Source organism: Aythya marila (genome assembly GCF_965140915.1).
Source record: "Aythya marila genome assembly, chromosome: 4".
Classification (NCBI taxonomy): Eukaryota; Metazoa; Chordata; class Aves; order Anseriformes; family Anatidae; genus Aythya; species Aythya marila.
In genome coordinates, this window is record NC_139045.1 from 53,315,844 (window position 1) to 53,387,932 (window position 72,089).

Genomic DNA, 72,089 nt, shown 5'->3' on the forward strand with positions numbered 1-72,089 from the left:
TTATTTGTTTCCTACTGCACAGTGCAACACCGCTAGTGAAAGATGTTTTTTGAAATACACACCATCTGTAGGATTATTTTTTTTTTAATCTTTTCTAAACCGGCTTCTCTTTAGGTCATAGATGGAAAGACCGGCTGCTAAAAAGTATTTAGTTGTATATATTAAAAATTTTCATGGTACCCATCAAATCAAAATTTGCTAAGATGAGTCAACGAGTCACTCAAGATGTAAACGCATGTTTTTCAGCAAAAAGACGAAATCCTATTTGCCTGTGACTTTTTTGACATTCCACAAAGACACCATAGACCCAAGTGAAAAATTGTACAAACAAGGCATTTACATGAAAAAAATCTCAAATATTTCTATTTAATATTTAATTTTTTGTTGTCCTAAATCACAAGGCACATAGCTAAAGACATTTCAAAGTTCTATTGCATCTCCACTGTATTTGTCCCCACCATTATCATAAATATTTTCTGGAAAAAAGGTACATAGGCTAATGAATGAACATAGTAAATAAAATAGATTAAGTTCTGCAAAGTGACTCTCAGGTAAAAAGAAGTTCAGCCTTTAAGGTATCTGATTTTATATTTCTAGTTTAAAATAATAAAATAAACCCACAACACATTAAAGAAAACATCTTGCGAAAGCCTTAAAAGAGAAATCAAGCATTGGAAAGAAATGTTGCTTAAGCATCCCAAATTTTAGGCATTTGCATTTGTTAAGCTAAAAATGGGATCAATTGCCATTAACCCGCTTACAGATTAATAGGATCTCACCTACTTTTTCCCCCTAAAATCGTTGAGAACTGTTTTTATCCCAGGATAAAAGCTATTAAGTGGCTGTAGACCTGTGCTTGATGCTACAGAAGTTCCAGGCAGCCCCCTCAGTCAGCAACAGGTCTACAATTATCAATTACCATCAAAATCTTGAGCCAAATGAAGGAGGCAATTTCTGACTCCTCACGATGTTGCTACCACTGAAAATAAGGAATGAAAATCCAACGATAACCATCATTCTAAAACAGCTGCTCGAGAGCAGCAAGCTTATCAATGTTAGTAACAAACCAGCCAAGCAAACAGGGACCGATTGATTTTCCAGGTTTTTCAGTTCTGGAGCTAAACCGATCAGGGTGAGTCCAAGTGAAGTCCTGAGGATTTGGGGTGAGGTAACAGAGCGTATGGATCTTCTTCATAAAAGCTGTACACAACCAGCCCCAGCCCAGCACTGTGAACTCCCATTCTGCCCATTCCAGAGCACAGATGAAGGACTCTATTCCTTAAATAAAATTGCTGGTTTTGTATATTCCCGTATGTAAGATTTGTTACACAATTTGAACAATACTTTGCATTTTACAGCAATCACCATGAGTACGTTTCTCCCCTTTTTCTCTACTGTAACAGGCATGTGTCAGCTGAACACCTGGTAAACCCTGTCAGCAAGGGATGGCTCCTCACACTCAGTCTCACGTGTCTGCAATATTTCAGCTTGGTGTTAGACTCCACAGGATATAGAAGCAGAGTGTTCCTCTCCATCGGTCTTAATGTACCCACCTGCAGATGGACACTCCACCTGTCTCCTCCTGGAGGATTTTATCAACTTCCTCCTCCCCACAACCCTCCATTTCCCAGTGGGTATTTCCAAGAGGAAGGAACATCTGACTTCATCATGTTTACAGTGCAGGGAATGGTGTTTACCTTACACAGGGGAAAGAACAAAAACTCCATGGTGTGCTAGAGTCTAGACAAACACATCCTGTTTCCTTGTAGTGCCATGATCTGCCAGCTAAAAAGACAGAAACCTTCCTTTCAGTGGTGTTCCACATACCAGAACATTCCTAGGGGCAGCTGTAGGTTGTTTGAATTCAGCTTATTCTACTTGTATTCTACCTATGGAGGTGTGTTTGCTAACTGACCTGGGAGTGAGGCGTTGCTGATGTGACATTTTAATGCAATTTAATGACATATCCACAGGGAAGCTTAGTCTACCTAGCATTGAGAGACTACTGGAGTCACAGACCAGAATTGTCAAGTGGATGGTTTGGTATACGTTTTTATCCAAAACAAGATACATGACTCAATTTATCATCAGAAGTGCTTCGTATTTGATGCCATCTTGTCATAAAAATATTGTGAATTAATATTTTAAAATACTGTAGCGTATTAAAGTGGAACTCGCAACAATACAGTTCGGAGCATTTTTGACATGACAATTTCTATTTTCTGAGGTACAGCAGAAAGCAAAAAATATTTAAAGGAAATGTAGGGGAGTGATAACGGAGGGATAGCCTATATCCCTGAAATGAGGTGTGGTAGGTTTCTATGAGTATCTTTTAATGCCATGTTATAGGAGAGTACCGTATGTGTTCCATCCATACAGGTGCACAGAAAACAGACATACAGTGTCACGCAAGGTCTTCATTTAACAAATTTAAAATCCACCAGGGCTTTATGCAGTAAGGACAGGACTGTACACTACACTATAATACAGAGGACAGATGACATTGGTTTAGATACAGAATATTATGTGAAGACCAATTCCTGCTAATTTTTCTTCTTGACTGGGGTGAGTGGTACTACGACTCATTCTTTCTGTCAAGTATATTGCTTAGATTTATTCCTATGGTGTAATTCACTGTTTGGGTAGAGGGGATTTCTAAATCAGGTGTCTTTCTAAAACTGCTGTGTTAACCATACTGCAAAGATCAATAAGGTTGGGAAATCCGTTCATTGCATTGTTGAGCATAAATGAGAGTGTATCCCTTAGAGGGCATATAAATAAAGTCTCTGGCAAGGACTAGCATTTTGGATATTCAGTAACATTTACTACTTTATCAGTATATGCTGGGCTGATTATACGAAGAAACCAACAAAAGCCGTTTGCTTACAAATTCCCTTATTCACAATGGAATACATTAAACATACTCTCTGAAGAAAGGGTTTGCTTAGCATCCCCAGGAGAAAGAAGAGAAAAAGTGTTCACATTCTTTAGGTCTGACCCGTGGCAAGGACATAGAAGGGTTAGATAACATCTATTACTGACCATATGTAAGCTTTTAATGGTATAAACTCAGAGATTCAGACCAGCTGAACCCAAATTAAAATGTATGTGTAAAAAAAAAAGAGTTGACAGGAGTCAGGGACAGAAGACACTCAGACTAGCATGTGACGTTTTCTGTGAAGAGCAAGATGGTCCGAACGTGAAAAGCTACGGTCACAGTCTGGGCACTGAAAAGGTTTGATTCCTGTATGCTTGCGGAAATGCCGCGTTAGTTCATCAGAACGAGCAAACTTCCACGTGCATCCCTCCCAAGTGCATTTGTATGGTTTTTCACCTGGAAAAAGAAACACAGAAGTGGGGATTTAAGATACAAACGCATCAGTTATTTGACAGAATTATCCTCTTGCCTTGTCAAATGTCAGCACGTACTTGCATGCTTATTCAAAAAGCCTCCCACCAGCACTGGTCTGCAGAGTATTCTGCGCTGGAAATCGTGCAAAGTTAACAGATCAAAAATTGTTTCCTGCCACAACTTATTTTTGTTATTGTCTCTCTGTTCCTCCCTCTGCCATATCAGCACTTGTTTTGCCTCATCAAGCCCAGAAGTGTGAAAGTTTAAGCATTTGTTCAAGTATTTTCAAAAACAGGACCTCATAGGGTAGATTAGTTGAGGAAAGGATTGGTGCTATCTTTCAATACAGTTGGTAGAAATCTTGTGACCTCTTAAAGTTTCTGTAGTATGCATGACAGGCACCTCTGTCACAAGCAGCTCAACTTAAAATCTTATTTTTTCCCCAATAACTATTTCTAATATGTGATCCTCACTCTCTTTCACACCAATTTGCAGCCAAACAGGTGCAGGAAGGGCTGACTTGTGTCGAGATGTAAGACAGACATAAACTGGGCTCCCTTTCACCTAAAAGCGTCTTGTTTGCAAAGATCTTGGATGTACATTCAACTTGTCAAGATGAACATTTCTGTGGAGAACAGAGATGGGGACACTGGAGCACTCAGAAAAGAGTACTATTGGAGCAGTGGTTAGCATGTCCCCATGAAGCAGACCTGTTTGTCTTTGGCACACAGTCCAGACTTTTGTAAACCGGCTACTCCCATGGAAGTCTCACTCAAATTTAACAGTGATGTAAGAGGTATGGTAGGGCAATTTGAACTGATTTGGTGTTTACAGGGTGTGCGGAGTGAGTAATCTGCAAGCAACTGGACAGAAAATGAGCAAAGAGCCAGTGAATGTAAAGCATACAGCATGATCCTGCTCTGGCTTACAGTCTCGCGGGTTTTTCCTGCTACATCCTCTCTTTCGCTCAGCCCATAATTATATTCAGAACACTGCCAGATCTAATCTATGTTATTTTGTTGTTTACACCTGTGGTAATCTGGCAATTAGTACAAACTAAAAGCTTAATCTACTCTTTTACCAGAGGCTTGATGAAAGAAAAGCATAGCAGTGCTCAAACCTGTATGGGTTCTTCTGTGAGCTTTCAGGTGGGAGCTTTTAGTGTAGACCTTGTTGCAGCCTTCATAATCACACCGATGTATTCTGCGTTTTCTTTGCGTGTCTGGTGATTCCACAGGTAAAGGTCTCTTTCCAGGCTGAACTATAACTGAAGGGTGATTCCTGTGAAGTTAAGTTCAATGTTAAAAATGAAAAACATTTAGCACAGCAAACCTCAGCTAATATGATTCATAACAGAGTCCTTTATTCACTACCACGCTGTCTCTTGGCAGGAAGAACAACATTACATGCATGTCGAAAAATTCAAGAGGGTTTAGCAAATTTCATGTATTCTAGCAGTAATATTTGTGTATGCTTACTCACTTTTCAGCATGATGTAGCCATCTTTACTACCAACTAGCTTTTCAAAAACTTACAAAGATAAAAACCCTTCAAATTCCTGTTTTTCAGTGAAACACAATTTTTCAAACTATGACTTCATAGTGAACTTCTGTTGTATTTATTTGCAGCTTTTCTTCTGCCTTAAAATGCTGTTAATTTGCTTGTAATTGGAAATGGCTATTCCATACTATTACAGAAATTGTATCTTTAGGCTTTCAAAGCAGAACTCAATCTTTATTGTTCCAGCCACTCCTTTAGAGAGTAATTAAGAATTTCCTGTTTGGTGCTGGCAGGAGGGTGCGGCCTCCCTATACCACTGACGTCAATTCCTAAAAGTAGAGTTTAGCCTGTGCAACACACCCACAGGATGTCTAAAGCTGGCTCTCCACCTTCATAAACATCATTTTTTTGCTTTGAAGCCCACAGGTACAGTGCAGGTAGGACATGTATTAACTGCACACAGACTTCCAGAACAAATAAAAACATAAACATTCACATCTCTGAAAATACACTGAGCTTCTCAAAAGCTGTCATTCACTACGGGTATTTATGTTTGAACAACAACGTGAGTGCACCATTGGGCAGAACCTTGGTTCTTTCTTCCATGTCACTGTTAGAAGAGGAAGTATGTTTGTCAGAAATGTAGGTGGCGTTATGAATCTTGCAACCTGCATTTTTCAGCTGTTCAGCAGGTCCACATTGGTTCTTTTTTATTTATTTTTAAGCTTGTAACTGAAACTTAGTATATAATGTACAGATATTAGTATTCCTTGTTCTAAGACCAGCCCCTGCATCTGATAGATATAAGCCTTCTGGAACCCCAGTCGTTTCTCAGTGGCTGTATTTCAAGTTTCTTTACAAGCTGATTTACATTTAATTATCACTAGGTTTATATGAAGAGTTACTTTAACCAAGTTCCTTTAGGGCCTAATATTCAGAAATGCTGAATGACTGCTTCTCACAGCAAGACCATGGACATGTGCTAAAGGTCCTTTGGTGAAAAAAAAAAAGGGAAAAAGAAACAACACTCATGAGGCACAGCAAATAAAAGTTTGCGCATGGTTTAACAAGAAAAATAGTTTCTATTAGCCTCCACAGCAGCAGGATGGAAATTAGTGAAGTGAGAAAAGTTTCACTCTAGTATTCATTCTATTATTACAGAGTTACCAGCTTGAAACTGGGAGCCACACTCTCTTTCTTGGGTGTTTCTGTGACTGTTGAGTGATGCACTCTTCAAGCACACATTAAATCTAGCTAAAAATACCATAATGGCAGAAAACCCAAGGCAATGATTTTAGATGCAGATGTACATACTCTTAAATAAGAGACAGACTTTTAGCTTCTAGAGAAATGCTTCTCTAAAGTAATGCTCAGTGTTACTGCTGTAGCATACTACTCTTTCTGGAGAAGCTCTGGCTTAGGCCAGCAAGCAAACTTGGTTTAAATATCGATGTGTGGAGGCTACTCTTGGGCACTGTGACAGCTGGAAAAATGGAGAAAGAGGATACTGACTGTATGCCATTTGTGATTGTTCATGATGTAAGAGTGCATACACAAAATGCTGCATATTTGTCTCATTTTCCATTTGGAGGAAAGGAGGCTGATAAGGCTACAGAACGTTATCAATATTCAGACAGGGGACAGCAGTTTTAAAAAAATGGTTAAGACGGTGTCAAAAATCAGAGGTAAGTGTCAATAATAAATGCACAGCCTTCTTCCGTCCCTTCTTACACAAGATACAAACTCATGCAAGGCTAACCATGTAGGCATCAATCTGTAATAGTTAAGAGTATCTTCCAAAAATCATGTTGTAATTTCAGCATCTTTTTCTACTTCTTTACCGGCAGACCACACTATATGGCTAGCATGAGTTAGATTTGGACACTTATGCACGCATGAGAATATAATGTTAACAAGGCTTCTTATACGTGTCAGAGATTTTTTACCTGAAGTTTCATTTTAGAAATCACTGCATAGGTACATCAATTATCAGACATTCTAGGAAGTCCAACAATCCCTACAGAAATGCCACCAATATTATATACATAATGCATCTGCCAAAAACTAATTCAAAAACAGCCGTTTAAAAGTGAGACTGAACATACTCCCCTTTAATGTAACTTCCCTGCGTGTCTGAATGTGTGTCAAAACTTTGGGCAGTTGGAACCTATGAAACACAACAAAAAAAAACGTGTAACTAGAGCTCATAATGCTGAGAGAGAGGATGATGAAGCTGTGAGACAACAGGGAGTTTTGTAAAGGTTTAATTCTCTCATCTTGTAACTTTGTGATTTGCCTATTTTTTTAAATGATGAAAGGTAGAAATTGCCATAAACAAACTGCTCGCTGCAGATACAGCAGAATTTGAACTCCAAAGGGCTGGCTTTAGGAATGAACATGAACAGCAGCTCTACAGGACATCTAGGAAGCAATTTAAGGAAGCAACGTGAGGACTGGGTCTCCACGAACACAATGCCTCTGCATGGGCAAATGGATGAGATGCTTTGGGAACAGACCGCTCCCATGTAACAATGCTGCTCGTATCTTACAGCAAATTTTACATTCTTTGCTCGGCGGATGGGTTTCCTGTGGAAACTGGACTCACTGGGAAATAGTTAATGCAAATCACTAATGCAGGTGACAAGCCTACAGAAGTCTCAGCCCTGGAGGAAGGGTGTGGTATCAGCAAGGAACAGCACTTACTGGTCTGCTCTTCTTAAAGACACCTAACAAAGAACAGAAGCGTAGTGTTTGATACCCCTGACCTCGCAGAAGTTGGTTCCAAGTAGATACAGACCTAGCTACTGCGTGTGTTGGGTCCACTGTGGAAGACAAGTCACCACCTAGTAACCACAGAAGTTTCCTATTTCATTGTAATAGAAAACACAAGCTTGCTTTTAAATAAGCAGCATCCTGCTTAGGAAAGCTTGCTGGCAACCAGTTAGCTGTCATTTCACTCAAAAAGGCAGAAATGGTGCAAGTACCAAATTAAATGCCAATCGGAGTTAATTGCAAAGAACCTGCAGCTTGAAACCCACACCTAAGGTGCTGTGAGACTTGAAAATGAGGTGGGGTGCCTGGAAGAAGCTTGTCTGGGGTGCAGCCAGCTCTGGAACAGCAGCATGCCTTCCCTCTGAAGGACATGCAGAAGACTGCCAGTTCCATGCTTTCTCTGGTTGGAATTAGGTGATCTTTAAGGTCCCTTCCAACCCAAACCATTCTCTGATTCACCCGGTGTTCCTGCACTCACACACAGTTTTTGGCAGTCTGGCTCGAAGTCCTTCTTCCCCACTCAGAGGAAGGAAGGGAAGAAATGGATTCAGAGGTCATGTACCACGAAACTAGCTCAGTTCCCAACTTCACGTCCTGCCAGAGCCACACCACCAGCCTGTGTGTCCACCCAGAGCAGTGACTGCTGAAGGATGAGCTGGACTCTGGACAATTCCTTAGCTTTGGTAAGTTGACTAAATTTTTTGCAGGAAAGTAGTAAATGGAAATGTGGCCATGGTTCCTCAGGTAATTCCTGATAAATTTTTAACCTTTCCCATCAAAAAATTTCTGCCCCAGACCAGCTTCTTCTTTCTAGCCCTTGCTCTGCCTTTTGCAAATAGGACTGCTTTAAACCTGATCAGATCTGTGATCCAGTTCCCGGACTGGTCCCAGTAACAGCTCTAACAGCACAAAATGAGTTGGTACTTGGGTGCAAACAAGTGGCTGGAGAGGAGACAGAGCTTCCGGAACTACTTAAGCTGCCAAAAAAAACCATTTGTGGAACAATGGCCTCAGGTAAACATGGAACTTCACTGGGTGTACAAAGAACTTGTAGGCCTGAGGGGTTTCTTTCCACTGGGTAGCCAATTTTTTTTTAAAGACAAAAAGGTACTCCAAGAAAAGAAAGTGGAAAGAGTATTTTTAAAGAAAGGTATTTTAGGTCATATAAATACAGAAATCAGTATGGAATGTCTTCAATGTATTTTTCTAACTTGATGCTGGTTTTACTTAAAGATATATCTCTGACTTATTGGCAGTCCTATAAGTCAGTATAATCCAGTAGGATTGGAAGCAGCATTACTCCAGAAATGCATTATATAAATATGACAGATCTACATGGTTGCTATGTAGAAACATGTTATCTACTCCTGTCAAAGAAGAAAAAAAAGTTGCATCACATCTCACTGTGGCAGCTGGGGGGGAAGGATGTTTTTCTGTATTTTACCACATGTCAAACACAGTGACTCTCTCTCACTCTTCCAAATTAGCAACTACTGCAGTGAACTGCATTTTGTTCCCCTGCTGATGTTGGGACTACCGTTAGCTACTTACTCTTGAAGCATTACTTGCTGGGGAGACAATGAGGTCATTGGAGGCGACATTCGTTCAGGATAGAAGTCAGTCTTCGATGGTTCGCTTCCTGGTTCTACTTTAATTGTTTTCTTCAGTGTAGGCTTCTCGAAAGACTCAATGACAGGCACTGTATGGGGAAGGGTCAGAGGAGGAAGGCAACATGTCAAAAATATAGGCAGCTACATAAATAAAGGATATACATAAAAATCTATAGTTAAAGCAAAAGAACCCCTTCCCAAGCTTTATATTTAGTGCACCAATTTATACACAAATATAAAATCTTCTATCTAGGCTATCTGCTGATGAACTATGATTCAAAAATTTCATTTCACATTTCCATCAATTCAAATCTCAGTAGGTCTACTAAGATAAACACCTTTATGCAGGTATAAAATAGAACAGAATGGTAAGTTTGGTAAAATATTTACATAGTAAATTCTTCGCATATTTTAGAAGAACAGAAATTATGTCTCCACTTCCTCAAATGTGAAAAATGCATGAAGAGGTGCCTGGATATACAGTTATTTTCCCAGGATGAGAGGGCATAAAAAAGAAACTGACCACACGAACCTTGCATGCTACTTGGACTTTCCATCTCATCTGTAAGAACTGTGGACACCATGATGGGCTGCTGGAGATGGGGAGCATACATAAAAGGAACCGGCTGGACCACAACAGGCTGGATAACTGGGAGAATTCCAGGGCTTCTCAGTCCATGGCGTGAAAGAGCAGCAGCCATTACAGGTGGGATTGTTATGGGCATAGATAAAGGCTGTACTCCCGGGGGAGATGGCGTGAATTTACTGATAGGTGAGCTGGGTGAGGACAGAGTCAATCCGGGGGAAGTTCTCCTGTGCACAGTCTGAAATTTCAAGGGGGAAGGAGAACTTCCAGTGGAAGGCGGTGAGCTTCGCTTGTTCACCGTAAGGTCTACTGGCTCCATCTGGATTCCATTCGATAGTCCGTCAGCGTTTGAGTAGAATTTATTGTGCAACATGCTCGGTGTAGAATAAATGACGCTGTATTTGTTTGGCTTCATTTGGTCCATGTAATTGGACGGGTATGACTGTCAGAAGGAGCAGAAAAAATAAAGAAGATCAAATAATGAATAAATGTGCATAAAACTACAGCTGAAAAGGAATGACAGCTAATAAAACTGAGGCAAAATGAAAAAGATTCAAGAAAACATTTTAATGTTATTTTCTAAACAAAAGTGAAATAAAGCCTAAGACTTCATGCAGAGGAAGTTACTCACGTACTGATTCACTGTTTCAGAAGCAATGCAAGACAGATGGTGAAAAACAAATCCTCAAAGCTTATTCAATGTTTTTTCTCCCTTAAAAACTGCTTTTCATATACTAAGATGCACATTACTTAACTGACTCAGTAGATACATGGTGCTATGCCCAGTACTTAAGTATAAAATGAGGAACACAAAGTCATATGATGGATCCCAATCAACTGCTTAAGTAACTGGAAAACAATACCTCACAATTGCCACAAGAACAAGGAATCAAGTATTTGCAGCCTGTGAGTGATAAAAAAAATTTACAATTGAGCTATATAAGCTATGGGAGATAAACTCAAGAGTGCAACAGGTAAATTCTAAACCTCTACCTTCTTTTTCTCTTCAGGCTAAAAAAAAAGCAGCTAACTAGTCAGTCTGATTTTGGAAAACTAGTACAAGGCATAAGTATTTGGAGTGTTGGAAGAAGATTCCTGTTAGTGGGAGACAGCAGTTCTCAATACAGGATCATATAAAACCTGAAGTTAATCTTAACCTACACGATGATGTCCACATTTCAGTAAAAATATTTTTTTGTAAACCATGAGGTATTAATAATCAATTCTGTAACATTTCAGAATGTTTCTTCTAGGACTAAAACTTCTAGCATTGAGTCTTCCTTCAAAATGCCACCTTATGTCTTCCCTGTAAAGGACATTTATCTGATTGTAAATGTTGATGATAGCCAGAAGTATTATTGCAAAATGACACAAACATTATTTTCTTAATTTTTTTTTGAAACAGTGAGTTTAGAAAATGTTATGTTTTCCTGATGTGATGAGAAACAACAAAACTGAGTCTACAAAATACTCTTAACTAATGTTATTTTCAAATAAAGCTGCATATAAAAATTGTGTTTAATATTCAAACAGTAAGTATCACATTAAAAACTCTGAAACGTTATTTAATTAACCTTTTTATGACTTAAAAGGTCAACTTATAAAAATGTTCATCTTTTATGGCAACTGGTTCCTCACAACTCTATAAAAATGCCATTATTGCATGCATTGTGGGGTAAAACAAGTTCTGTGGGTACGCCACCATTGCTGAGCCTATCAGTAATTCATTTATTTGAATTCCAAGTGAGGAAGGCCTCTGAATACTGATAGAGTTTAATACTTCATATCAGTTACATGAAAATAACAAACTCCTGTGATCTGTAAAGTTCTCTGTGTACCACAGCACGCATGAATTCATGCATAGCAGAGCCTTACGGATCTTGCACAAGTGCACTGAACCCTACAACTTAGAAAGACTGCAAGAATACTAGAAAGCAAAAAGACCTCACCGTTTATATCTTAGGGAATGCTTTTGGTCATTGAGTCAAAGAATGAAGCATCTCCAAGCTGTACCCAGTTCTGCAAGTAACACTAAGTGTGTGCTGAAAAGCTACCAGACCATTAAAATGTTGCACCGAGACCTATAAACTGGAAAAGTTAAGTAACATATATTTACACAAGCAAGAAGTTGCTTCTAAGAGTTGGGGAGAAAAAAAAATATTTTAAAAACTTGATTATGTTAGGGATTCGGTATTACCTCTCATGACTTGAATTATTTTTCATAAAAGGTTTACATTGTTGTCATTAATCTAGCACAGATTTAGCATCAGCTATTTCTCATGGCAGTTTGGGGAAGCTGGATCATTTTTCTAAACTTTTCTTCAAGACTGTAATTGTCATGTTTTATCCAAACAGCAGATAAAGTTGTGAAAGAAAAATGTGGTGCAACAAATGATTTTCTTTATGACAAGAGAGAGAGATTTTTCTGAAGCAGCAGAAAGATGCCTCCTTATGCCTCTCACAGTTCAAAGAGTAGCAGAAAAAAAGAGGGAATTTCTTGAATTTATTTGTGCACCTAAATATTCACAGTATGTGAGGCTTTCCAAATCTGTGTTGGATATAGAAAGGGTGAAAAAGACGAGAAGGATGCTTGAACAACTAAAAGTAGGGTATCTGCTATCAATCAGAGCCCACATGGGATTCATTTTTGTTGAAACCCTGTTAACCTGGAGTAAGTCACACTCGGATCTATCTCACTGGCCTTCACCCTGTAAGAAGACTTCACAGTGTCCTTCTGTAAATTGGGAGCATTAAGAATAGCAAACAAAATAGCCTGACTGGCACTGCTTGGCCTTCAAAATGCCACCAACTGCAGTAACCAGGAGCGTATTTCATAGCCTGCATGAGCAGTCTTTTCTCACCAATCCTAGACCTTCCCCTGGGGACTGCAGCCTGTTCCATCCTGACCAGATCTCTTCCAGATTTGCAGCCATACTAAGGATCTTATGTTGAAAATACTAAATGCTCAGCATGCTGTTGGAACAATGTAAAACTGGATATTATTGCTCTGCCCAAAATATTTAAGCTGATAAGACTTTACTTGGATTTTCGTTGTGGGAATTAAGAGTGCACGTGGGAGTTCAGTCTGATTTGGATAAAAAAAGTAAAAACAAAACACAAAGAACCCACAAATTCTCACTTTCCTTTAAGTTCTGCTTTGATGAAACATCCCTGTGCAGAACAGAACAGTGTAACCCCACAGTAGCTCACTACTAAAATGCAGGGTTGTATTTCAAGTTATATTCCTTTACAGTCTCCATCCAGATCTTTTTTTTATGTTTGATATGATACTATCCCTCTTGGACCTTATTAAGCAATTCATTTCCCTTTCCTTGCTGTTCAAGGAACTTCTGATATTCGAGTTATCATTCGAAAGTACCATATGGTTGATACATTTAAATCAGTAATTCCAAAACGAGGAAGAATCACCATGCTTTTCTTCTTGACAAGCTATCAAAGAAGACCAGCCAAGAGTGTCAAAAGCACCTATCAGCCCCCAGAAGACTGCTGCTTTCACAAGGGGACATTGCGAAGCACTGATCTGATAGAATTTGCTCAACTCGGTTAAACTGCCACAGTGAAACGTACTGCTTGTTGTACAGGATAACACATTTTGAAGAAAGTCATCGAGTCTTTTTCAAACTACATGACCTCATGAATTTAACCATAGTCTAGCCAGACTTTTACAAAACCAGAAACAGATGAAGAACTTGCTTACTGATTTTACAACACGTGTAAGTATATATCATGGAAGAGAATGAACCGGATTTAGTCCAGAATAGCTAATAAATCAAAAGGCATGCTAGTAGACGAGTTAAGACCTCAATCCCTCATGTAGCACATTGCACTTTGCCTTAAAAAGGGATGAAACAATCTTTTTTTTTGGTTTTGTTTTTGTTTTAACTGATGGAGGGGCAGAGAAAATTGTTTATTTCAATTCAAAGAAAGATGGTCACACAAAGAAAAGGAACTTCTTTCACTAAATGGTCACTGGTGTTTGTCCAAATGTTTAAAAGGTCCTCACAGAAAACATTTAGGTAGGATTCAGATGACTCTGACACTAGTTCACTAAGAATTATCATAAAATGTGTTTAATAATTCAATAATTCAATTCAATAAATAGTACAAGTTGTTGGTAGAGTGATGAAATGCCGTGGGTGCGAGCTGCAGTCATCTGAGAAGTATAGTTAATCCTTTCAGCCACACGCCCTGAAATACAGTGGAGTCAAGACTATAATTTGTTTCCCTCTCCCACCCCAACTAATGGGAATTTTTAAAGACAGACTTTATGCCTACAGTGTATGCTTGGGTAAAATAACCAATCATTCTGAAAGGGCTTCATTTAGTCTGATCTCTAATGATACTATTCGAATGACAGATACCATACAAATCCTGATTTTGAAACTGAGTTATGCCAGCCCATGTTAAACTGAATCCTATGCTCAGCACCTCTAAAAAATGACACTAATAGTTTGTCTTTCCTTCTACCTCCTCAGAAGGAAGATCAACAGCACTAATGTACTTGGCTATGGCTGCTAGCCTTTCCTATGTTTTCTCCATGCCACGCCTTTAAATGCTGTTCCTGCTGGGCAGCCTTGGCAGGAGGGCTCCAGGGATGCTACATGACCAAGAAGTGCTCCACATAGCCTCTAGGAGCTAGTCGGAGTGATAGCACTGAGTTAAGAGGATGCCCAAGCTGACTCCAGAGGTCCAACCACTCCTCTGATGTGTAAGCAGCATGCAGCATAGAATACACAACATCTGGAACTACAGTCCTGAAGTGCTTCATGTTGGAAACATGCCCTTGTTCTTCCCACTGCATGTTCTCTCTCACCCACAGTTGTTAAGGGGCGATGGCTCGCTCTCCTGGTCAGCCTTCTGAGGGACTGACTGTGCCCAGGGTGCTGGGGCAGGGTCTCCTGCCTCTCATGTGCATCATCCCAAACCACTGCAGAGCCTTTTCTGGGAGATGAAGGCAGATGTGTACAACAGACAGCTCATGGTGTCTCTGTAGTGATTTTCTATTACTCATGTATTAACATTTTTATTGTACAGGTGGCCCACTTTCTGCCTTTGATAGATACCATAAAACATCCTTAGATAATCATGGATAATCACAACTCATCTCAATGAGGACATGCAATAACTGTGATTGAAGTCACAGACAGACTGATCAATACTAAGGTTCTTTCTTGACCCAAATATTGGAATTTGTCAATATGCTTACACCCTTAATAATAGGCCAATTTCTTTTCTATCTTTGCTCAGAAGTAAATATGGAAGTCAAACTTTAATTTTAAAATGCATATAAAGCTTAACACTCAAAAAGTGTCCTTAGTAGCACCAAAGAAATCAGAGTGCTCATGGATGTATTTAATTTAATGCAATTATTCTACATTTTAAATAGAACAGAAAGCAAACTTTTCACTGAGAGATGCCAGTCAGAGCATGAGTTTAATGAGTTTAATGCACCCTAATTTATGCACACTGACTTCATGCTTTTAATTGATCAGCCTTTCTAAGGGTGTGGTTTCATGTCACACTTAATCTGATCTTATTGCAGGCTACTGCTGGAAGGGGAGGTGTCCTGCTCCCTCCTCCTTTCCCCTCCCCTTACTCTAGCATCAAGCAGCTGCAGAGTGAATCAGATTAGTTGCCTGATCTGACAAAAAAAAAGGGTGGGGTATTTTTGGCAGGTTAGCAATTCAGTGGTCTGATGCAAAGAATCCAAGTTATTCTGTGTCCACACAGTAGCCTCATGTCATACAAAGAAGACAGCGGGAGCAAAAAGCTGAAAAAGAGGAATAAAAAAAACAATCTTTCCTTTCAGTGGCAGCAGCCTGAAGTTGAATAGGTGAAGTATAGGGAAACTGCTTCCTAACGTTGTATTTCCCTGGCACCCTAAATCATCACAGCTCAGTGTTCCCTTCCCAGCCACATGTTCCTGTTGCTCTTGCTTATCAAACACTTTGCAGAGGTGACCCTATATACCAAGCTGATGGAAAATTAACCCAATTGAAAAGTCAAGTCTCCATTTCTTTTTCTCCAGTCCTCCTTCACTGTTTCTCATCTGATTACATGGTAAGATAATTAATTCAGCATACCCAGGAAAAAAGCCTTACTTTTTTTGTCAAGATTAATTTTCTGCTGGTTAGAGCACTGAGTTAGCCCTAGGCACATGCGGTTAAGACCAGAATAGAAAGAGAAGAGGGGATGGGGAGAAACTGTTCATTTAGTTCAAAGGTGTAACACTGAAACCACAGGCTCTTGCCAATTCACTGTGAAGTCTAGTGGCTTAATTTCAACCTACTTCCATCATGAAGTCAGCAGCATGACCTAAAGAGACTGTATTTGCAGTGTGTGGGTGTAGAGTTCTTCGATGTTCTCTCTTCTGCTCTGCGGATGGCACACCAGCAGAAGTAATGCCACAGGTCATTCATGGACAACAAATTCATGAAGTACAGAAAGTCTTCCTACACTATGAGTCTTATTGCCCTAATATGAAAATACAGATTCACAACCTTTCCTAGACTAGTCCAAAGCTTAAGAGAAATCTTGGTATAAATTTATAGATGGAACAGTGTCATTACAATGGCTGAAATATTTTAAAAAGTCTTACCACTGAAATAGGGTCCATGGCTTCTTGCTTGATAGGGACTGGGTCAAACATTAGCATCTTTTTTATTCACCTGTTCTGATGCCTGCGATGTCCCGGCCTACACAAGAAAGACAATGTGTTAGAAAGCTGCAGGAAAGCCCCAATTCAACTTTCTGAACTGTAGAGAACTTACTATTTGCCAGGTACATGTCTGTATTTATCCATCTCTAACACAGTTTCTTAAATATTTGACAGAGCTTCATTTAAAAAAAAAAAAAAAAAAAAAAAGCTATCTTAAGTTTATTCTTTCCCATTCGCCACTGAAATAAAGGGACATCTGCTCACTTTAATGAAAGTTGCTGTGAATTTTTATTGTTCATGTCCATGTATCAACTTTCATTAGCTGTCAGTGTGCAAATACAACACAGTCTAGACCATACATTCCTCATCATGATTTTAACTTCAGAATAATCTTGTATAGCTGACCATAAAGTGAACTGATTCTGGAAAGAATCTCTTTCCTATAAGTCCTAATAGAAAAGCCAAAACCTTCATGTGCAATGACACTGAAATCAACGCAGAAGAAAGACGATGAAAAATCTGGACTAATTTAGAGAAGTACACTCAATGTGCTGCAATAACTTAACATGAAAGAATACTTAAGTTATTTTCAGAAGAGAATACGTTTGCTGACAGTTCAACAATAATTTCTGCTAACTATGCAAAGGAAAAGCACTCCAGAAAATCTGGCTGTATTCTGTGCAGCTTCAGTTGTTTTTTCTACAATGTTCAACCTCACTTTTCCAATTTTAGCTTATCTTGAACTGCCTGATAAAAAAAATATTTAGCATAAAGCACGTCATCACTTAACTATTGTATTACACATCTTTGGTCAGTTTGGAAAGATACTGTGCAGGCAAAGAACAGATATCTCTGTTGGAGTGGGCCATAAAGCAAAGTAAAAAAGTAAAACCAAGCGAAGCAAAGTAATGTTGTTCTCAGTGACATTTAGATTTTGATAAGCTTTTATATACTAGTTGAGATGGTATATATTATATGATTGATGTTCAGCGAGGATACTTTGATCATGTACAGTACCTTGCACTGCCCTGCAAGGAAGTGGTCTGACATCTCTAAGATGTTGACAAAAAAATCTTACGTTTACTTTTGACCAGTAGATGGCACTGGAAATAAACGAATACAGCCAGAAGACACCCTCTAGACAATTTCACCCCAAGGAAGTAGGCTAAAGGCTCAACAGATTTGGAGTTCTGGCCAGAAAATTTCCCCAGAAAAAAATTCCCCATAAATTTATACGAAATGTTAAGCTATACCTGTTTCAAGTTAAAGCTAACGAGCCTATGCTAATGAACAATCTTGCAATGAACTGCCACGTGATTGTAAATAAGGAATTGGTAAATGCTTCCAAAGAAAGATGGCATGAGCTGTTACAAGTCAAGTTAATTATTCAGGTATATGAATGCAGTTTCAAGCATTACAGAAAAATATTACAACAGTGTTCCTGTTGAATAACAGAAACAAATTAGGATCACAAGTAAATTAATGCATCTTCATAGCATTTCTTAGAAAAATCACAGGCCTGATAAAAGCAAACTGAAGAAAAAAAGTTAAATAGAACAGCTCAATGCAATTTTGATTTTAAACATAAAATGTAGTTTTAGTTTAGAAGCAGTTTTGTAGAGATGACTCTACTTACTAGAAATCATGATAATTTTGTTAACACTTTAATCATGCTCGCAAGAAGGTTGTCAACCACACTTATTTTCTTTGAATGGTTATCTTCTTCAGGTTTTTAGTGTTTCCCAGAGAGAACTAACATTTCAGAGGACTGTTACCTCAGCAATATATCCACATATCTATGCACTGAGTACACACATGTATCTATGCATCACTTACACATATCCACTGACATATATATGCATTGTGGGAACACAAAAAAAGAGGTATTTTTAAACATAAAGAATATTTACAGAAAAACGTACCATTTCAGACTTCATACATAAGAATTTGGTACAACTTACTTTCAGATTTGCAGAAACTTTCAGTTTTTACTTTGAATGTGCATAGATAGTGACACATCAAGTTGTACTTCAGTGTAGAGAGGAAGGAAGGAAAGGAAGAAAGAAGAGAAGAGAAGAGAAGAGAAGAGAAGAGAAGAGAAGAGAAGAGAAGAGAAGAGAAGAGAAGAGAAGAGAAGAGAAGAGAAGAGAAGAGAAGAGAAGAGAAGAGAAGAGAAGAGAAGAGAAGAGAAGAGAAGAGAAGAGAAGAGAAGAGAAGAGAAGAGAAGAGAAGAGAAGAGAAGAGAAGAGAAGAGAAGAGAAGAGAAGAGAAGAGAAGAGAAGAAGAGAAGAGAAGAGAAGAGAAGAGAAGAGAAGAGAAGAGAAGAGAAGAGAAGAGAAGAGAAGAGAAGAGAAGAGAAGAGAAGAGAAGAGAAGAGAAGAGATTTGTTCTAAGAAACCAGTCATGTTCCCAGGCTACTCATTTTGTAGTTTTAAAACTGGATTTTCTTCAATTTAAGAATTAGTCCTTCCCTCCTTTTGCTCCAAGTGCACAAAAGACTTTTGTTTCACATTTCACTTCATGCTACACATCTGAGTGTTTCTTGAGAGGACTCGAAATTACTGTGCAGTGCCATTGACAACAGAAAGTGTACTGCACCAAGTAAAAGTGAAAAGTAATTCTCAATCTTTCTCAGATGCAGTCATCTAAGAACAGAAGAAAACATTACGTTTATTGCTGCATCACAGTGCAGAAATTGAGTACTCCTTCATCATGTGTTACTCAAGAGATAGCTTTTCTTTCCCAGTTTGATAGTAAGTAGAAAAATTTTCAAGATGGGAAAATCAATGAATGTATAACACTTGGTCTTGTTGGTCCAGACTAGAGTGTTTGATGCTTATTTTGTGGAAATTGATAGAGCTGCTAGAGAGTCAGTATAAACCAGCTTTGGGTCTGTCATTTAAAATTTAGCTCAGAGTGACACTTTCCTAAGACTGCAAGCAAACTCATAAAACCATGCTCTTTGTGTCTAGAAATAGTGCTCCAAAGAGATTGCTTGGCCCATATTCACAAGGAAATATGTCTACATACACACTAATAAACACACAAATACACCATGCTACTTTAAGTAAGAAATTACAGTAGTTTTTCTTAGTTTATTTGTAAAATTATGCCTACCAAATCAAAATCTTACTATGTCTTCCCTCTAAACATGTGAGAAGGGGCCAACAGGGAAAGTAAACAATCTTATTTGTTTCTATTACAGAGGAATGAAAAAAACAGTTGGGTTCTACTTTACACACTGATTTCATAATATGCTTGTTTGAAAGCCCACAAATTGTTTAGTAAATAAAACTAATTTCTGGAAAGTTAAAATACTGTTCCTATTTTCTCAGGTACCCTTAAAATAACACTGAAGAAACAACAATATATTTACATTAAACATATTAAAAAGTAAGGGCTTTTAGTGTTCACCTAGTAGATAAATTATTATTTTTTTTTTCACGTGGGCTAAAAGAATTTAAAATGCATGTAATCTGAAACTAAATAATTAGCTGCAATCCGGTAGGCAAACATTCCACCTTTTTTTTTTTTTTTTTTTTTTTTTTCCTTCTCTTTTTCTGCTAACAAGCCACCCAGTTTTACTTTCTTGCCTCCTCCCATTCACTCCACCCTGTGGATCTCTGCCAAGTCAGTCCAACTTGTCCAAACAGGACATGGCTTTTGATAAGATTTTGCTCACGCCCTGTACTTCAGAAAGACAAATGAAGCAATTGGGTTTTGTATGCAAATAAGGACAGGTGCAAGGTAAAGTCCAGGCAAAGTTCCTCAGTATTTCCATGTGTGAAGTCCAGTGAAAAGAGCAAATGAGAAAAATCACAAAATCTGCCCTTACAACCCAATTAAGAACCAAAGTATCCCCTCCAGAAGGAAAGTTCATGTCCCTGTCAAGATTGGAGAGTTCTTGAGATTAACTTCTGGATGGGTATGGTTTGTTGTTTCAGAGACATAATTAGTAAATGAGAGCTTAAAGTCACTTAGCCTGCGTTCTGGCAGTAAGGATTTGTATAGATTATTTGCAGTGGCCAAAAGGAGCAAAACAGTTGAAGAACACACCCAGCCTGCACATCTGCACCACACACCAGCTGCTGAAAGGCAATCGTGCTCCTGCCATGGCTCTGTACCTCACCTTCAAGGTCCGCCAACCCCACAGCCCTGTTAGGAAAGGGTGGGGTGGACGTCCAGTTCTGGCTCTGCACATCCAACAACTACAGATCCTCTCGGCAGCACAGAGCCTTTGCTCCAGACCTGGGAGCGCAGGCAGTGACCTGAAAGATAGCACAGCTGTGGATAGCAGGGTGGGGGCCATAAATCCTCCCTCTCTTCACTCTGCATAAAACTATGCGCCAGTGTTTGCTTTCTCAATCTTTCTGCCTGGGGAAGCAAGGAATGCTGCCCTGTGGTACAGTGAGGCTTTGTCTAGAAGCATCAAGGTATTATTGTTACTGTTGGTATAATTACAGAATAATGTAATGGTATCTGCTAAATTAGCACTGCCTGAGCGGCCTCCCCAAAGACAGGGCAGCGCTGCTGGTATCTGGCAGCCACCGTGTTTCTTGTGGCTGCAGCTCTTCAGCCCAAGCCCTTTGGGACTTACGCTGTTGCCCCGAAAGTGGTACTTCTTCTGCGAGCCTCAAGTCAAACTTCCCCTATTATTAAGGAGAAGTGATAACATCAGAAGACACTCCACTGATGAAATCCAAAGGGAGGGGAGGCTTCCTGGGCCGGGCTGAGAAGCCTCCTTCAGTGGAACCTTGGAAGATAGTCTGACAGAGGAAAAAACAGCGTCTGACAGCAGGAGTCCCTGGAAAGGGTTGAGAAAGGGTTTTCCACAGCTCCTAGCAAGATGTGTTTGCACTGACAGTACCGGCTGCTCATCAAGACCTGTGTCAGCAAAAAAAAAGTATTTCTGAAGTTCCATTAACTTTAATGGGAAGTAAGCGAGCGCTGAACTGCGCCGGGCCCCAGAATAGCAGCAGGCAAAGAAACTCCCCAGCTCAGCAGAGCACAGCTCTCAGATCCAGCCCCAGACAGCATGAGCAGGGGAAGGAGCGAAGGCCTCGAGATGGAGCTGGGGGAAGGGAACGGAGCAGCCACCCCACAAAGAACAGCAGGGGGAAAATCATGAAGAAGCAGTACACCAAGAAAACATGCTGCAGGTCAGCAGCCCCCTGCATTTGCTTATTCACTGGATTTCCTCTGGGAAATGGCAGTAAGTGTTCAAAAATTTAGGATACCGTGTAAAAAGAAAGCGGCACCTGGACAAAAACTTTCAGCTGAATGCTTTACTTGTTAGGCGTAAAGGAATATTAAGATAAATGGCAATATTTTGTTTTGATTTCATTAAGTTGTGTCACTTAACAATAAAAGCTCTCCAAAAATGCCATGCACCCTAGTGCAGGGGCGTGACCAGATGACCTCAAGAGCTCCCCTCCAAACTTCATTACTCTAAGATTAATATGCCTCTTTAACTAGATGCTTCAATGAAATCAAAATAACTAGTTTTTTAAAACCCACTGCAATTAAACATTCTAATTTTTATGTGACAGCACATTTTATTCTTTCCTTTCACATGGCAAAGAATTTCAAACTATTTTGGCTTTTTATTGACACAAACATCTTTTACCTTCCCTCCAGTGCAAGCAGGCTGAAAAATCTGGTATTTTGTGCAGCTTGTACATTCTAACTTTGCTGATATCACTTTGACCTAGAACTGTTTTGTCATAATCATTTATCAGCTGTGTAGCAGACTAATCAGTATTTCAATTAGATTTGATAATTACTGTTGCAGGCTGTTTGAAGCCACATGTCGGGAAATGGACTTCTTGAACATAAAAATTTCAGGAAAAAAAAGTTTTTGCAGTGCTTACTAAAAAAAAATGCCTCTTTTGCCAAAGAAAAATGGAGTCCAGTTCAACCTTCAGTTCTACATCTACTGAACCCAAGGGAAAGAGAAAGAAAAGCTCTTGAGGCACCTCCATTAGACAATATTCTCCCTTATCAGGGCAGACTACTGTCTGGTTTCCTGTCTCAACTCAAGCTACTGCTTCGAAGGAGAAACAGTCTAGTAAGGATAAAAGATCAGACTTCTGAAAACAAGTGAAGTATGTGGAATGGTATGATAATCTTTCCCTTCCAAACTGAACTTTGTTTTCTGTTGTGTTTTTTCTTAATTTTGAAGATAATTTTAAAGGACAAATATTAATCCTGTCTTTTTATATTACTAGGGAAGAATGACAGAAGGTACTGCTGTGTACCATAAAGGACTCTACTATTTCATGAACCTTGAGAGAGATTGAAAATTTTTGATAGTATGGGAGAGAAGAAAGAAATTCTAATCCTAAGGAAAGTGTACATTTATGAACAATAGCTTAAACGACTAATTTGAGCAAGGATTTGAATATAGGGCAAATGTTGATGAACTTCTGTGTATCTACAGAAGTGAAAAAAACAAGAGGGAAAAGAGCTGGATAGCGCAGTGGGTACAAGTGAGACAGTGATCAAAGAAACTCAGACTCTTTAAAAGCGGAAATTCTGTCGTGCCTTCATGGATCAAGTTTGTTGGTAACGTACTGACTGCATGATAGGCAGACTTGACCACACACTTGTGTTGTTTTTTTTTTTTTCCATTCTGACTTAGTTTACTACTAAAAAAATACTAGAGCTTTATCATTCAGTATGGCTGATGTACACTTGCACTTCTTTCCCCTGGGAGATATCTACTGTGGCTACAAAGCCCTCAAAGGAGGGCTCAGCATCAAGTCAACACTTAATAGGGAAGGGTTAAATCTCTGCTAAAACCAGCTCTGCCAAACTTCATATTCTGGATTGGAAGCAACTAGCCTTGGAATGAAAACACAAAGCTTCAATGCTGACAGCATAAAGAACTTTAAAAGACCTCCTGTTAGCAGTGCTAATTAATATTAAAAAGTTGGTTTACAAAACTATTATAATTTTAATCTCAGTCTCAGATTTTGTAAGACTTCTGAATACAAAAAGGTGTGAACCACAAAATGTACTGCATTTATTATACGCTAGTTTCCAATATCAAACTACAGTTAAATGCAACATTTTTCCTTTGTCACAGGGAAAAAAAAGATGGTATGTTTGAAATCCTGTGCAAATTGACTAAATTAAGTAAAAATAGTTATGTAAAAATAAGTGGCAGTAACAAATGTGAAAATAATCAGTAAACAACTTACCAAAACTGTGCGGCCAAATACTTCTTGTTATCTGGAATTCTGAATAGACAAGAAACAAGTTCATGTAAGGATGCGCATATTATTTAGTAAGTATTTTTTTCACATACAATTAAACCCTGAAAGAGGAAGTTCATAGCATGTATTTCAGATACTTCTTAAAAGACACAATAGCATTTAAAACATCTGCAATGATCACAAACAAGTGATCCTTAGCATCCTAAACAGCAACTGCAGGGATTAAAAGGCTACTTTAAAAAATGAAATAAAAAAAGTAGCAAAATAGAAGAGTTAAAGTATTTCGGTGCGAACAGGAAACATGCATATTCCAGCACAGAAATGACAGAGAGGAATAAACAGTCCATCTTGCATTTTCATCCAGGGGCCTGATTCAAAAGCCCAGTGAAGTTAATGCAAGTCTTTCTCTTGATTTCAATGAGCTTTGGCTTGGGTCCTTTAGCTCTTCATCAGTCAGACCCAAAGCAACAGCAAGATTTATATCTCTTTTTGGACTTCCTCTTGAAGTTTCTCCATGTTTGCCTGTAACAGGCTGTGGGAAGAAGACAAATCTAAAAACGGGACTAAAAAGATTACTTTTGCGCCTTCAGAAATGCAAAACATAGGACAGCTACACCTATTTATTCCCAAGAAAAGATAGCCAGCAGTCTCATTTTCTGTATTACATCCATGAGACAGAGAATCTTCTAGTTTGGACGATGAGAAAATGTTTATTCCTTTCATGAACTGGAACTACGAGGTGCTTGCGGTGGGCCATCCAGGTTGGGTAAGGGCAGAAGCCAAAGCTCCCTCTGCAAGGTGCATCTGCAAGATGTGGGCTCTCTTCTTGTGCTCTTTTTACACCAGCGTAACTCCGCAGCTTTAATGGAGCTGTTCCAGCCCGGCTGGTGTTGCAAGCCAGAGGAGAAAACTGGATCCCAGTTCTCTGGAGACTTGAGTACCCGTTCTCGGCAAAGGGAGCGAAGCTCTTCAGGTCACCCCCATAAGCACATTGGGAGTCGCGGGCGCGCGTTAAAGGTTAACTTGGAAATCTCATGATGACATAACACAGGCATCTTAAGCAATCGTGAGTGTGTAGAGACATGATAACTCACTGGGTGGGGATTGGGAGTTGAGGGGCAGTGACAAGGGGCCTGGACGAGGCTACCGATCTACCAGAAAACAGCCTGAAACAGGAAAGAGCACCACATATGCCACTTGGAATGTGTGACGCAAACCCCAGCCTTGAAACAAAGAACAGGAAACAGCTCTGCTGGCTGCGCTGGGGAGAAAGCACAGAGAAACATTTAGGCGGCCCTCCCTGACCCTATATTCATGAGCAGCTGGAGTCTTTTAAAACAACAACAGTGGGTGGAGGTGTTTGTTCATTGGGTGTGAAGAAAAACACTGTCCTTATGCTGGGGACCTGCCCTATTTACAAACAGGCACCCTTAACAACACGAGGGAGCACGAGATTTTTTAGACACCACGGGTCATGACGATTAACTGAAGCCTTTCCCTGGGATCGATTGATTTATTACAGGACTGACAGAACGCCAGTAGCTGAACAGAAGCAGAGCTTCATTTCTCCAAGCAGTCACAGCTCCTAGCCCAGAAGCGAGGACCTACACGAGCAGGACCAAGGGAATCAGCCGGCCACAGGAGGAGCTGTAGAGGAAGGGGCTGCTGCAGGCAGCATCTCGCTTGGTTGGGCCAGCATGCTCCATGGCTGAGGACCTGCACAGCTCAGCGCACCTACTGCATCTGTCCAAAGCACCGCACGCGTGGCTGTCGGCATCCCTCAGCCACATGCAGAGACTTTGCCTCGGGACCCGACTTTCTGTGGATAAAACACTTTTATTTGCAAAGCGCCCAAATACCCAGCCAGATAAACGAACTCCTTCCTCAAGGTGGAGGCAGAGGAAAGGTGCATTTTGCCTAGATGTCATATACTAGGGTAACTTCAACACTTGCTTTCCTTCAAAGCTGTGGTTTCATTGCACTCTCTTCCCTTACATGCTTTGCATCGGTTATTTATACACCAGGGGTGGGACAGCTAACGCTATCCAATGTGAGAACATGTTACAGCAAATTATGTGGACTGGCACTACAGCAGCACTAACAACTGCTGCAGGCTCCCCATGGCTGGTGTTTAAGAGTGCGCTGGCCAGCAGAGCATCTGCACAGCGATGTGTGGGTGCAGGCTTTATGCTGATGATATCAGCTCCTTACTGTCTTCATACCCAGCATCTGGAACTAAGCAACTTGGTGGCTGTACAGCTCCTGTCTCTACTACCTTAGAGCCTTTGGCTGATCTCGCTCACGTTTACATCATTTTTTATCTGAAGGCTTTTGCTTTCGGCTGACCAGGTATCGACCGCATGGCTCAAATCCTCGCAGCACATCAGGGCTGTCTCACGGCTCTGTTACCGAGGGCAAATTTTGTCCAGTTTCTCATGGAAGGCACAGACCACTTTATATCTTCTCCCTTCTCACACACACCCTGCCCTTGCCCCCGTCCCTCTTGTGGTCTGTACCACGCTGTGTGCAGGGGAAAAAAAAGGTATTTTGCCTGCTTGGACAGAAATAAAAAAGGCCACTCACACCAGCTTCAAGTTTTTATATTTATACTAGGCAAAAAGCTCTTAAAAATACAAGAGGAAAGTTAGTTTGAAGTAAATCTCTTCTGGGTCAGGCAGGATTATCAAATCCAGATGTAGCTCCTCTCACACAAGAAGTTCCTCATGCAATTACCAAGAGTGTGCATCTTAAAAGTATTATATGGGAAAAAATCATTACTGAGCAGCCATGTAAGCCTTTGTTTTCAATACAGGTAATGAGCATTCAGGGATATTAGTTTAAATAAAGTAAGCCTTCAAAGCTCTCGTATCCGGCACCCAAATTCAGCCTTTCATAACAATAAAGCCTTCAGAGTTCAGCTCTACAAACAGTGGCACTTCCTGCATTTTCAAAGGCTAGGAAGCAAATAAAGCACAGCGGACAATACAGGTACAGTGAGTGAGGTATCAGGGGAGGACACGAGGCAAGTCCCTATTTTTTTTCCCCTCCCTGCCCTCCTGAGCAGCCCCCAGCCCCTCTCCCCGCACCGGGCTGTCCTGTGCCAGGGCTGCCCCCGGCCGCGCGAGAGGCGCATCTGACAAAAGTCCAAAGTAAACGCTCCCATCCGCGTTTAGGCTTAAAGAATTAATTATTATTATTATTATTATTATTATTATTATTAACAAACGAACGGCGTCCAGAAAAAGGGAAGCAAATTGCGGTCGTTGCTCCTACCGCCGTACCCAGCCGCGGCGCGGCTGAACTTCACCTCGACCCCTGCCAGCTCGGAGGGGGGGGGGGGGGGGGGGCGGATAATATGGTTTTGGGGGGCACGACCACCCCGTGGCTTAACCTGGAGCTCGGTCGGACCCTTCCCAAAACCCGAACCCACCCGGGAACATCTCCCCGGGCCGCTGCCCGTCCCCCCGTCCCCAAAAAGCCCCCGCACCCCGCACCGGGATGGTGGCGGCGGGGGCGTCCCAGCGGGGTCGGGGCAGGTGCGCGGAGCCCCCCGGATCCCCCCCATCCCCACAGCAGCTCGGGGAAACTTTCCGGGGGGCTGCCGCACACACACACACACCCACACACACTTACGCTGGGCAGGACGTGCGGAGGGCGCCGTGGGGGCGCTGGGCGGCGAGGCTGGAGGCTGGAGGCGCCGTGGCTCCGGCTCTGTGTGTGTGTGTGCGGGGTGTGTGTGCGAGGAGGGGCGGCCCCGCTGCCTGCCTCCCTCCCTCCCTCCCTGCCTGCCTCCCGCCTTCCCCCCGGGCTGCTGGCACCGGGCCGCGCTGTCACATGACGCCGCCGCCTCTCTCGCCCTGCCCGGCTCGCCGGGAGGGTCACGGAGGGGAGCGCGGCCGGGCGGGGACGGAGGGAGGGAGGCGGGAGGGCGGCTCCCCGCCCGCGGGGTGGAGGCTCCGCCGAGGGGCCGGGGCGAGCGGCGGCGCACACAAACAGGCGGGCACGCCGTGACTCCCCGCCGCCCGGCCCTGCCTCCCGGGGGCAGCCGGCCTCGCGCAGACACTCATTACCCGCCAGCAGCCCCGGGAGGGGAGGGCAGGGGCGGGGAGCGGGACAACCACCGCCGACAAACCTGCCCGGCCGGCCGCTCCGCCCCTCCCCTCCCCTCCCCGGCAGCGCGCCCCTTCCCTTCCCTCCCTCCCTCCGCGCCCACCCCGGCCGACCTGCGGCGGCACGGCCCGGGGGGAAGGAAGGGAGGAGAGAGGGAGGGAGGTGCTCGCTCGCTCTGGGGCGCTGCCGCCGCCGAGTTGGCTTGGCCGGCGGGGGCTGGGAGAAGGGAGCGGGGCGAGGCGAGGCCGGGCGGCCGGCGTGGGGCAGAGGTGTGGGGCCGCCTCCGCCCCGGCTTGGCGGCTCGCCCGCTGCCGGCCGCCTGAGGCCCGGGCCGGGGAGCGCCGCGTGGCCTCCCGCGGGGAGCGGCGCCTCACGCCCCGCGCACAGGGGGCCGGGGCCCGCCGGGGGGCAGCGGCCTGAGGCGGCCCCGGCTCGGCCCCCCGCCGGAGGCAGGAGGAGGCCCCGGGCGGCGCTCGCTGCTGGAGGCTGGGGTTTTGCACGGACGGTCCGCGGAACAGGAGCCGCTTGTCTCCCTGTGGACCGAGGGGTTTCACTCGGAGCGGTGTTTGCTGGAATAAAGTGAAGTAAAATCCCGGCCTGCCGTCTCGGCTCTGTTGCTCAGGCAAAGGTTCTGCCCCTAACACTCTACGTGTTGTACATAAGGTGTTATATACTCATTGCGCCACGTAAAATCTTACCCTCTTCTGACTGATAAATGGTACCTGACACGTCAACCAAAAGGCAACCGCTGCGCTTGGCAAGGCTCCGTCCCGCAGTGCGAACCGTGGACGGATGAGAAGCTTTTTAAGGGTGGAGAAGTCGCCCTGTGGGACCCGTGATTACACGTTTGGTCCTGTGGGTAAAACCAGTGGTGGGTGCTGGGCATCTCCAGCCCCCCCCTGCGATCAGCCTGTATTCAAGTCCCTGACTGGGACCCCAACCTAACTCACCTCTGGTGGTTGTTATTTCTGTTCTCTTTGATTATTACCGAGTCAATAAAGCTGTAAAAGCAAAACACAGAAGGAAGGGAGGACAGGGAGAAATGCTTTCAAGATGCACGCTCCGCTGTGCACAGCCACATGTTCACTTTACATCTTTGGTTCTAGGATGTTTTAATGTGTCCCCTGACATAGCCCAATAGGCTTTATAAAGCACACTAAGACACCAGTCTGAAACCCCGAAGGGTATGACTCAATGACACAACAATAAATTGTAGTATCTCCTGGATAATTACACTGTATCATGTCACAACAAGGTATTGTTGAAATATTATCATGTAGCTCATAAAGTGTGATTTTTTTATTATAAGCCTATAAAATAAACAGAATTGTTGTGTTAGAACATACAGACAGACACAAAACATTTTGTTAGGGCTGTGAAAAGGAGCTGCTGTAATTTTCTTGCACAAACATGCTCAAGATAAAGTAGTTACATCCCAGCTTTGCACTCTCTTATTCTGGGAGCTAGCACAGGTTACACAGCTAGCTAGAGCTCTGAAGTCAGGGGGCAGAGTTGTTTTGGTGTCCAATTCTGAAACAGGCAAAAATATTTCGTAGTAGCAAGCATGCTCCTCCTGGTAAAATCACTGGATTTTCCTGTTAACTATTACCTTGTTCTGGCCTCAGATGAACCAAGTTTAATCCAGTGCAATTTTACTGTGTTCTGTGAAGTCGCTCTGGATTTGTATTAACAAACAAGAGAGAGGGGGTTGTGAGCGATGCTTTTGTGGTGCAAAACAGGACTGTGCACCTGTCAGCATTTCGTTATCTTCCTGTGTTTGGTTTTTGTACCTAAGCAATTCAAAAATTTGAAGAGATGTTCCAGTTCTGAAAGGAGCAGAATCTCATTGATTTTAATAGGAATTGAAAAGCCAGGAGGGGGAAGCTGGGTGTGTGGAGAGTCCTTGCCATCTGGTTAGCAGACCCAGCAGTTTTAACCAGGTCTGGAAGTGTTTCTGGATCAAAGGACTGGCGGATGGCAGCCCTTAACATCTTCCAGCACAACACCTCCTCCATCTCTGCTTTGCCCATCATCCCAGCAGCATTTCAGATGTTGCCGTGCTGAATGACTTCTCTCTCAGGAGGAAGACCAGTGGCATGCAAGTCCCTCATATGACAGGAATAAAAGATATTGCTTGGGTCTTCTTTGCTTTGCTTTGTAGCACATGGCACAAACCCTTGTCACGAGATGGAAGATTCACTCTCAGAAGTGTGGCAGAGAGCGTGGCACATTCAGGTTTCTGGTATAAGCAGACAGGAGGTGGTACTTAGAGTGGGCGGAGGTGAAGGTGTGCATCATTGACATGAAGAAATCAGTATTAAAATGTTAAATTAAAAGGTATAAGATGTCCAGATGTCTATAAGAGGACCAAATCCAGCCATGCACAAATGAACACTTGCTACTATCAGCTACATTACCTCTGTGAGAAATGTGACTTAAACTGTAAACAAATTTACATCTTTTAAGGGTAAATCTTTTTATTCTGCTTCCCCTGAAACAGTTTAAAATAAAAGAAGTGTACTTTATTTGATGTACTTTTTGTGTACTTTTTCAATCCTTAATTCATCTTTGGGTTATGGGATGAACTTGGGGTGGATTGCTGGTCCCAAGCAATGCAAGTGTTACTCTGGCATTTATTCTGAGTCGGTCTGTGTTACAAAATGTGCTATCTAGTCAATGAGTGGTATTTATGCAGATAAATTGTCCTTAGCCCACAGATACAGGACAAGGCCTATACACATTTGATGTATTCAGGTACATTTGTATAAACCTACTGTGTTCTGCAGTTTCAGGTTAGATATTTACCTCTACATCTGGTACTCACTAAACTAGCTCTGGGTGGAATGAGAGAGAGGTCATCATATATCCAGCAAAATTCATTGTTTTTCTTAAATGCAGTTCACTTCTTAGAAGAACCATAAATTTCACACTTAAAATGGTATACTAATATTTCTTGTACACTGAATGTTTAACCTCAGCAGCACAGCACTGATATGGCTCTGTGTTGTAATTCCAAGTTTTCAGAAATGTGGAAGTTGAGACAGTAGGAGTTTAAATGATTTAGAAGCTTAGGTATGTCTACACTGCAGTCACAGACATACCTGAGCTGGTTTTAAACAAGCCAGCTTGGGAGCTGGGTGCAATCCAGCTGCGGCAGCGTGGAACTCAGAGCTGGCTGGAAAACGTGCCCAAAAAGCTGGGTAAATACCTGAGTGGTTAGGCTGGCCTGAGCTCCACGGCTAGACTACTACCGGTGCCCAAGCTAGCTAATTTAGAGCTTGCCCAGCTGTGTTTATACCATACCGCCGTCACATCAGTTGTGACTGCAGAACAGCCATACCCTCCTGTGAATTGTGTGACTCAGCCCTGTCTCTTGGCTGACGATGCTCGTGCAGTTCTGGGAGCTGTGTGGGTAGTGTCAACCCGCTGGTCCCCACGAAAGGCTTTTGTAGATACTCAGAGCTTCACAGTGCAAGGCAAGGCACACTTTCACTGTGTGGAAGCTTCTCATGTTGGCGTGGAAGCCCCTCATCTTGTAGCCACTTGGCCACGTGAGTAGCATGTGAGTCAACCCGTGCGTTTGCATAATTGGGACCTTACTGTTTGCTTAAAGGAAGGGCAAGATGGTGGCGAGCAGCCAGGCTCCCTGGGTCTGTCGTGCAGGTGCGTGAGGGAGGAAACCACCCGAGGAGCTTGGTCAGAGCTGGTGGTAAGGCGGATGGGGCCTAGGGAGGAGGCAGACGCCTGAGCCCCTCCCAGCCTTCCTCCTCCTGGTGCTGATGGCTGGTGCTGCTGCCTGCCCCATCCGAGGTTCCTCCTCCCTGCCTGCCCCTTCCCATCGCCTGAGGACCAAGGCAATTGCTGTTGTTGCTCACCCCTAAAATGAATTCTCACCTTGTGCAGAAACAAATTTTAGCCACCACAACACAGGGTTCTTTTGTGTTCGCTGCCTCACACAAGGAAGGGATGGACGGCTGCTCCTTCTTGTTAAAGCCACCCAGTCACACATGGCTGCCTTTAATAAAAAAACTGCCCTGTAAGGGTCAGCCCTCAAGTCCAGGCAGCAATCAAAATTACAGAGACGAGGTTTGGGGGTGGGGAGAGAAGGGGGATTTAATTTCTTTATACATGTTGATATTTTTGAGAACAAGCATGGTTTTGTTGCAGTTGTAACTTTTACTGAAGGCTGCTGGGGTTGCATTTCATTATTTGATGTGTAGAAAGATTGTCGTAGCAAGTATTGATGTCCAAGATGTAGATGAGGGAGACTTGAGATTTCCATAGCAGAAAGAATTGTGACAATTATGGTAGTAATAGTAGATATATATGTGTAAAAATGGTTGGGTCTGGAGACCAAATTCTCATCAAATTTATTCCTAATGTGAGCTCAGAGGAGCGTGGATATTGATGTAATTGAGATCACAGTCTTACCATCTGTGTAGATCCTCTGTCTCTTACTTCTTACTCGTCTTGAGCTTTACTACTGTGCGTTTATAGCAATTAGATTTTCCTGAAGACTGTGTCTGGAATTTCTCCTCAGTGTATAAAACAGGAAACGGGGAGATGATGTGATTTGCTCACACGAAATATATGCAGTCAGAGGTTTGGTCATAAAAGTTCTGTTCTGTTGCTTATCAGACTCTGTCCACTATTCTTTCTCAACAGAAAGCAATGGAAAACATGTGGACAGAAGTGAGTTGCTCTGTTCAGCTTAATTCACTGTACATATAATGTAAACCAGTCTGTGTGTGTAGTACTCTGCATTCTGTAATATGCTGTGAATGTCTTGAATCAATGGGAAGCCCAGAGAAGTAATGCTTCTTGTTGCTACTCTCAAAAAATCTTTTTGTGTTCCAGTTAGACAGAAAGTCGAATCATTGATGAATGTTGGCTTTGCTTGGACAGAAAGTAATTCAGAGCTACCAGTTTATGTCTGTTGAAGGTCCTTAACACGTAAAAGTCATTTTGACTTTGCTCAGTCGAGCAACTCAGGATGCAATGCCAGATCAGGATAATCTGATCGAGTGAGATGTCGCTGCTCGTATAAGGGGGTTGGGCGAGATGATCTTTATAGGTCCCTTCCAACCCAAACCATTCTATGATTCTGTTTTCCTAACAGAACAATATATCTTGGATCTTCCTGGAGAGAGAGAGTTAAGGCTATCTAACTGTAGTAGCCTATAGTTAAAGCTAATATACCTATAGTCACTAGTTATTATCTATTTGCTTGACTGATGGGAAAACAGATAAATTCTAAGATGTTCTGTTATTTTTTTTGTTTGACTAAAACATTTCTTTTCCTATGTTGCCATTATTATTATTATTATTATTACTATTATTATTATTATTATTATTATTATGGCTTCAGCTTTACATAACTTGAGTAGGACACAAGTTGACCTTTGGAGGTCTCACATCCAGAGATCATAGTTTTTAGGTGTCCTTCTGCCAGACTGAAGGAATTGGGTCTAATTTGGGTGTTTGAAACATGTCTTTAAAAAAAAAAAAAAAGGAAAAAGCTAACATTCATTTTTGCATTTTTGCTCTCCTTTCACATTTGGGGAGTTTGTTTACTTGTTTAGTTTAGGACATACAGTCAGAAATTAAGAGTCAAATTCAGGTCTGACATAACTCCATCGACTTACTGGAATTTCCACAGTCATGAATGACTCATAATGCCCAATATTCAAAAACAGCCTCCAAAAGCATGCAATTTTGGGAAACAATTTTTTTTTTTTCTTCAAAAGCTGGTGTTGCATGAAAACTATATGCTGGCAGAATTTGAAAAGTTAATGTAGGACTGAAAAATGTTGTCTCTCTTTTACTCTAGTATTGTTAAATATTTACTGAAAAAATTGCGCTTTTCCCTGCAGATCTGTGAGGTTCTGAAGTGTCTTACTAGACACAGCATGGAATTTAATTCCTTTGTCAGAAGAAATGTACTAAAGTTAGCATGATATTGGTTCATTCCCTTGCTGTTTGAAAAAAACTTTGCAGAATCTGTCCAGTCTGGACTAGTTTAACCCCTGGAATACTCTAGCTGCCATCTTCAGCTAATTTTTTTTATGCCTTAACTCTAGCTGCCATCTTCAGCTAATTTTTTTTATGCCTTATATGTTGGTATATTAAAAAAAAAAAAAAAAAAAAAATCAGTAAAGGCTGTGACTTATGAATGTACAGAGGCAAACCAATCTGCCTCACTCATATACCTGGTGAGGAAAGGCTGATGGAATGGAACTTTTTCCCTCTGCTGAGGAGATGGCTTCAGGGAGACCTAGCAGCAGCCCCCCAACTACTCTGAGGAGGTTACTGAGAAGCTGAAACTGAAGCTGAGGAGCAGTGTGAGAACGAGAGACAGTGGTCATAAGAACACTGAATGTTTCCAGCTGAAATAAGAAAAAAGCCTTTCACTGCGAGGCTTTGGAACAGGTTGTCCAGAGAGTCTCTTGAATCTTTTCAAGAGGTTTTTAGGCCACGACTGGACAAACCCTAGACAAATCTGTTCTGTATTCAGAGCTGAGACTGCTCTGTGCAGCAGACCAGACTAAACAACCTCCTGAGGTCCCTTCCAACCTGACTGATACTGTGATTCTGTGATTCTACGCTGAGTAACACTTTTAGGGGAAGATAAAGATCATTGGGTACTTCAAAGTCAGGCTGTGCATGGCAGCCGGTACCTTTAAAATGTACTTGTTAAAGCTGAATGAAAATGAATTGCAAGTTAAAATTACTGTACTGCAGACATTAAGAACAAAGTAAAGAAATAGCCAGTGGCTACCGTATTTCATACCTGTATACTCCATACACACATAATATATACTCCAGCAAGAATGGTATGTTGAAAACGGTATGTATGAAAAGCAAAAAAGTGTTAGGGAAAATACAGCAGCACATGCTTTCAAAATTTATTTATTTATTTATTTATTTATTTTTGTCTCATCTTAACATTGTCTAAAGTTTTGAACATCATTGCTATTGTCCTTTCCTACTTCCAAGTTACCTTTGTAAGCAATGTTATTTAGAATTTCATTGTATAAACAAAAAGTAATATTCGGGGTGGTATCAGCTGTAGTGTGAAATACACTAATCATTTGCCTACTACACAGACACCTAGTAATATCATTATTGATCTACCTTAATGAAAAGTGATTTGACAGAAAATTTAAATTACATACTCAGCACTACAGTTTCTGTAGTGAGGAATGTGTATTTTTCTATCTGCAGAACAAAATTCTAAGCTCAGATATATATGAGAGAACACTCATGTATGACTACTGCTTTGACCACAAGTGCCTTACATTTCGTCCTGCAGTACGAAGCATAGATGAAATTTCACTATTATAATATGGGCAAATACTTTGAGACAGTACAGGCAGCAGAAACTTGAGATGAGGATTATCTTGTAGGTCTGGTTTTTCATCCTGTCTAGGGTGTGTTACCTTAATAAGTAAGCCAAATAATTACTTATTTACAGATTCAGCAAATGGTAAGGTCACACTGGCATTTCTGAGCAAGGAACCACACTAGAGACAACTAGTTGGTTAAAGTAGACTGAATTTCTTTGAAATACTCTGAAAGTAGTTAGAATTCAAGCCCAGTCTGTGGGACTGTTAAAGAAAAGGTACTGAGATAGCAAGGGACACGGCATTCAGAACATCACAAGGCATGGGGTACTGTATGAGTAGCTTGCCTGCAGTTGATTTTATTGTACAGGATTTCACTGGGAAATATTGAGTGATATTAAAATGACGTGAAAGCAAAGAAGCTATTTCACAATATGTGCAAGTCTTCCAGTTGTGCTCATAGTTTTTTTCAATACAATAAGAAAAACATTTGTACAGTGTGTTTCGCCAAACAACTTCATCATTTTTCATGAATCAGATAACACAGGCATTTTAATATCACTCAGCATTCCTCAATGAAATCCTGAAAACTAACATAATTACTAGCAGGTAAACCTTTCCCAGCCTAAACTTTAAGGGAAGACTAAATGTTTCTGTTCCTTCTTGTGCCTCCCTATCTACCTATAACAGTTAATGTCAGTGTTATATTTTCAAAAATGGCCAGGTCCTTTTTAAATCCTCAGCTTTTCAATGAGCATCTTGAGACACTTTTGAAGGAATCACATTGTCAAAAAGGGAGGGTGAGGGGGTGTCAGTACATTCTAGATAATGTTTTCTCAGACTGTTGGTATTTCTCAGATGGGGTAAACTGGCCTTTTTGATTTTAATTTTGCTGCTGATGACTGAAGAAGGAAATAGAAATGAAATGTCTGTGTATTTATCTACCTACTGTGAGCAGTGGAGTCATGGCCACCTACTTGCCTTATCAGCACTGGATCATGTAATATCCCTCATTATATTTACATAAACCCAGTGTTTTTAAAATGCAAATTCAATTTCTCTGACCTGATTTACATAATTTGGGAAAACTACTAACTAAAGTGGGCTAACAGTACACTAACTTCAAATGTACTAAATAATATTAGAGGCTCAATTTCAACTACAGTACTGCACACATAGCTTGCAAATATTTCAATCATTAAAGAATATCTAAATAGCCTTTTTTTTTTTTTTGATTAAACACTGCGCATGTTAAAAGCTCCAATATCAGTATACTTGGTATGCAAGGAGCTTTGAGACATAAAACTGGGGTGGCAGGTATGGGCAAATAAACAGGAATGGTGAAACAGGGCTTCTGTTCACAATATCTGCCTACCTATGTTGCCATGTTATGTTAATTAATTCTTAGACATTTCCAGTCCCAAATGACTATACCCTGTGTCTCTCTTGTTGAGCACTCTCCAGCAGCAGCTGTACTACTTGTAAAAGGAGCATTTGTAATAGTTGTCAAAAAAGATGAGATTACTGCTGACACTAGTTTAAATAAAAAACAGGTGGGCATTTTATATACCTGCAAAGCAGTTAATCTCTAATTCTTCTGTCTTTTCCTTCAAACTGTGATGAAAACCATTGCATACTTGGCTAAGGGAATTTTTCTTCACTGCACTTTTGTGAAATAGGGAATCGTCATCACCATTTAACTCAGGGAAAACTGAGGCAGTACTAGCAAGAGAGGGAGAAAACTATAGTGTCTACATCAGAAAGTTCTCTGTGGACTTTCAAATGCCTATCTTGGTTTTGAAATACAGACTTAGACTTTTATGTTTCAGCGGGTCAAGAGTTGAAGCTGGCTTTCTTGAAGTACTGGGAAACTGCACATAAATCAGTGAACCATCCTTCCCCTTCTTACATGAAGGTGTTTATTTGGAATCCAGTTATATTTGCTGAAGCAATAGGGAATTGTTAGGTTTTGAGGCTAATGAGCTTTTTGTAAGTCATTTTCAGACTTATGAAGATGGTGGTGGCCAAAACAAATGTATTTTGGTGTTGACAAGTTGGTTTAGAAACTTCTTTTCCCCTGCCACGTGATAGAGAAATATTCATGAGTAATAGAAAAATGCCTGAGGACACAGAGCATACCACCATGGTTAGGTAATTTTGCTCAGAGTTTGCTCTGAGCGAGCTGGTGACTTTTGAACCTCAGGTCTCAGGCACGGGGAGCTGTACCAGCAGACTGCTGCCACAAATGCTGACTAGCTGGTACCTGGGGTGCCTTAGCACACTGGCACTGCTTCAGGCCTGGTACCTGGGGTGCCTGAGCACACTGGCACTCTGCTTTTCTGTGCTGGGTCTAGGCTGGGATGGAGTTAACCTTCCCTGCAGTGCCCCACACAGTGTTGTGCTAGGCTCTTGTAGCTAGACCAGCACTGGTATCACACCAGTGTTGTGACTATTGCTGAGCAGTGCTGGCACAGCACCAAGACTCCCTCCAAACCACCCAGAGCCAGCAGGCTGGGGGTGGGCAAGAGGTGGGAAGGGGAAACCACCAGGACAGCTGATCTAAACCGACCAAAGGGGTATTCCACGCCATGTGGTGTCACACTCAGCAACAAAAGGTGGAGAAGGGGAAGGAGAGGAGTGGCTTTCATTATGTAGACATCTGTCCTCCCAAACAACCGCTACGCGTATTGAGGCCCTGCTTCCTGGGACACAGCCAAACATCGCTCGTTGATGGGAAGTAGACAATAATTGTATTTCCTCTCTGTGCTTCTGCATGGCTTTTGCTTGTTTTTCCCTCTTCCTTTTCCTTTCAATTAAATTATCCTTAACTCAACCCAGGAGCCTTTTTTTCTTTCCATCACACTTTCTTCTGCCCCTCTTCCTCTGAGGAAGGGGGAGTGAGAGAGCAGTTGTGGTGGAGTTAGCTGCCCAGCTGGATCAACCCACCACATTCTGGGCCTGGAGTTAGCTTCTTATAAGCTGGGTCAGTTTCTCGTCACATCCCTGTCCTGAACAGTCCAGAAAAATAAGGACTGAAATCATGAAAGCCGATGGGACACAAATACCTAAGTTACTTCAGCAGTTTTTAAACCCTATTTCAGCTTCTATTCCTGCTATCTCAGATGTGACACTGGCCTTCCCAAAACTGTGGAATGCCTGCCTGAATGCATTGCCACCTCCTGACATCTGAACAAAATGTGCTGTTATCCTTTCATTACTTTTTAACGAGTGTCCGATGACTAGTTTCACACAATCATTCCCACATGCGTCAGACATGTTCAGTCCTTATGGGTCTGAGGAAGACACACAGGCTCCCAGATCTGGAGAGAGGTACGGAGGGTGCCCTTCTCTCTGAGTGTTCTCACCAAATGCTCTCTTCTGCCTATGGTCCATAGAGGAGGATGTGACTGTCCCTCCTGACATCCTTGCCCTTGCCTCTGCAAAGCTCAGTTATATAACTTCATGAGGCTGAATTCCAGTATCTATAGTAACGTTTAAACAGAAATAAAACAGTTACCAAAACAGGAAAAAGTTACTGAAAATTGTCCAGAAATGAGATCTTACCTCTCCTGGGTCACACGTACAGCACAAAAAAAGGGGTTTCTGTATTCATATAAACTGTAGATGAGATCCTTACCCGTATTGTCTTCTTTCACAGTATGCAAGAGAGATGGAAAAGAGGAAAAGGTCTTCAGAGAGGAGCGAACTGAGTTGGAACAGGAGCTGAGGAGGACAGCAGAGTGGCTGCTTTCCAAAGATGCTTTCAGAAACTTGGTAAGAGGGTTTTACTAGGAAATGGAGTAGAAAGAGCCATGGGCATGTTAATGACTGCAATTTAAAGTGCATTGGCGCTGGAGGCACTGCTCCTCATGTGCTAGGTGAAGAGATTGCAATATCTGGATTACATAGGACGGAGAAGACCAAGATTAGGAGAATGTGAAGGTTGCTTTACAGTCAAAATTACTCTCCTCTGTCTACACTGAAGGTGTGCTCTCTTCAGGCTCCTTTGAATCCCTTTACGAAGAGCAAAGCTACTCCTATTGCAATCAGTTCTCAACAGAGCTCCCTCAGCAAAACTTCTGTTGAGACATGGTCTAAGTAGATTCCAGTCAGTAGAGAAGTTCGTGAACAGTTGGTTCATGAATTTGGTGAACAGTTATTTAGAGATACCATCACAGAAATTCAGTGAGACACAGCACCACAGAACAGCTGTAGGTATTCTGAAGCTTGATTTAAAGTCCATTGTGTCTGTTGCCATCTCTCTTCTTTTTTAAGCATTTGCAGGGAACACCAGGAGAGGATATCACATTGTGCAGGCTTCTAATAAAAGGCCTGAACAAACTGCTGCTGGTCAGCCAGGTATTCCATCAATAGTTGGAAATGGAGAGTTTTGGGTTTGTGGATCCTCTGATATTTCATAGGAAATACATATTGCTCTTGGATAACCCCAATGGTTTTCACTCATAATGCCATTTGCAACATTTTGTTTTATTCTGCCATGTCTGAATGCTTGATTTTTGAAAAGGAAATATATAATTGTAGAATCATATTCTGATTAAAAATGATATCTCTTTTTGGAATGTGCTTATTGCAGGTAAGGAGTATAAGTTCAGAAGACGGAAATCTCAAATCAGATTTTTTTACTTTTTGGGTCTCACAGATGATAATAAAAAGTGTCAGTTATACAATGAAAATAGAAAAGATGATAAGAGATTTATTTTTAAAGTTATGACAGGGAAAATAACATTCAAATTCAAAAGCAGTTGAATTTTATTGCTTTGGGGAAAATAATTATGTAATAAAGAATGCAAATGAACATTTTTTCTCAAAAAGGGCTGTATGCTTCCTGCAAAATTTGCCACTAAATCTGAAGTCTTTAAACTCTTAATTTTCTCCTGAAGAGATTTGTTGCAAACAGCAGTCCTTTGGAGTCGAAAGTTCTAGAAAAAAAACCACCAACAACAACCACAACAAAAAACAAACAAACAAACAAACAAACAAACAAAACACTTGAGAAAGTTAGAGTTTCTTATATTTATGCAGACTCCATCAACATAGAGAAGTCCTCAGTGACACACTTTTTTCCACAGTACTCCAGAAACTAAAACTTTGTTAACAAGCTAGCATTTAGTTACAAGAGCAATTAATAAAGTGATCAGTTTAAACTCTTTTAGCAGTTATGATCAGGGCTGGGGACAAGAGTAAGAGGTGAACGGAAAAAGGATCAGATGTGGAATATTTCAAGCACAAAGGTCATAAATCTGACTTCGAGTGTACAAAAACCCAAAACTAACAACAGTGTTTTTGGCAGGTAGTAGTAAAGAATTGGGAGGATCCAAAATTCTAGAGTGGAAAGTAAACATACACACCCACTGGACAAAATTCACCCGTGTGTAAACAGCCAACAAAAGTCCATTTCCCATGTAAATCCCACTTACACCCTAAGTTGGACTAATGTTTAGGAGTTATTTTGAAGGCATACTGCATACAGAAGAATATCACTCTTCGTTAATTAATAAGCATCTTGCATTCTGCCAAGACTTATGTATGCACCTAACTTAATATACTGCAGATTCTCTGCTGTTAATGACTGATAATGTGTAAACTTGAAATGCTTGCTGTAAAGGTTAGGTAAAATTGGGACCTAAGCAAAGAAATGTAGGACATGAACAATAAATCATAAGATCTATTCTTTGAGTATGCATCAATAGTAATGGAGTAGTTAGCATACACATAGGGCTTTATATATTAAAAGCACAGTATGAGCAATGGTCCAGACACAAGAAGCCAATATTCATGTCAATAGTTCCAAGGAAATGCAAGGGGCTGCTTTGGTAGGGCTGCAGAATAGATCCCACTCACCAGATTTCACATCTCACAGAATAGCTTCTGTTATTATTCCCTTTAGTTTTACACATGAAATAGAATGATGGTGTAAGAGCCAGATATTTGCTTTTTTATTGTTAATAAACATTTTAACAAAGCTAAGAGAAAACACCTTAAGCAGTCAAACAAGTCTTTATTGTGTAGCTACGTAGTCAGGTATTAGTAAGGTAAGCTGGTGTTATAGCTTTCTCACTTAAAAATTCATGCTAAACAGTGATACAGTATACAGCTGGGGAGCCTAATAAAGAGGGAAATGCCTACCAGATCTCTTTTTGTTCGTTAAAGATCCCATTAAAGGAAACCATGAGCCAGTAAGTTCACCGGAAGGCTATTGAGCCTCCAGTGGAATGCGTTATGCAGAATGGATCTCTCTTGGGTGGCTGCCATTGTTTTAAGCTTTGTGGTAGGCATCGCTTGAGCATTGCCCTGTAGCCAAGAAAGGATCATTTGCTTTAAGAAGATGCTACATCATCTTTGTATATTCTTTGTGATAGCTTCTCCGCCTAAATAGTGGACTACTAATTGGGCTGCTTTGCAGAAATAAGGAGAAATCAAGATTTGAAAGCATGGTAAAGTCTGTCCACCCCATCAGCACCCAGATTTTTCAGGCTGAGCTGATTTCTTTGCAAGTACCTCCCACCCCAGCATGCCTTTGTTGTTGTTTCTTTATAATTTGATTTATTGCTTGAATTTCGATCAGTTTTGCAGACTAGAGCTCTATAGGTAGGTAAGAAAACAACACCAAAACAGTATTTCAGTTTTAAAGATGATTTACATATCCCAGTGTGTTGAGGGAACCGTGCTTCCTGCAACACCAGTGGGTAAGGTAACACAAAGTACACAAAAGATGAGTGGGAGAAAAGCGGAAAGTGAAAGGAATGGAAATACTGATAGTCTGCCTCCTTGCTTTCAGCAAAATCTTCAGTTATTAATTCTAAAATAATTAGACACAAATCTTGAAAAAGCATTGATTTGGTGAGTACAGACAAAACACCCTGCAAACTTCAGTTAAATTGCAGCAATAAGTTATTTGCCCCCACATATACTTGGGTGTGCCTGGTGGTAACTTTAATTGTGAGAAAGCAAAGCAAAGCAAAGAAGGTCCCTTTTCATGCCAGTGATTCACACACTGAAGATCCTTGAAAACTCTTGTTTCTCAAACAGGGTATGTGTGGAATTCCTGCCATCTATGTGCAACTAATTCAGATGGAGATCTTAAAATTGGCTTCCTTCAATCGAGTTTTGTTATGCACTTGGCATGCTTTCGCACCCAAACCTCCCATCTGCAGCCTGCACCTGCATTGCTCAATATTTAACTCAAAGAACTCTGAACTTCCTGGACCACTAAGGTGTCTTTTGGTTTGTGGCTTGTTGGCCAGAGCTGTTGCTTACCATAAGAAAGAGATTTAGATGCAGTAAATAACGTAGGTTTCCAGTTTCCTCAGTTTTGTTTCTGTATTTTGAAAAAGAGCTCCTTTCTGGCATGCTGCAGCTTTTCCACAGCGTGAGGCACAGGACGCACAGAGCGGGGTATAACCTTTACAATCTGAGCTTAAAATGCAATCGTTTTGCATTCGAATGCTTTCTTTTTCTGCACAGTAGCAGAGCGCAGGATATACTGCCACCTCCACCACAAACAAACCCACTATTTTCTGCTCTTAGTTACGAAATTGTTTGGAAACGAGCAAAGCTTTCCCTTTGTCTTATGACTCTTTCTGATAAGCTGGCAGCAGGAATTCAGACTCCCATGCGGCCTCTGGTCCGACACAGCTGAGCTGCTCGGCGGCATGCCCCCCCGGCGGCCAGGGAGTTCAGCAGCTCGATGGACTGGAGTCGTGGCAGGTATTTGTCCAGCGATTTTACAGCTACATTGCACCACTAATTATTTACTCTAGTTTTATAGCCATACCTCTCCCTTCCTGGTCTTGTGGGTCTCCTCTGTGCTGCGAAGGATCCATAAAATGGGAAATCAATAAAGAAATGAAATCCCTCCAGGGTTCTGCTCGATGTGCACGCAGATTTCTGGTGAGCCATGCACATTATTAGTAACACCAGATGCTTAATTATCAAGAATTAGTTTCTAGAAATTATAAAATTGTGCGAGTGAATGTGCAAACACTCACAGATACATGCGTGCATGTATAAATATATACACACAGATATATGTTCACAGTGGCCTGGGTAATCTATGAACTTGAAGGGTCATTGGCCTGACTTCTATGGACGGGCGAAGATACCTGTGAAGGCTGTAAGTCTGCTCTACTCTATAAAATGTTTCTGGAGCTGGCAAGTCTTCCACAATTGTGACCAGAGGAAAGATTGCTTTTGTTCATATCCCTTCTTCCTGGGGAAAAACAAACCAACAAACAAAAAACACAGCAACAACTGATGAACCAACCAAAAAAATCCCATCCTTTCCTGGTACAGCTGTGTCCACTGGAGTTTTACTGCCTGCAGAGCAGTGAACGATCACTCTCAACCACTCTGGATGCTGCACTTGGCTCATTTCTTCCAGCAGGCTTGAAGGGGGTAAGGGAAACAAACAGGCAACCCAGTTCTGGAGAATTCTTTCTGTGTGACCACTTTTTATTGCTAGTCAAAGGCAAGGCCCTGCAAACAATTAACAACCCATGTAAAACTGTTATTGAGATGTTTGCTGGCAACAAGCAGGAGGACATTTGTTGAAAGAGGCATAGTTTAATGGTCTCAGCAAAGGACTGTGATTGATGATCCCCCATGTTCTTCCTGTGACTTTGACAGTGATGGCCAGTACCTCTTTTGTCAGGTCATGGGTATATTCTTTATGAGCTTCTATTTGCCTTCTCTGAAATGGGCTAGAAACAGTTTTACTTCACTTATAAGAGCCAGAAATAATTACTTGCTATTCTCAATATACTGTCAAGGCATCAAAACATCAATGAAGGTCTCATGTACTTTTAGTTTTCTGAGCGTTGGTCTTAGGTAGTTTCCTAGAAGTGCTCTGCATTCAGTAGAGAGACATCTCCAGATGGTGAGACCTCTCCCTGCATTAGAAGGAGAAAAATTTTCCTTCTGGAAAGAATTTCCCCTTTCCAGTCATTATAGAGGGAATCTGGATGATTCAGTGAGGCTAACTTTTAGATGGCTGAGGTGAGGTGAGATGAATGCCATCCTGGTTGCTGCATTTAGGGCTGTTTATGCTCCTTGCGAAGAAGACAGAGTTTGTGTTTCACATCTCTAATCTCTGAAATGAAAAGATTTGCATGAATGAGAGGGATGAGTATTTCACAAGGGAACAACCGGAAAAGCAAGACTCTAGCCCAAATGCGAAATGGTTTAGGTAAAATCTTCCAGCATAGTGGAGGCATCACCGTGAGTTACAATGACAGGGCCACAGGGCTACTTGGAGCTTTAGGAACAGAACACAGGCTCACCAAGTGTTTCAACAACTCAGGTGGCTGGCTAGTGTAGACAAGATACGAGGCAAGAAAAATAATAATTATAGATATTATCATCAGTATGGAGCAAGGCCAGTGCAATAGCTCAATGGCAAATACACTGTGTGATTGGGAAGCTGAACCGAGGAAGAGAGTTTTAGGCTGTCTGTCCAAGTGGACCAGCAGAGAGTCAGTGCTCAAAAGTGATCTCAACTGCAGGAGGCAAAATGCCAGCCACATTACTAATGCAGTCTCCTTCGCCAGCTGATCTCTTTGGCAGCGTTGGTGTCAGCAAAGCAAAACAAAGCTTAATGAGATTGCAGAAGGAACGGCAAGCGACGTTGGCAAGCTGCAGGTGGGCAAGGTTTCTTTTCCGTATGCAATAGCCACAGTTTTCCAGATCATGTGTGCTCACGGGGATGCAGATGAACCAGAAAGCAGGCACTGGGTGGGATCATCAGAGAAGATGGTCTTTGACAAAAACAGGCCAAAGTCAAAAAGCCAGGCTTGGAAAGCTCCAGGATCCACAGCTCATGTTAACAAACTGTCCTCTTGCTGGGAGCCAGGATTTCCAAATCCTGGCTGCTTGAAGGCTGTCCTCTGAGCTTGCAGATCTCTGAGCGCTTGTGCTAGGTGCATGACAGCTTGCAGCGGGGCTGCATCCCTGGGTACTGCCTGGGGAAGAGGATGAAACCACATGAGCTTCCCTGTGCTTTTTGACCCCAGGTGCTTTTGGCAGTGACTACCATTGGCCATTCATATGTAGCCATAGAGACCCAACATGTTATTTTTTGGGAAAAAAGTAAACCTGAGTAGGCACTGCCTCAGAGCTCCTGATTTAAATCAAAGTGTGATATTGGGGATGGGATACTTCCCATCATCTGTTGCAATCCTTGAAACATTGGTTATGCCTGATCTTCTGTGGGTGGCTGATCCCCAGAAAGCCTATGGGGTATATACCATCCAAAGAGGATGAATATCTGTCAGGTAGGACTATACAGCTCAGATGGACCTTCTGGATCATCAAGTCTGTGTCTCTCCTGTTGCAGACAGTTGTGTCATACAGTCCCTTCCACAACTGAGTTCCATGGTAAAACCAGTTATGTTTCTATTCCCACTTATCCTACTGTCTGTTTCAGAACCCTGTTTCTTTGCTGATTAAACATGTAAATTATGGCATAAATGTATTCATTCCAGTGTCTATCAAATGACAGCATTTTCAGCGTAGCTGAAAGTTATTTTAGCTTTCTGGTGTTTATCCCTATTTGGCCTTTATTTCACTAGGTTAAACAAATAAGGCTATTGTACTCTTATGTATGGTAGCCTATCCATTCTTTGGATGATCCAAGTCATTTGCACTGTCTTTGCATCCTGAATTCACTCCTCTTGAACAATGGGTGATCAGAATTGTATATAAAATATTTCAGATGAAGGAGCAGCAGTGCTTTGTACATTGCCATAAATATTGTTCTATTGCTAATGGAAACATTTTGGCTGAAATATCTCAGGACCACATTATTTAACTCACAATTACATTTGCATCTAAAAGGCATCCTATGATCCTGGTATCCGCAGTCTTCTCTTCTGTGTTTCCAGTTGATAACTTCTGCCACACTACAGAAATTCTTGTTGCCAGTCCCTAGATGCAGAACTTAATGTTATTTCATTTCATGTAATTTTTAACCTATAGTGACACTTTGTTCATAGGTGAGTTTGTAAAGCATTTCAGGAAATGTCTGTGCTTGATATCAATGCAAAGAATTAATTAATTCATTATTATTATTTCACATAAAACAAAGAGAAAATTGGATGTAGCAGAATTTATGATGCCTAATTTATGAGAGCATTAGCATTCAGGTGGGCAAAAAAATATTACTAACAATGTTGTTTACTTAAGGGAGATCTTTAGTTTGGATTTCTAAATCCTTGTCTCAGGTGTGCAAAACTTTGTTAGATTTAATTGCACTTCATTGTTTGTCTCATTGCAGCAAGCATTAACTGCATTTTCATTCTGAATGCATTAAATAACTTTTTCCCAGATAATACTGCACATTTTTGTGCAAGCATAGTTCAGCAATAGGGCAGTTTAAGCAAAGCTAGTTTAATTAATAGACCTTCACAATTCAAGTACAACAAAGTTGCAGAAAATTGGCTGAAGTTCTCCAGCCTGTAGATCTGGAAGGGCCAAACATTGCTTTTAGTAAAGGATATTGTGCTGAGCTGTGCAAAAAGTGGTTTTATGTTGTTTGTGCTGTTGGAATCACTACCATTTCTCCTATTCTTTTCTATGACAAAACCCCTATCTGAGAATAAATACAGGAGGGCAAAGTTCAGTGAGAACATTTTATTTTAAGGCTGGGTTTTCTGACTTTGAAATGCTGGATTTCTCATCTCTGTGGTTGCATTAATGACAATCTTTTTTTTTCTAGACATCTGTGTGTATTTGTGTGCATGTGTACTTTGTATATATAACATTCATGAAGATGCAAAAATATCATATATAATGCGAGAAAGGCTTATTCATTGTCTTTCTGTTCCTGGCAGTTCTCAAGAGATGGAAAACAATGCTTACTTTTTTTTTTCTTTTCTTTTCTTCTTCTTTTTTTTTTTTTCCTCTCTCTTTTTCCTCTATTACAGGCCTACAGAGATGGCGCCTCTGGGAACTTCAAAATTGTTTTTACTACTTTGACGAAAATGTAATGTGATTCAGCAGCACCTTATCTGTTGTATTTTCTCTGCTTGAAGCAAAATGTTATAGAAGTACTTTTTTGTAAGTGTAGCTGAACTTTGGTACCACATGCCATCTGGCTTTAAAAATTATTCCTAGGAATCTGACCAATCCTACTTCTTTAAAAATAAAAGGTAGCAGGTCATTTTGGTTCTAACACTATTTGGAAAACATCATAAAAATTGATGGCATGAAATGTTAACCAGATCAAAACAATACCACGGTCTCCAGAAACATTTCAGGCTCTGAGTGAGTTTGATTTTTGCAAGGGAAGGACAGAGTGTGAGTAAATAGGGAACTTTTTTTTTTTTTTTCCCAGCTCTTAGTGTGGGGAATGACAAGTGAAGACAATGACTGAAGCCTTGGTCCTGAAGTCCCTGGTGTCAGCATGTGTCTTTCCTTCGATTACAGTGGGCTTCAGCTGGTATTTTTATCTTCTTGGGATCTTGGGATCTGTTATATGCAAAAATTAGAAAGTTTGAGGTCTGAACCTGCTCATAAAACATTAAATGTCTGATATAGAGGTTGCTATAAAAACTTTCAAATAATAATAATAATGGTTTGGATTTTCAAAGGCAGGGAAGGGTGGTGGCTGTCCACAGGGAGCTGTGTCCACTAAAAGCCAGAAGAAAAGTAACTTTTTTTTTTTTTTTTTTTTTTCTGGCAATCCTTTTCGCTGTGAGCAGAGCACATATATATATTAAGATATATCATGTGTAGCATGCTAACAGTTAAAGTCATAAACATCAGCTGGTTCAGCTCACAGGAGAATAAGAAAACTGTGGGTAAAATATAATTATGTAATTTGATAAAAGTTGAAATCCTATCAGGTTAAGAAGGAGGACGTATGAGTACATATAGCTGAAGTATATTTCCTTCCAGAAATTCTTATCTTCTCAAAGGCAAGATGTGAGTTAATAGAAACTGTATCTCTTGCCTCTAAGCCTTTTTGGTTGGTGAGTATCTGATGTGTGATGCTGAAGAGGATTATGAAGTTTTTAAAAAGAGGAAATGGGATCAGAAGGCAGAGTAAAGCAGGGGCTGGCTTGACATGCCAACTCACACACCACTGCTCTAAAAGTGTGCAGTTTTAAATTAAAAATTAGAAATAGGATCCTTATAGTTGAAAATTATGCTGTAGTTTGAAAAGAAATCATGAGAAATGTTTTTCTTTTTTTTTTACTGCAGTAGTGGCACATCCAGTTTCTCCTACCTTGAGCTAACCTGTACTGCTTCAGCAGGAAAGCTTTGGTGACCGTATCTGAAAACCATCACTCCACACCCTCAGATAAGCAATAAGCAATCCCCAATCCTGCAAGCTAATCCATATGGATGAACTCTGGTGTCCTTGTGGAGCCTCAAGGTCAAAGTCTAAGGAAAAGAGCAGTAAGGGAAGTGCCTCCAGGATAAGGACAGCAGGTTGCCCAAAGTAGCAAAAGAAACTATAATGTTTAAACCAAAAATGAAATTTGCATGTTAGACATTTTTATTGAGCGATTTTATTGAGTTCAAAACAAAGTCATCTCTGCATTTACCCTCCTCTTTTTATGATATTCTTTGAAGTTTATTTTCTGTTTAAACACAGTTGCTTACTTCCCAGAAATCTTTCCTCTTTCTATAAGTAGATTCATGAAGCAGAAATTATGTCTACATATTGCACAAACTCCACACCCTTTGTGTTTTATTGCACTGCCGGTAGTTTGGTCTCGTTCAGATGTTTGCTTTCAAGGAGATATAGGGCTCTGATTGTGATAGTAATTTATTACCTGTTTTATTGTTGCCATTTGTCCTATAATTTTAAAGGTAACCTGAAATGATTCTCTAAGGAAAGTCAGTCCTTAGACCTGTGCCCCCACCCCTCAGAGATACTCAGTAATCTCAAGCTGTCTATACCCAAAAGATAGAATCAGTAAGGTTGGAAGAGACCTCCAGGATCATCTGGTCCAACCATCCCCTTACTACCAATGTCACCCACTAAACCATGTCCCTAAGCGCCAGGTCCAACCTTTCACAGAATCACAGAATCAGTAAGGTTGGAAGAGACCTCCAAGTACATATAATATAATATTGGATCTGAGCTGAGTGCTGAATGTGAACAGTGGACTGAAAAAAAAAAAAAAAGAAAAAAAAAAAAAAGAGTTTCACCTTAATTTTTTCAAGCCTGTCGAAGAATTTGGTTAATGTTTTAACTGAGAAGACACTTCCCAGTGTTTGTGGTGTGGGTAATGTCAAGTCACTGTGCAGTTCAACATGAGCAATCATGCATGTATCCACAAATGGCTGGACCATGGAAGACAAAATGTGCTGTAGATGCCAGTGTAATGCCCTGGAGATCAACTTTCACTTCCCAGGACTATCCCATCAATTTCCTATGTGACTTTGGAATAAATGCTTGAAAAAATGAAAGTGTGTTTGGAGCACAGGCCTGGGCCTGCTCTCATGCCTGAGGTCTGTCTGTGCCAATGCTCAGGTTTGTCATTACATCTCCTTAGCCTGCTGCAGCAAGGCCATGGAGGTAGAGCTGGCTAGCCAACAGGTCCTAAAAGCACATCCCAGGGTAGTTAGTGAGATATTAGCTTAGAGTTAATGAGAAATTAATTAAGAGTTAATGTGGTCAAGTAGCAGTCAAGCTGCTATCAAGACAGCATGGTCGTGCTATACAAGCTGCAGGCTGGTAGTAGGGGTGCATGAAGCAAGCAGCAGGGAATATAGCCCCAATTGAGTATGATCTCTGGCTGAACCCCTCCTGTGTCTACTCTACTTTCTTCTTTAATTTCCTTTTTCTCTGCCATTTTTTACCCCACAATACAAGCAAGCTTTAGTTTCTCCCACCTTAAAAAAAATCTCCGCCTTTGATCTCAATCACTTCTGTAAATACCACTCCTGCTTCTCTTTTTTCATCTCTAAGCTCAGCAAATGTATAATTTTTAAGCACTGCTAGGATTTCTTATATGTGGAAAGAGGAATGTGAGAGAACCCATTTGGTCCAGTTTTATGCTCATTGCATAAATGCAATCTCTGATGAATTTCAGATCCAGCCTGCAGTTTTCAAGCTCTTTACCCTGTCAGGCATCCCTGACACATAGCCTGGGTTCCCTTTCCTCTCATGGCCCTGCCCTTGCCCCAGACAGTTCTGCAGCATAACCATCAGCTCTCTGTGTGGATCTCACTGGAATCTGTTCTTGGCATGTGTGTTGAAGCTTTGCCGATTCTGCTGTGGCATTTCTAAGACCTGACCTTTCTCACCCACCCACAGGACTAAAATGCTCATTCTGGCTTCTGTTATCACATGCAGAGTTGCAAGCAACACAATTTAGCAACCACTGCACCTGTGACTCTGTGTGCAGTTTTCACACATGCACATGATAAGTAGGTTATTAAATACATATCAATAGTAAAAAAAACCCACAAAACTCCACTGGTTTAGGCATGATAATTTTGCAGAATTTCTGCAATGCCCTTAGAAGGGCAGTGCCAAGGTGGTTTTTGCATGTTTTGTTTTATTTTTTTAGTGCACTTCCATTTTTTAAATATCTTTATGGATCCATGCGGCACCTAAGGGAGTTACTTTAAGTGGTAAGTACATGAGAAATGAGAGAGAGAGGGGTAACAGGGAGCAGTTTGTGTTAACAGCCCATGTGGATCTTGTTCATCAAGAAGACGTTGTGCACGAAGAGGTTTGTGTTTGGTCTCACTAAGAATGAACAGAGTTCTTTCAGGTTTGTTTCTTACCAGCTTTTGCATTCTTCTCAGGCGCTGCTTGTACAGCAGGTGGTCACTTAGCATTGCCACTTGTTTTTCTTTCTGTCTTTCTGTAGTACAGAACAAGCAAGGATGTGTGGTTTCCTTCTTTATCAAGAATAGCAAAGTTGGAAGAATAATATTCCACATGGAGCTCCATTTGTGGAGGGCTGGAGTAAGGATGCTACAGTTTTGGTTTAGAAGGAGTACAGCATTTACACACACATACATATATATTTATAGGAGGGTCTTTAAAATATTAAGAGATGTCATGGGTACTGGTTTAAGTCAGTTCCACTTGGGCCTGTTACCCCAGGCTTGTGTCATGTATACACAGACATGTCAATGTGTCAGCTATCTGAAGTACCAGATACCTGCTCACAGGTGGAAGCAATCATGCTGCTGTTTCAGAAAGAAGTGCAAGTCAGCTCTATTCCCAGAGCTCCATAGCTGATTAGGATGGGAGTGTTCCCATTCCAGTAAGTCTACTTGAAAAACAAGATTTATTAGGACAGATGCATTGCACAGTGACATATCTCCATGGCTTTCATACTAGAACTGGCTTTTTATCTCCTACCTGCCAGAAGTGTTGAACAGAGCTATGCAACAATGTCAGTGTCTTTCCCTTTTCTTAACACTTCTTTCCTCTCTTGTCAGTCAGCTGATCCTCCCACTGTTTTGCTTCCGATTTCCATCCTTGTGTTTTCCTCTCACTCCAGGTACCCTATTTCCCCAGACTTTGCAGACATCTGGATCTCAATTTCACCATAGAACTTCAGAATCATCTTGGCTGAGGTTGAACCTCCTCGGAAACTGGACAAGTTGGGATCTGAATGTTGTGAATTGGATAACTCATTTTCAATGGAGTTGAGCTGGAACTGAGATGTTGGGCCTGGATCTGAATTTATAATCAAATCTGAACACCGTTTTGAAAAGATGGAAACATTGGATCCAGATCCAAAGTCCTAATCCCTGGATTTAACTGCAGTAGTATCAGAAATTATAGATCCCCACAGCAGAGAAACGTGAAACTCAGGCCTACTGTTTTGGCTGTGGCCTATTTCACAGTTTTATTGAGGAAGGAATGAATGTTTCATAGTTTGAATTTATATTCCTTTCTAATACATATTAATAATGCTTTACCTCTCTGTCCTTCTGCCAGTGTTCTGCAAACGTATCAGATTAGGTTTCAGTTTTCTGCAGGCTTGCTCTTTAAACATTGATACTAGGCGTGCTGCATTGCTATATAAGTCGTCGTGCTTGTCATGCCCACTGCACAAGTAATTGGATTGCATACTCAGTGTTGAGCTCCTTGGTACCACAGCTTCAGGTCTGATTTTTCATGTGCCTCATTCCTGAACAGCCAGCATTAGATGTGGGTTTTCCTGTACACATCTTCCAAGTGATTTAGGATCTGGTTTGATTCCCACTGAAGTCAAGGGAAAAAGCTCCTATGATTTATGTAGGATCAGAGTCACTGCATCACAGAATCATGGAATGGCTGAATTGGCAGGGCCCTCTGGAGGCCCCTGCTCCAGCAGGAACACCCACACCAGGGTGCCCAGCACCACATCCACATGGCTTCTGGAGATCTCCAAAGATCGGACCCTAACTATAATTACAGTGGTCTCCCTAGAAGAGTTGCTCACTAAATGATTTTCCAATTACAATAAGGAGCAAAACACTCCATTTATTTCTCTGTAAATGAGCAAGTCATACTTTGGGGAAAATACACGTATGTTACCTAGAATGGGAAAACATGACAGAAAAGTGTGTAAGGCTTTTTCATGTCCCAGATATCTTTTGAAAACAATGTTTAACAGGCAAATCTCTACCATGGAGCACATGGTTGGGTCTCTGGTGGGAAGATATGCTAGGCTGGGGTCATGGCCTGTCTGTGGCACGGGAGTGACAGCAGTGATCTCTGAATGGAAAAGAAAGGAAATCAGGTCCTGGAAAGACTAGAAAGAGGGAAAACATGAACAGCTGAAGCTCAAAAATGTCCAGATATCCTTGAGCCTGAGCTCAACTATGTGAATAAAAATCAAATCCTGACTGAATTTTTGACCTTATCCAGAAAAATCTCTGGGGACCACCAGACACTGATGAAGAACATTTTAGCCTTGCTGCATGCATAGCAGACCCTGCTGAAATTGAAATCCTGGAGCTCTTTATATATACATATATATATGTATTTGAAGATTGAAACTACACTGTGGATTAATTAACCTTTCTGCTTTCCAGAAAGCTACCTGGAATTTAGCCACCCTGTTCTCATTTGACATTTATCTAAAGAAATGTGAGAATTATGAGGCTGCATTTTGTTTAAAAGTGCCGATTTATCATGGCACAGTTCAATTTAACAATCAAGAAACTCCTTGGAATGACTGACATCCTATTTTGTAAGGATTTCCTGATGTAAGACTTGACTAGCTTGACTTCATTTGAGTGTTAGGGAAACAGGTTGCTCCTTAGCTAAAACTAAGCATGCTAGATTTCACTCTTGATTTGGCAGGGAAAGCCAAGATATAGACAATATTATTTATAATGAAAGAACTTAGCTAGCCAGCACTGCTTTCTCAAAGGCTTTGTGAAAATTTATGTGAACTACCATGCAAACAGCAGTAAGAGAAATGACGGTGGATCTGTTTGCATAATTGGAATTATAATCAAGTAAATGAGATGACTTTCCATTCCGTTTGCCCACTAAGCCCTCCCTCATCAGGAGCAGTCACCACAGATATCTGCGAGGCAGTTGGTTAAGGCACATTATGCAAAGAGCTTTTGGTGGTCAGGTGCCAACAGAAATCACCAATTTTGGGAGAAATGCTGATTAGGGAGGCTTAAAATTAGGAAGGAAGTGAAAGTGAAATTAAAAGTGTTGAGAGACAGTAGCAAAAGATGATGAAGTAATCATTTTAATTTGTCACATATTTAGAACTTATGTGATAATATTTCACCATTAAAGGGATTCACAGTTTTCCTATGGAAAAGACCTGTCTTTTCCTGGCTGTAGGTATTTTGTGCAGGATCCTTTCACAACAATGCCACTTTACAAATGCCTTGAGTGCTCTAAGACCAAAGCTGTCCCTGGTCCTCCCAGTACTGTAAGCACAATATGGAGAGGCCCTCCTGTCCAATTCACCTCGAAATGTCCTCCCCAGTTTCCTCATCAGCTGAACTACTCCAAGTACAATGTGGAGCTAAACCAAACGAGAAATGTTTTTGTGCATTTTCCTGCATCTCTGCCACCTTGCCACTCTGGGAAGTTACTTTGGCTGATTAGAACTCCTCTCAGCTTAGGTTTATTCCTGAAAGTATGATATACACAGTCCTGCAATCACCTTTGTGTTTTTGCTGTTGTTGTCTTTTCTATGTTTCTAACAGTGCTTAGTAACACTCATGTTGTGGGTATTGTATTTTACGGCATTTGAATTCTCCTTTAAGTTGAACTTTTCATTAACCTCACCAGACAACAAAGGTACTCTTTCACGTGTGCACATCCAACTTACCTACAGACACAAAAATCTCTCTCAGCAGTACTTCTCCCTAAATCCAAAAGCCTTTGCTATTTAAGAGTGTTGTTCATTTGTTGGGAAGTCCTGTTACTATATCTGTTGCCATTGTGTAGTTCATAAAACAGAGTTGCCTTGACTCTGGTATTTGACTGCACTAAGTTGCAGAGAGAGACACACTAGAAAAGGAGTTCCTGTGTGTGTTGTGCATGGGAGAATGGGCAGAATAAATGCTTGAAAGTGGCATATCCAATGGATAAGCACAGCACTGAAATTAGGTGGTTTGAAAAGCTGTGTGGGTGGCTGTCTGCTATGCCTTCTTTGCAGGAGTAGGAGCGATCCAGCTGCACAAATAGTTCGTCTGTTCAGAGCCTGGGGATTTTGTTCCTCTGCTTTGCCTAATTTTTTTTTATGTGTTCAAAACAAAGCAATTATATGAGATTGTATTGCTTGAAAAAGATGAAAATGCTATAGCAGACCCTCCTTTGCTATAACAGCTTACAGCTCCAGTTTCATGTGTATAGATATAAGCTAAATGCCCATCTGCATGCACATGCAACCAAGACCGAAAGTCAGAGATTCAGGAACTTCACGGAAATTCCTAGAAAATTTGACCTGCTCATAAGAATGTTTTATTCTGCATCAAGTTGCAATGAACAAAATTTTGTTTACCTGCTAGCTTGCTCTCCTAATAGAGCTTATTTAGATTCTTAGGTAGGTTTTGATATAAATCAGAATATATGTTAAAAGATTCTATAACTGTGTGAAAATATGAAACTTTGACTAGACGTGCAGTAATGTATAAATTTTTGACTACCTTGATGTCACAGAGCTGAAGAGTATGAACTGAATTAGAACATCTATGGAGAAATAGTCCTGATAATGAGAAGATTTCTAGTACATGAAAATTTATACATCCTTGTTCTCATGGATGAGTATTCAGAGAAGGATACGGGGGTTAGTTAAGACATTTAACAATGATGGTTGATCTCCTACTAGTTTTGATACAGTTAATTCTTTTTACATGATTAAAAACAGTAAATAGGGAGAGTATAAAAGAAACCTTCAGTCCTGGAGACAGGGTGAAGGGGGAAAACAAAAACAAAACAAAACAAAAAACCTACCAGCTGCAGTTCCTGAAATCTGTTGAGGTTAATGACATTTAAAGAAGATCCCAGTAAAGCAAATGAAGATTATCACAGAAAAACAAGAGAAGATCTGAAAAAGGAGGTGGTAGTATGTAGATCTGACACTGAATCACCAGGAGAATGGGTTTAGCTTGAAGACATCAAGATGAAAAAAACCTTCAGGCCAATAGCTTTAAGAGTTCAGAGGTGTGAATGAGTCAGGTTTTATAGGGAGAGGTAGCGTCTCTTGAACAGTGTGTGATATTGCAAACTTGGGATGGAGTCATAAAGGCAATAGAGAAAAGTAGGAATGATATCAGGGGAAAGAGGGATGTAACATATGCTGTAAGAGTACGCTAACTAGGGCTGGGAAACAACAGCAAACAGCCAACATAATCTTTTCTGAGAACCAAAGGGAACTGAAGGATGCACTGAACTGGCAGTGGACCAACAGCTGAGGAAATGGTGGAAGAAGGAAGGGTTGAATTCGTGGAAAATTAGTTTTCTTTCTCTGGGAAAGAGGTTGTTTTGATTTTGACAGTCTCATTTGAAGAGAAAGAGGAATTTGCCATCTGTGGAGACACCACTTCCAGAAAATCTTAACCTTTTCATGACTGACTGTGTAGGGCTGCAGCTGCCTCATGCAGTAACTATGTGGTGGCCCCAAAGGGTCTAATTTTTCACTGCCATCAGTTTGAAACATCAAAGTTCTTTACAAATTTATAATACAGTTTTGTTTGTTCTTCTAATAGGACATTTAGAGGTATTATACCACTAGAAGTACAAACATCCTTTCTTGGTCATAACTTAACCTCCATAAATTTTATATGCTTGCACCCAAGAACATAATGCATGATGTCACAGTTTTACATAGTCATTGAGTACTGATTGCTGGAAAACAAATCTTATTACTTCTTCTTTGCACATTAAAGTAAGAAACCTATTTATGTTTTTCTGTTCATCAGTATTTGGGGTACTCACATAATCTAGTGATGAAGGACTTGAAGTACCTGTCTAGAGAGTATGGGTAGGTATTATTTGTGCCATGTTGTCAGGTGTATGGTACAGCAAACTGATAGTTAAATCTGAATTACAGTAAATCATCTTAGAGCTGCACAGGAAAATATAAGCCATCAAGAAGGGATAATTCTAAAAACAAAGCAGAAGTTGTTTGTAAGGGTGGTCTGGAAAGAAACAGGGCAATAAAATTTGTGGATGTCTTTTTATTAAAAAACAAACAAACAACCAAACAACAACAACAACAACAAACTAAAGGAATGTGTAAAAAATGAAGAATTTCCTTTATTGTAATGAAAGGAAAAACTTGGCTTAGGAAAAATGAAGGCGTATCAATGAAGAAAAAACATAATTCTCAAAGATACCAATTCATGGAATAACAGCTGAGCTAATCATGAGGGAACTGATACAAAACTTTGAAATGGAAATTTCCCTCTGGAAAATGATGCTCCACTGGGCGCAAAATGTATTTCGTGAATTTGAATGCTGAAAACAACTGGCTTTTTAGTGGGAATGTTTCAAGAAAATTCAAAATTGAAATGGGAGATTCCATTTTGATAATCTCATCTTGTTTACTTTTGGTTCTTCTCTATCACTTTTCCTGAATGGTATTCTTTGTCCAGTTAGCTTTTTCAATTTGTGTGTGTATGTATGTGCACATGTATATCAATGTCATAATCTTTTACCAGTATAAACATTTTTTTATTAATCTAGATACTTTGGATATCTTCTGCAAAATGTATTATCTACATTTTTCATCTCAAATTGGGTTGAAAACTGACTCCGGAGTATTGGAATTTCCTGTGACCTAAACAACCTCCATTTCCTGAGGAGCTGTGCTTCCAGCTGATGATTTGGCTGGGTGATACCTCACCAAGCTCTTTTTTTTTTTTTTTTTTTTAGATAATAGTTGCTTTATTTTCTCAAGATTTTCTTTAATTCTTTATTGCAACTTTCCCTTGAGAGTTACAACAATATGAAAGTCCCCATCATGTGTTAACCGCTGCTCCCTCAACTGAAGTATGACAAGTGGCCATGAACTCACAGGATCACAGAATAATTTGTGTTGGGCCTCTGGAGACTGTGTGGTCCAAAGCCTCTGCTCCGAGTACGTCGGCTGGAGCAGCTCGCTAAGGCTGCGAACTGTCGGGTGTCAAATATCTACAAGGCTGGAGTGGAGACTCCACAGCCTCTCTGGGCTTTGGAGCTTGGTCACCCACATAGCAAAAATACTTTCCTTGAATCCAGTTGAAATTTCCCATGTTCCAGATGGTGCCTGTTGCTTCTTGTCCTGTCTCTGTCCCTTCCCATGATACCATGACATAACTGCAGTGAGCACTTACCATGTGATGCATCTACTAGATGCATCTATGTATTATTTATGTTTATATTATATATTTATATATTATATAAGACATATTTATGTGTATATTTATATTTATATGTTTAAAGCGATATGTAGATATATAAGCTATAACTTTATATTTATTATGCATTTATATTTTTATGCATGATTATATTTAGATGCATCTATTTCTATTAAGCCAACAGCATACATATTGTAAGTTACTGCATTGCAGCCTGCACAGTAGCTACAGTTCAGAGATGTGCTGACAGGTGTGGAACAGCAGTTTATGAAATGCAATAATATGATCACAAACACTTGTCTGGTCAAATCATCACCCCTGCTGTTATCTCTTACAAGATGATCAAAGGTAAACTTTTATCGGTGGTTCAAATCCATTGATTTTTACCCAGTATAGATGAAAGATTTTAGGGGGTGCCATGTGATTTGCAAACACCATATATCTGCCCCTACCCAAATAGCACAGTGTTTTAGTGTTTGGAGTCTGGGCTTTTGCAAGCAGCTGTAAACTTAAGCAAAAAATATTTTTAAATGGTCAGTGGTTTTTACTGGTATTCTTCATATTTTTCATCTCAGGGGGTTGGCTTGGTATCTCAAGAACAGTGCATATGACCTGAGAAAAACTTGCATGCACTGTAGAGATTCTCACAAGTTATTCCTGCCCTAATAAAATGGCGTACTGTCAGAACTGGGTCATCTTGTGATTTGTTAGATTATGAAGCACTGGGATTAGAAAAGGAGTGTGGCAATTTTGTGCCGACCAGCAGAAGGCTTTGGCAGGCCTGGGAGGTGGTTGTGGAGCCCCCCAGAAGAGCGGTGGTGTGATGGCAATGTAGACAGGTGCCAGTGAGCAAGGCCTGAGGCAGGTGGGAAGCGCTGTCCCTAGCGAGCTGAGTCAGCGCCCAGGAGCTAATTGTGCAAGAGGAATGGCACTTTTAAGGTGTTTACACTCTCTTATCACACCAGCCAGTGTAAATAACACATTTGTCAGCAATATGGCTGCAACCAAAAAGCTTTGCAAATGCAGCGTAAGGCTTGCCTGGACCTCCTCTAGTGAGGTAAATCATGCTCTTTGGGTCCCTGGAAGTCCTTTGGAAAACGACAGAAGAGCTCTCACTATTCAGCTGTGGCCATGCAGTTGCTTCACTGTGTTTCAGCTCATTTAGATCAGCATGACTCCGCTAGCTTCAGGGAGCCTGTGTGGATTTACATCTAGTTCAAAGTACCTGAATGCTCTGTGATAAGGAGTGCAGTAGCTATGCAATACACACTTTTATATAGGCTATAATATGTTATAATCAGTTTTATAGAGCAGAAAGCTTTTCTTACTGTATGACCATTCAGATTACATACTTATATTTACGTAATATAGTTTTTTAAGATTCTGTTTCTGGCCAATAACAGCAACAGGTCATATCTTTAGCTACCAGGAGCAAACAGAAAAATAACAGTAGGAAAAGAGAGGTGAGGAGGAGATTTGTGATTTGCAGTGTTTTAACTTTTAATATGAGATATTTTAACTTCCCACTCCATTCCCCCACAGGAATCTGGAAAAGAAAAGAAAAATGTATGTATGTATGTATGTATGTATTTATTTATTTCCAACCAGAGAGGAGTTAGCAAGATGAATATAGACACCTAGGTTTACAGCATCATAATTATATACAGAATTATGTACAGAGTTATATGCCAAAGTAATGCAATTAGATTCCTCAAATCAGTAAATTAGAGTTCAGAAACTTAAGCTTGAATATAAAGTCATAGAATTCATGTGAGGTCACTGAAGTTACAAAGAGCTTTACATTTACTTTTTGTCATTATTTTGCATGTTTTAAAAAAATAATTGAAATAGCAATTGAAGATACTAAATTGCCTGTAACAGTAAAACTATCCCACTACATAAATCTACAATACACCCATTTTCTGAATGCAGTGTGCTGTTCTCAGAAAGGATTTAGTAACATTATGCAAGATATAGTGAAGGTCCACAAATACCACATAGATTTTATATCAGGAGTTCTTAGACCAAGATCCCTGAACCTTGGGACAGACACCTGAGGGAGTAAAAAATGGCAATGAATAAAGGCAATGGGAGGGAGAAGGTATGCGGTTGCTTACTGTTTCTTGCAGTACATGAATTTGGGGACATCAAATGAAATCACTCAGGGGGAAGATCAAGGAAATAACCAGAGATGATACTTCAAGCAACATGTTAAAACAGAATTCATTGGCACTGGGTACTGTGGATACTATAAGCTTCTATGGTTTCAAAAAGAAATTAATTTGAGAAAGATGTTTAAGCATCGAGCACAGTGAGAGCTCTGAAAGGATGGAGTAAGCCAAAGCAAAACTTAAACAATTAAATATATTCAATAGAGAACATTGACATCTTTTTCAATAGAGTGCTTTTTTTTTTTTTTTTTTTTTTTTTTTAACTTGAGTTCCTTGGAGCTGTGTCTATCCTGCATATCTGTTCAACACTTTTGAGTTTATACTCTGTAAAGTGACATTTATTTTTGTGGTGCTTTCTAAATGGTAAGTACTATTGATTAATCTCCCCACTTGTGCCTGACTGGTACAACCTGTCTGCTTTTCCTGAGGAAAATGCCTCAAGTAAATAGGTATCCGCAGCAGAATTAATAGCAGATCTGAAGGGGCTGTTACCACTGCTGTGCTTGTTAACCTTGCATGTCGTGCTGACATCCCAGCACACAGAGCTGACTTAAAGTAAGATGTGTTACTGTGGCTTGTTGAAACAGATGAACCATTATGCCAAATGCAAATATCTTTTCAAATTTTTCTCTAATGAAAGTATGAGGGTGGAGCTACAAACCTTATCACACAAATGTAACTTTCAACAGAAAGTATCAGTTTTATACAAATTAAGCTTCCACCCATGCCACAGAAGCATTTTGAATGCTGGGTGCAGACTGGCTGCTGAGGTGCCTGTGGTGGTTTGGGTGGAAGACACGGCAGCATCTCTTGGGACGCACTGACACAGATAAGTAAAGCTGTAACATAACACGCACACAAGCCCTCTCCTGTAGATCAGAAAGAGTAGGGAAATACTGTTTTAATGTCAGGAACCTCCAGCCGCTGTAACTGCAATGAGCAAGCTGAGGCATAGGGGTCCAGCTGCATCTTCTGCAGCAGAAGAGGTCTTCACCAGTGTTTTTAGAGGATGCCTGCCAAAATAATGGAGTTCAAATTAAAACCTGCTTGTGCTGGTGTTACCTTAACATACTGATGCTGTATCTAGCTTGTTAATACTCTAAAAACCAACAGAAATTCTCTCCCTAAGCAGACAAATACCCTTCTATTTCATTTTAAAGTGGCAGCTAATAACTCGTGGCTGTCAATAAAGAGATGCATCACTGGGAGATGGTGTGTTGCATCCTTGAAGGTAAATAATTTACTGAAATATTGGCTTTAGGCAGATAACTTTATAAATTGCTGTCGTTATTTCTTCAGTACAGTATATGGAAATCAACTGTGGTTCATAATGTGCGATGGCATTATTGTTTGCATTACCCACATAAATCTTCCAGCATCTGTGTATTTCATAAGGGAACAAACATTTCTGTCTATTACATGAATGTGACTATTGTAATAAACTCATGTTATGACAGACTGTAATTACTTGAAGCAGTCTCCCCAAAGCCTACAGCCAGGGCGTTGCCCTCAGACAAGAGCTCTCTGAACAGGCCAGAAAGGACTGGCAGATCAGGCTGCAGGGTAACATCTATTTTCTGTAGCTCCTGCCTTGCTGCCGTGGCCAGAGACTAGCAGCCGAACACCCCAGGGCTAAACACACAGGGTTGTGCCGCTGCCTGTGGAGAGGGCCAGGGAGGAGCCGCCGGGCCCTGGGGCCAGCCTGGAGGCCTGGGCGAGGTGCAACGCCCTTGGGTGGCTGCGGCACACGCCCAGCCCTGCCCTTGGCGGGCAGGGTCATTGCTCCCCACAGCCCGGAGAACACCGAGCAGAAGCTATGGAAGTCAAACGTTTCTAAAATCTCTCCCTGGAGCATTGCTGAAGTTGGCTGAGGGGCTCTCTGAACCACCAGCGTTGAAGCTCAGTGCACAAAAACGCTTTGTGGAGGCCAGCATAAGTCTGTGTGTGATAGCACTTCAAAATTTGAGCAAATCGAACAGGGAAGGCACTTCAGTCTCAGATAAAACCTTAGAGGGGCTACTGTGGCATGCAAATGCTGATCATAAAGGATAGCTGCATAATTAAAGCCCAGCAGTGTAGTTTTATGGTAGCTAGATTTCAATCTGATAGCAGTTTCTCCCCCCGCTTCCAGATTATAAATTGGACCAGGAATACTCCTGCTCCTACCTGCTGGGCTCCTGAAAAACATCTGCCCCTGTGACACTGTCTGCAAAAGCACCTGACAGAAAAGCAGTACAGTGCCACAGAATTAAGTGAATTTAAAAATGCTTAATCGATAGCTCTCAAAGAACATGATTTTACAGGTTTTGTCATGCAAAGAAGCAATTTGCAATCATGGCAAGCATTTCTTTTGCCTTCAAATTCTGTGAATTTCTGCCTAGTTCCTGGCCCTGCAGTTTATCCATCTGGAAACTTCTCCAGCTGCGATGGCATGGTTATTAGTGCTGGATCTGTGTGTGACTGGATCTCCCAGAAGTACACGTTTGATTCAGATCGGGTGTGGTGTGTGATCACATTTCTTTGTAATCACCCACAGCAAACTTCTGTTGCCTCTGTGTGCTGGTGCAAACCTGCGGGGTGTCAGGCAGCTGGGGTGATGGGTCAGGCATAAAGCCTGCAGGTAGTGGTTAGAGTTAAGCCACCAGAGCTGTTTTGTACAATCTGAATTGGCAAAGTGACTTTATATTAGATGGGTGTTTTGCACAAATGGCTCTGGTATTTTTGCTTGGGAAGCTTCAAATCATGATTTACATAGCTTTTACCATAGCAGGCATAAGGGCAGAGGCTGTATTTCTTAGATCCCTGCTTTCAGGACCAGAGCAGACGCATTGCCTGGTCCTGCTGTGGCAATGCCATAGGGGAGCAGGCCACCCGCCAGCCCAGCCCAGTGTGGGAAATACTCCAGCAGCAACACAGTCGCTGGATGCTGTGAGTGAAGCATCACAGAGAATGAAGAAAATTTCTTCTTTGCTTATTCTTATTGTCTTTAGTCCGTTTTTATTTAGTGGAACCTCATCTTCTGAATATCATTTTGTCAACTCCTTCCCCCATACCACTCCCAGCATAACAAAGAAGGAAAATAAAACAACCTCCCCCTGAGGCTGTTGATTCTCTAACTGAAGAAAAGAGGCCCTACATCTTATATGTGTTTCATGTAAATTACATTCTGCTGGTGTTTAGCCAAGTGACACTGACACAGGAACAAGGAACGGGAATGGGTCTAGCAGGAAGATGTGGGAAGAAGAAAGGGGATGCATGATGAACAAAAGTGAGCCTGTCCCTGGTGAAAGCTGGGGACTGGATTTTGTGGAACAGTTTGAGCAGGAGCTGCTTTAGCCCCTGGACTTCATTTTTTATTTGTCGTGAAGCCGCACCTGTGACACCCTCCCTCAGGTGGCTGAGGAGGCTCCTGGGGTTCAGAGCTTCGTTGGGTCTTGAAGAAACCCTGCCACTGGCATGTGCAGGCAAGCCCAAGGAAAGCACCCTATGCAGACTACATAGCTGTATGGTACATGCTGCCCTCCCATAAAGAAAAAACACTTCTAAGGTTGCAGAGGGGCCTGGAACTTTGAGGTGTGTCAGCTAAAAAGCCAGGCTTCGAGGTGCTCCGTCTGGCGTGCAGGGGCTGGGAGGAGCAGCCTGGCTCAGAGGGGTTGGGAGCGCGGGCGGGCGGGCATGCAGCCACCAGACCTGCCGCAGGTGGGGTGCTGCTTCAGCAGGGAGCAGGGCTGAGCAAATCCACCCTCTTTTTCTCCTATCTGCTTATTCCTCTTCATTATCCTAATGTACCACTTACTCCATTGGTATGCGCAATACCAGCTCCTCCTTTCCACTTTTTGCTCTAAGGTGCTTTTTAAGGTCTATCGTCAAATTGCAATTAAAAAAAAAAAACAACAACAACAAAAAAAAAACAAAACAACAAAAACAATCCCATCAAAAGAAGAAACTTTGTAAAAGCGCTGGGGGGGGGTGCTATGTTTTTGAACTAATAGGATGGAACATCGTTACTCTATTTCTGTCTCAGCCAAGGGGACAGTGATATTGCTCAGATATGAGTCTTTAAGCAATACTTTATAGAAAATATATATGAGATATAAAGAACATTATTAAATATGTAACAAAATGAAGACTATCACATTTTTCTATTGTTTTTTTTTTATTTTTCATTTTTTTCTGAGAGACATTTGACAGGAGAGTTCAGATTTGCAAGCATATTTGCTTTCTTTTGAGGTTGTCATGGATCTGCTAAATAAGGATTACTGAGTTTTACTGTCAATGTATATGTATGAGAGACACTCTGGATATCGACATATATTTATGTGCCAATACACATATGTATACGCAAGACATTCATTATGTAGTTTCATTATGAAATTCAGATATTAATTGTACAATTCATTATGCAACTGTACAATGACATGTATTCAGTATACATGTGTATATACATATGGAAGAGAAATTTTTGATATTGCCAAAATGAACATTTCAGACAAAAAGGAACAATTTTTTTTCTAAGTCAGACCTAGCCACGATCAGTGATATTAAAGAATGCTCTGCCTGTTTAAAGCCGGCTTTTTGAGGTCAGAAGAGACATAAAAAACATAACTGAAATTCTCTTGCAGCTGAAATATAATTAAATCCACAATTGCTACTGGCGTCACATCTTCTAAACAAAGTGAAATCTGTGTTCTGTCATAGCACACCAAAGTGGAACTGTAAAGAGAACCAAATTTCTTCTGTTTCAAAGGAAAAGCTGAGTCATGTGTGTGTTCACTCAGGAAGGGCCCTAGCTGGGAATGAGCTGAGGCAAATGCAAGCCAGAGAGGTTCCCTACTGCTGAAAGGCTTCTCAGAGACAGAGGCGTGAGTGTTAGGAAGTGCAGTTGAGCTGGGTTGAATATAGATGAGCTTCTAGACATTTGCTTTGCTGGTCTGACTGATGACACCATCCACATGTCACCTCCAAGCAGAGACCGTCCCTCGGGTGAGGATGCTGCAAGAAACGTGTTCTCCAAACTTGTAGCACTTTCAGATGTTTAAGTTCCTCATGGGGAACAGAGCTGTGGAGGAGAAGAGGCACCAGATGCATTGGAGGGCAGTTAGGGTGAGGGGCTGTTACTCCTCTGTGGGTGTGAGCTCTGCCTTGCTCCAGGCTGAGCAGAGCTAAGGGAGAGGCTTGTAGGAGACATGGGGACAAAGAAAGGAGAGATCCCTGTTGTGAGGAAGGTTGTGGGATCACGAGCACCATGGACTACTGGTCCCACTCCAGCTCCACACACAGACATCTGCATTTCCCTATGAAAGACAGTGTGGGCTTGGTAAGACAGCAGCATGCTTTCAGCTTTAGTGCAATCTACAACAAGCACAGAGGTTTTGTGCACTTTATTCATGGAAATCTCTTTATTAGCATTCTCACCCTCTCCAGTCTCCCCAGGGGAACTGCTGCAGAAGACTTGGAGCAACACTTTAAAGTAAAATTCCTACCTCCTGGAGAGGCTAGCTATTTTGATATGTTTAAAGGAATAAAAACATTTCCCTGCACACTCCTCTAATTTAGGAAGTCCCAAAGATTTTACCTGTAGATACAACTGAGACTTTTATGTTTCCTTGGGGCTCTTGTAGTATGTTTGTATTGGATACCATACAAAAAGAAAGAAAGGTTTGGATCTGAATGAACAACCTTGGTTAAAATGGAGGGACCTGAACTGACGTTTAATTAATTAATTATTAGAGATCTGTGGTTTTAACATTACATTTTTTATTTTATTTTATTTTTATTTTTAACTGGATTAAAATCCTGATGCTTTTCTATTGCTGTGAAACTGGATTGGCAAACTGATAAATCAAATCATTGAGAAACATCAAGTTTCATAATGGGAACAAAGACTTCATATCAAAGAAGAACAAGTTAGGAAAAAGACTGTTCACAGTACAATAAGACGTTGATTTACTGTGGTGTGATTTATTACCTGGATGTATTTAACACCTGATATTAAAGTCGCCTATTAGCAACACTGCAAACACGGACACAAAACCCTCTTTATTTTGCTTCCTGTAAGCCGTCAACTCCGTTTTGATTGCCCATGTTCGTAAAAATTCTCAGCTCTGTACTGCAGCAACACAGTCTGCAGGGCCTTCTTCCAGACAATAGCAGAGAGCTTGAACGTGCAGGGGCAGAGAAAGGATGTGGGCGTAGCAGATGTAGTCGGGAAGACAAGGTGAAGGTCCCATTACATTTTCCCATATCCTCATCTGTGTGCATCATGCATTGGCAAGCTTTAAAAACCTCAGTGAACTCATTCGAATAAATTTCTTCTCTTAATAGCACCCTGACTGATAAAAGAAGTAATGCAGTGTTTGCAAACATTCAAATGTTTCTTGTGCTATTCCATTCAGACTTGCAATCTAAACAAAAAGGAAACATCTTATGTTTCGCAGCAGGAGAACAGATTGTGGAAGTCACCAATTAGCCATGCCACTGATTATCCATACCATACATCTGAGCTTTATGTTCCGTAGCTAACATTCAGCAGTTGAGTTGCTTATCTAAACACAACATTTTCTGCAGTGTCTTTAGGGTGGAAGGCAAACTGAGGAGAATTTTATTTTCTCCCAAGAGATATGACTATTATCATTTTCCCTAATTTATATCCCATCTTCCAGTGTCTTACTGCCTTAAGGAAGGGTTTAAAGAGGTGTGCATAGCCTTTTCTTGTTCCACATCCAGCTCTCTGCTGCTTGTTGCTTAAAGTTTTCCTTTCTCCAGTGCTCTGGTTAATATGCTTGTCAGCTCTGCTGGTTTCGTTGAGAGCTTGTCTCTCTGTGGTGTATTTGTTACAACTGCATATTCTGGACTGAAGTGATGAGGGCAAAACCTCATCTTAATTTTTCTAATGGGAAAGTTTGCGTATGAGCCCCAGGGACTCAAAAATCAGGTGGTGACTAGAAAGAACAAAAATGTCATTTTGCTTTGAAATCTTATGATTCTTTGAGGCCTGCCTCGTGACTCTGGTGTGCTGGGATTTGCCAGTGATGTTATCATTAGGTTTTCTTCTTTCCTGTTCTCTATACTATGCTATGCTCCTCAGGAGTACTTCTAGGAATGAGCTTCCACCTTTCCACTTTCTCTTTGTCAGATTAGCTTTCCCTTCTCTTCTGAAATAGCCCTGTCTTTGGTGATTGCAGTGGTGATTGTAAAGGTCATAGCATATGACTGCAAGGGCAAATGGGCTAGACAGAGGCATTACACACAGAGTCTCAGGGCCTGTTTTCTCTACACGTAGGTAAACGTGTCCTTGAGAGCACTGTAATACATGGGGTGCACGTGGAGTTCACCCCCGTGAGTACCAGCTGGGCTGCCCCGCAGCCAGCCCTGAAGGTGCTTCTACAAGTGAGTAAAATGGATGGGAAGTGAGTCTGGCCTCGAGCTTCATCTTTTGTGAAGCTGCCACACCACAGCATAGATGCAGCCTAGAGATTAAAGGCTGGATTACCGTTTGGGATGGTATCTGGCTAACCTGATGTTTGTGGGATACTGAGATCACCTGAACCCCCTGTGCCTGGTCTGCTCAGCCTGGGAGGCACCTGGTGTCCTTGGGGTTGATGATGACAGAAGTCAAGGCCATAATGCACCTGTATTTTTGCAGTGGGCTTGCACACAATCTTCCCTCCCCTGCTAATGTCTCTGAGCTGCTGATACCTGCTTCCTGCTGGCATTCACAGCTCCAAGTCTCTCTACCTTGCCTGAAATGTGCAATCTGTTAGAGCACACTTTCTGCATTGCACCTGTCCTGAAGCATGAGAAGCAAGTGTCCCTGCTTCTGTGTGCTCCAAAACCTAGTGATTATTGCATGGAGGTAGTAGAAATTCAGGTCCTGATCCTTCTTTTGCTGTCTAAACCCTGTTGTCCTGTAGAAAGTACCCAACTCAGTAGGCTGGAGGATATTCTGCAGTGGCTCTCTGCTGTTTCAGTTTGTAAAAGTACTGCAGTGTTTCCTGGATGAGGAGCTCACCTCAGCTCGCTGTGCTAACACCAGGACATGAGAGCACGTTTTTTCTCCCTGACTAAAGGAGTATTTAAAAGTAATATCCAAACTATTAGTTGACACTGAGGAACCCAAGTGGCTGATGGCTTGTGCTTAAAGCACTAATTAAGGAGATAGAAAGCCTAAGTTTCACTCCCTGCTCTAAATCAGGCAGAAGAGAAGTCATCCAAACCTGAATCTTCTCCCTTCCAAGTGTGTTCCCTTCCCCCTGGGCTACTGGGCGGCATCTTTGCTGCCACATCCTCCTCCTCCTCTTTTGGCTGACCTGGATTAGCTTGCTCAGGATTGGAGGAAGGCATCTCCCTGCAGCCCGGACTCAGGCATCAGCTCTTCGGGAGAAGCCTGCTTTAGGAGAAGCCTAGCTTAATACGCATTCCTCTTGAGGCATTTCCTAGCTCATGTTCAGCTTCTTTGCACTCTTGTTGTATGAGCATCTCCTTCCCCTCATGGGACAAATGAATAGCTTGGGGAGTGTGATAGGCGATGTGGGCCTATGTGCCAAAGGATGAGGATGAAACCTTTTACATATTTATACCTTAGTGATTTGCCTAAGCCACGCAGGATGTCTCTGAAAGTGGAGGGAACTGCCAGGAGTTCTCACGGGTCCCACGCTCATGTCTGAACCAGGACCATCTGTCTCTCTCTCCTCTCTGGAGATCCATTTCTATCTGTGATGCTTTCTGTGTGTGTGTGCTGATATATGCAGATCTGCATGCCTGGATTGTGACTGTGTTTCAATTTGTCTTTGTAAACCTCTTTGTAGGGTTTGTGTCTTCCTTTGTGCTCCACATTTACAGTGATATCAACATAACCTGATTTCAACAGGACCTGATGGACTCTTCTGGGATATGCTGAAGTTCCTGCAGGATAGAGCCTTGGATAATAAGTATATGTGGCCACTTAGTCACTCGAAGCTGGCTGATTACCAGGCCTGTCCTGTAATCTCTTGATCGTTCCACATTCATTTTTCACAAGCAGAGATACTGCTGAACTGTGAATATTGCTCCCCACAATGGGATAAAAATGAGATTTTTCATGAAACTTCAGCATTTCTGCTCCTGAAGACAATCCTTCACAAATGAAAGGGCTACATTTTAGTCCCAAGATTTCTACCACGGCAGAGAAACGTAATGTGATGGGAGATAAGGTGTAGAGGGTAGGGCGTCTCTCTGTCTCTCAGGGAGGGTAGGATTAATGTCCCAGGGCCCAAAGCAATGATTTATTAAGTGTGCCATAGCTGCTGGGTCTGTGAATGGTGCTCATCTCCCTCATATTCATCATTCACTTTTAAATATTGTTTGTGAAGGACATCTTGGGCAAAAGGAACTTGCAATTAAAGGCCCCTAACTTGGAGGTATATAGAACAGCGAGGACGGAAAACTCCCCATGGCTTCCTCCTTAGGCATTAATTGTGACCTCTGCCAGCTAAGGAGAACCCAAGAGTGGTGTTTTGGAGGACAGCTTTGTACTCCAAACACTGACAAAAATTAGAGTGGAAAGATTGGTTCAGGTAGATTTACTTTCTCAGGAAGTGACAGATGATGAGTGCAGATGCCTGCTGATATGAAAAATCCCTTTATTTTGCTCTGTGGAATAATTACTAACTGGGATTCAAAACACACATAGACTGGGTGGAGACCAGACCAAAAGGCAGAACACAGTTTGCCTCAGAAAAGCCCATAGGGTTGACAGGGAGAAAAATAAAAGCAGATTTTGCAACTGGTAGTGAGATGCACTTACAAGCTTTCTCACAAGTTTGAAATGGGAATGATGAGTGTCATTTTTAATGTCAGTCACCAAAATGTCATGCTGGCTACTAAACTCTCTTTCAAAACTAACCAGCATTTTGGCAGGAAAAAAAATGATGAAAAGGGTTTATTTTCTCTTTACTGCTACACTACGTACAGAAATATCAGTTGTTCTTTTTCAGTAGCAGTATTCAATTTGTCAGTTTGTGATATTTTGGGATTGTTAGTCCACTGTCTATACTGGCAGATGATGTAAGTGGAAAGAGGGGTGTTGGCGTTTGGCTTTGGATGTGACACAGGTACTGACAAATATAAATTGTGCTCAAGTATATGGAGACAGCAAAAAATTGCCAACGCCTTACTTACTCACAAATGGAGTAGGCAGGCAAAAGTGAGAATCTCCTGGAATTAATTGTGAAATTTATTGTGGAATTTATATATTTTGCCCAGCAAAATATATAGGATTTGGGCTATGTGTAATAAATGGAACTTTTTGATATGCACCTTAATACCAAATAGTGGCTGTTCTGAGTTGCGTGCAATTAATAACTTCTTTTAGTTGCATGACAAGCAAAAAGCATCCTGGTTATGCTGTTGCTCCCTTGTGGAGCTCTTCAGAAGAGGAAGCTAAAATGCATTTATTCTCCATGTAGAAGAGGTTGAGCTGTGCCAAGGGCTGGGCTGCTTCGGCCCTGGGGATGGCAGTGGCAAGGGAAGGGAGGAGCAGGGACAGGCAGCCCCAGGGAGGACTGGAGAGCAGGGCGGCTGCTCCCTGAGGAGCAGCAGGAGGAGGCCGGGAAGGGCGAGGGCAGTGACTCCCGCGGCTGGGTGGCTCCCACCAGCCTGAGCCAGCAACCTCAATGCTGTGCTCCACCCTGGCCCTTCCCGCAGTGGCAGCAGAAGGCGGCATTTAGGCTGGCTTTCCAGGCAGGCGGGAGGGCTGCTACGCCATGGCTAGCCCTGAAAGCTGCCAGTAGCACCGAGCAGAGCAGACAGTGGGCTTTGGTGAACATTTTATTTGGAAAGAAGTCAAGAGTGGTATTCGTGTCTCTGGTTGGGGGTGAGACACCTTCCCTTCCTTTAGAAACTTAAGGAGAAGGTAAACGTTAAAATCAGATCACAGAGATAACTTGCATAATGTTTTAGCGGAGTCATCTGGACAGCGTCGGAGCCACTTCTGCTGATGTTCAGTAACTCTTGAAACTCTCTGGAGGAACTGAGAGTCCAGGATAACCTAAAGTAGATACAGTAATGCCTATTATGAATCCTGGGCAGAGGAGTAAACAGCTGATGTAGGTCTAGATTAAAGGAAAATGAAAGGAGAAAAAATTAATTAATATCAGTCAACATTACTGTATGTGAAATCTATACTGTAAAACTTATTTGCCACCTTTTTTTTTGATAAGATGGCAATTTAGTTTGATAAGGACAATGGAAATTACAAAAAACATTTGACCCAACATCACAAGACTGCAGTTGAGAAAGCCGATCAATATAAAATTAACATGGCACGTGTTACATTGATTGAAAGCTCGCCAACTGGCAGGTCTTGGAATACACATGGAGAGTCACCACAGAATCATTTAGTTGAAAGGCAGCTAAATGCAGATCATGTAATACAGCCCCTTGCTCAAAGCCATGGCAACTTCAGAGATGGATAAAGTTGCTCAGGGTCATGTCAGGTTGATTTTGGGACACCACCACAGGTGAGGGTTGCACAATCTCTTGTTTGGGGTGCAAGTTCCTCTTCCTTAAAAAGATTTGTTTTAGCAAGGTTCTTTGAGAAATGTTTTTTCAGGTCTTTTTCCAAATATACTGGAGGAAGCACATAACCAGGGTGAGTGAAGTTTGCAGAGGACATTAATGCTGAAAAAACTAGCAATGTCAAAGGGGAACATCACTATTGTAATTCAAGTGACCTTGGCATGCTTGTTTTAACATGGGCTAATATAAAGCCATTGGAGTGAGAACAAAAATCTTAGGTCATACAGATGGAATTGACAAATCTGTGCTGGGGAAGAGTGATGTTCAGAGGGACGTGGTAAGCAGGATGAATAATTGTCTGAGCATGAGTTGCTAATGTGGGTCACTGAAAAATAAACTTTTGTGACCCTTGAAGTTAAAAATATGGGGAAATTAGTTAGAGAAGCTTACAGAGGC

The 72,089-nt window shown here is 41.3% G+C and overlaps 1 protein-coding gene across 2 annotated transcripts; it reads right to left on the reverse strand.

Moving 5' to 3' along the window:
* Window positions 1–3,112: 3,112 nt before the first annotated feature.
* Window positions 3,113–27,814, reverse strand: KLF3 (KLF transcription factor 3). 2 transcript variants are annotated; one of them, XM_082758916.1, is made up of 8 exons: window positions 27,350–27,814; window positions 23,702–23,740; window positions 20,629–20,767; window positions 16,440–16,536; window positions 9,767–10,262; window positions 9,176–9,323; window positions 4,473–4,633; window positions 3,113–3,334 (listed from the first exon to the last, which is right to left on the reverse strand). In XM_082758916.1, exons 4-8 carry the CDS (start codon window positions 16,494–16,496, stop codon window positions 3,153–3,155), a joined length of 1,044 nt encoding a protein of 347 aa, XP_082615042.1. In that variant the 5' UTR covers window positions 16,497–16,536; window positions 20,629–20,767; window positions 23,702–23,740; window positions 27,350–27,814; the 3' UTR covers window positions 3,113–3,152. The 2 variants fall into 2 exon arrangements, with proteins under 2 accessions (XP_082615042.1, XP_082615041.1); XM_082758915.1 differs by lacking the exon at window positions 20,629–20,767 and having other exon boundaries at window positions 27,350–27,813.
* Window positions 27,815–72,089: the final 44,275 nt, after the last annotated feature.

Excerpts from the sequence above, each read along its gene's own strand:
- KLF3 (XM_082758916.1), bottom strand. The coding sequence starts at position 16,496 with ATGCTAATGTTTGACCCAGTCCCTATCAAGCAAGAAGCCATGGACCCT. Across the intron at positions 10,263-16,439 it reads CCATGGACCCTATTTCAGTG|TCATACCCGTCCAATTACAT; the intron begins GTAAGACTTTTT and ends TCCTTCTGACAG. Across the intron at positions 4,634-9,175 it reads CAGCAAGTAATGCTTCAAGA|GAATCACCCTTCAGTTATAG; the intron begins GTAAGTAGCTAA and ends TTAACTTCACAG.